Source organism: Nicotiana tabacum, chromosome 12, assembly GCF_000715075.1.
Source record: "Nicotiana tabacum cultivar K326 chromosome 12, ASM71507v2, whole genome shotgun sequence".
Classification (NCBI taxonomy): Eukaryota; Viridiplantae; Streptophyta; class Magnoliopsida; order Solanales; family Solanaceae; genus Nicotiana; species Nicotiana tabacum.
This window is the reverse complement of record NC_134091.1, coordinates 120,578,101-120,639,765: the sequence shown is the minus strand read 5'-3', so window position 1 is coordinate 120,639,765 and position 61,665 is coordinate 120,578,101. Positions and strand designations below refer to the sequence as shown.

General features: G+C 37.5%; 2 protein-coding genes, 1 long non-coding RNA gene and 1 pseudogene across 3 annotated transcripts; 2 read left to right on the top strand and 2 right to left on the bottom strand.

Moving 5' to 3' along the window:
- The first annotated feature begins 20,982 nt into the window (after positions 1-20,982).
- Positions 20,983-22,250, top strand: LOC142167361 (uncharacterized). Its single transcript, XM_075227525.1, has 2 exons — positions 20,983-21,206; positions 21,308-22,250. The coding sequence occupies exons 1-2, from the start codon at positions 20,983-20,985 to the stop codon at positions 22,248-22,250; spliced, it is 1,167 nt and encodes a 388-aa protein (XP_075083626.1).
- A 14,759-nt stretch (positions 22,251-37,009) lies between these two features.
- Positions 37,010-39,985, top strand: LOC142167360 (uncharacterized). The gene is made up of 4 exons (XM_075227523.1): positions 37,010-37,359; positions 38,699-38,841; positions 38,893-39,554; positions 39,680-39,985. Exons 1-4 carry the CDS (start codon positions 37,010-37,012, stop codon positions 39,983-39,985), a joined length of 1,461 nt encoding a protein of 486 aa, XP_075083624.1.
- Positions 39,986-41,086: 1,101 nt separating this feature from the next.
- Positions 41,087-41,986, bottom strand: LOC107830198 (uncharacterized). Its single transcript, XR_001658090.2, has 2 exons — positions 41,560-41,986; positions 41,087-41,476 (listed from the first exon to the last, which is right to left on the bottom strand). It is a non-coding gene; the product is annotated as an uncharacterized LOC107830198 (long non-coding RNA).
- Positions 41,987-44,474: 2,488 nt separating this feature from the next.
- Positions 44,475-45,983, bottom strand: LOC107830197 (putative GEM-like protein 8; annotated as a pseudogene).
- Between the last annotated feature and the right edge of the window lie 15,682 nt (positions 45,984-61,665).

Sequence of the window (61,665 nt, the reverse complement as noted above, 5' to 3'; positions counted from 1 at the left end):
AGGATCAAGACCCAAGATCGACCTTGATCGAGGCCATGACCGAGTCCCAGGCTCGAGGCCTGATCGATGCCATGACCGAAGCCCAGGCTCGAGGGCCACGATCGAAGCCATGATCGAGGCCCATTTTCCGAAGGCTGCCTGGGCAGTTTATAAAAGAGGACATTCGTCCCATTTGCCATTTTTGACGAACTTGAGCTTGAGCAGAGGAGACTTTTGATAGATTTTCAAGGGAAAAATATTGGGGTAAGTGATTCTAACTCGGATTTGGTCTACATATACAAGTATATCATTGTTTTCACCATAAATTAGTGTTCTGAGATTTAAATTTGGAATTTTTTTAGAAATCTCATAGAAACAAATTTTTGAGATTTCGGTATCGGTTCGGAGTCGGATTTGAGTGAAACTGGTATGGTTGGACTTGTAATTGAATGGGTTGTCGGATTTCATAAATTTTGCCAGATTTCGAGATGTGGGCCCCACGGATGAATTTTAATTAATTTCGGGATTTTTATTTAAAATGTAGTATTTTCTTATAGAATTGATTCCTATAATATTTAGTGATTGTATCGAATTATTTTGGCTAGATTCGAGCCAGACAAAGTTAGATAATCGTGAAAAAGGACTTATAGTAGATTAAATTGGAGCAAGACGAGGTAAGTCTCTTGTCTAATCTTGTAAGGGGAAAATTATCCCATAGGGATTAAATTGAATAATTGTTGCTAATTGCGGGGGCTACGTACGCACGAGGTGACGAGAGTCCGTGCGTAGCTACTATTAATGCTAAAGTCCGGGTAGTTTAAGACTCAAAGCATGAATTACTTGTGTGAATTGTATTCTTTATTAATTAAAATAATTGATGTATATATTGTGAATTGTTATGAAAGGTAGAAAAATATAAAATTTTCATATGCTTAATTTTTGTTTAAATCAATTAATTGTTAAAAGAAATTGTTCCCCTCCCGAATTTACCTTATAATAAATATACTCTCCTTCCGGAGGCACATAAGAAAATGTCCTCCTTTTTTGTGGAGCGGGCCGAACGCCTTGGCAGGATAGATGCATCTATGGATCGCACCGCACGTCCCTCGGCAGTGTACACGACACTCTGGATTGGGTCGTACGTCCTCGACAGAAATCGTGCTTAATAATAATAATTACACGATACTTTAATAATTTATTTTAGCTTGTGAAGCTAATTAATAAATTGGAAAATCTTTGGAATTTAATGAATTATTATTCTTGCTTGTTAAGGAATTAATTGTTACTCCAGTACATGAGGTTTAATTGATAAATTAGAAATTATTTGAATTGAAGGAATTTAATTAATATATTGAGAATTGTTACATTTGAAGGAATTTGATTATTTCTGCTGATTAAATAAATTATTGTAAATTCTGTAAATCATGCTGATTTAAATATCCTAGTTTTATTTCAGTTATTATTATTGACCCATAGTAAGTGTATAAGTCGGCCATCTCGTCTCTACCACTTCAAGATTAGGCTTGATACTTACTGGGTACACGTTGTTTACGTACTCATACTACACTTGCTGCACTTTTTGTGCAGGATCTGAGACAGGTACTAGTGGAGGACCTATCATCACATACCCACGTCATCCCGAGGCATAGTGGTGAGCTGCCTTTCTGAGCCGTTCTGCAGCTACCAGAATCTCTTCTTATATTTACATTCTGTCTATTTTATTTCAAACAGTATTTGGAGTTTTGTATAATATACTCGATGCTCATTCACTTGTGACACCAGGTCTTGGCACACACATTGGTAGAGTTTGTGTTTATATTTTCTTGGTTTTAAATTTTATCAATGTATGCTTAATTTATTAGCTGGCTTGCCTAGCTGTAGTGTTGGGCGCCATCACGACCTACATGTGAAATTGGGTCGTGACACCCCTTCCCCTTCCCTTTTTTTACTGTTCATTTCTTTTGAAACAGTTGTATTTATTTCAGACTCTATTTGTAGAACTTCTAGTTGCTCGTGTACTCGTGACTCCGGATCTTTGGGAGTAAATATTATTACATGACTTATGCTGCTGTTGTATTAGATTGAATTCCTATCTCTCATTATTTATCATCATTTTGTTTAAACTGTTAAAATTTGGCTATTTAACTATCTCACCTTGGCTTTCCTAGCAAGTGGATGTTAGGCGCCATCACGACCTCGAGGTTGAGATTCCGGGTCGTGAAAAGTTGGTATCAGAGCACTAGGTTGCCTAGGTATCACGAGTCACGAGCAAGTTTAGTAGAGTCTGGAGGATCGGTACGGAGACGTCTATACTTATCTTCCAGAGGATATGGAGTTAGGAACAATTTCACTTCTTTCTTTCTCTATCGTGCGATTTTATTCTATCATTGATGATTGAACCATTCTATTCTTGTTCTCTCGCAGATGGAAAGAACACACACTGCATCTATAGCCAGGCAGGAGCTGGAGCCCCCTGTGGTAGCTACTACCAGGGGTTGAGGTTGAGGCCGAGGCCCAGCCAGAGGCTGAGGCAGAGGCAGAGGTAGAACTCAGCCTAGAGCTCGAGCAGCAGCACCTGCAGTGGAGCCTCATATTGATCGCGAGGAGGAGGTTCCAGCTCAGACGGTCATGTAGGAGAAGCTCAGGTCCCAGAGGGGTTCATAGCCACTCCAGTGCTTCAGGATGCCCTAGTCCGTTTAGTAGGCCTTATGGAGAGTGTGGCCCAGACTGGTACATTCCCGGTGGCACGATCCGTCTCTCCGGCTGGGGGAGGAGCACATACTCCCCCTACTCACACTTCGGAGCAGGCAGCTCCCCAGTATCAGACTCCAGCAGCCCTGCCAGTTGGGGTGGTTCAGCCGGTTGTTGCGGCACAGGCGGTGACAGGCCCACTATGTCTTCTAAGGCTTTGTTGAGATTGGACAAGTTTACCAAGCTCTTTCTGGTTCATTTCAGTGGTGCATCTTCAGAGGACCCACATGATTATCTAGACCTCTGCCACGAGGTGTTACCGAACATGTTATAATTGAGACCAATGGGGTCGATTTTGCTATATTTCAGATGACGGGTTCCGCCAAGAGGTGGTGGAGAGATTATATGTTGACTAGACTAGCTGGGTCGCCTGCACTTACTTGGGACCAAATCTCATTGCTATTTCTAGAGAAGTTCCTCCCTATCACTCTGAGGGAGGAGTACCGCAGGCAGTTTGACCATCTTCAGCAGGGTAGTATGACTGTTACCCAGTATGGGACTCGATTTGTGGACCTAGCTCGCTATGTCATTATTTTGCTTCCTACTGAGAGGGAGAGAGTGAGGAGATTTATTGATGGGCTCACTTACATTATCAGGCTACAGATAGCCAATGAGACCGGAAGTGATATTTCTTTCGAGACAGCCGTAGATATTGCTAGACGGATCGAGATGGTTCCTACTCAGTAGAGGGGGCCGGTGTCTGATAAGAGGCCTCGTCATTCTGGTAGTTTCAGTGGTGCCTCATCTGGAGGTAGGGTGTACTTTTGGTAGAGGCCACCCACCCAGGCCGTTTTAGTCAGTGCTTCAGGCATCCCACGATGCTTCAGACAGTCGAGGTCCTTATGTGTCTCATCCTGAACAACTAGCCTAAAGTGCACCACCAGCTCCTGTTAGTGAACCTCCGATCCAGAGTTATCAGAGTGGTTACCCAGGTCGACAAGGCCAGTTCCAGGTTGAGCAGTCATAGCAGCCGAGGGCTTGTTATAGTTGTGGAGATCCGAGGCACATTGCTAGACTTTTCCCCAAGTCACAGGGCAGTGTACAGTAGCAGAGTTCTCGTGCCATGATTCCGGCACTAGTTGCTCCACCGCCCGCTCAGCCATCTAGAGGCAAGGGCCACGAAGCCAGAGGTGGAGGTCAGGCCGTTAGAGGTGTAGGTCAGGCCGTTAGAGGTAGAGTCCAGCCAGCTAGAGATTGTCCCAGAGACGTAGTTCAGAGTGATGGGGCCCATCCACGATGTTATGCTTTTCCAGCTAGGCGTGAGGCCGAGTCATCCGATGGCGCGATCGAGTTCGTGTGATATTTTTGGACTTGTGTGCATGTTTGGTTTAGAACCACGAGGGCTCGGGTGAATTTCGGACGCATTTCGAAGAGTTCATAGGAGATCAGATTTTTGCTGGTGCTCAGATCTTACATTTGCGAGAAATTAGTATTTGCGAGCTTCGTGCTCGCATTTGCGAAGAGCACAGTGGCTTGAAGAGTTCACATTTGCGAATTCCCTATCGCATTTGCGATGATAGCCTGGGTGTTGGTCACAATTGCGATCACTGAGTCACTTTTGTGGAGGGTCCATGTTCGCAAATGCGAACAAATCATCGCATTTGTGATGACAACAGAGACGTGGGATTCCTCGCATTTGTGATGGATTATTCACATTTGCGGGGTTCGCATTTGCGTAAATGCGAACCCCAGGTCGCATTTGCGACATCTGCGCCTAGACAAAAAGCTGAGAATGCAGGATTGAGCTCATTTTTCACAAACTCTCAACCCTAATGACACTAAAGGCGATTTTTCCAAGAGATTTTCTTCCTAAATTTATTGGTAAGTGACTTTAATCTATTTCTTTTCAATCACCCATTACATTTCATAAGTTTTTAACATTAAATCTAGGATTTTTAATGTAAAACTTAGGGATTTGGGTAGAATTAGGATTTTTTGTAAATTTGGGATTTAGACCTCAAATTAAGGTCGGATTTCAAAACTAATTACATAATTGAGCTCGGGGCGAATGGGTAATTAGGTTTTGGTCCGAACCTCGAGTTTTGACCAAGTGGACATGGGGTTGACTTTTGTTACTTTTGGAAAACGTGTAAAGATCTTAACTTTATGTATTGTAATTGAGCTCCCTAGTATTGAATGATGTTATTGAGTCAATTTTGGTTAGATTTGATTGGTTTGGAGGCGAATTTTAGAGGAAAGGCCCCGGTTGAGCTTTGATTTGATTGCGGAGCAAGGTAAGTGTTGTGGTTAACCTTGACTTGAGGGATTAGGACTTGTTTGCCTATTCGCTACATGATTAAAATGTGGGTACAATGTATATGTGAGGTGACGAGCACTTATGCGTTGATGTTGGGATAAAGCATGCGGGTGGAACTTGTTTCCTTGTGATTTTTTGCCTTTTTAATTATGATATCCATGCTTAGGTTAGATTATTACTTATTTGATCATTCCTTCCGTAATTATTGCTTAGTTAGTAATTGTTGAGTATTTTGAAAGTTGAAATTTGGTATCTTGGCATCATATTTGACGTAAAGTACATTCTCTGCGTTATTTATTTCCCAAATTTATATTTTCTTTACTACATGGTAAGGAAGAGTGTTAAAACACGGAGGGTGATGTCGTGCTATTGCATTTATCTTATTTATTGATTAATACATAGTGAAGAAGAGAATTAAAGCACGAAGGGTGATGTCGTACCATTATTTATTCATTGTTACAAGGTGAGATCAAGAGTAAAAGCACGAAGGGTGATGCCGTGCCATTCTTCCCAATTATTCATTGTTACATGGGGAGATCGAGAGTAAAAGCACGAAGGGTGATGTAGTGCCATTTTATTTTACTTATGTCATCACTTCATGGTAAGGATGAGAGTAAAAGCATGAAGGGTGATCCCGTGCCATCCTTATACCATTTGTTTATCTGTATTCATTGGTTGACAATTTATTTGGCTATCATGTGATGTCATACCTATTGTAGTTATCGTATCTTTTCCCCCTTTCGCATGTCCCCTCCCAATTGTACATTGTTAATTTATGTTTTTGTTACTGTTTTGTGTGTGTGTGTGTGCATGTTTAATTACGTGGGTGTCCTGTCATAGTCTCGTCACTACCTCGTCGAGGGTAGGCTCGACACTTACAAAGTACATTGGGTCGGTTGTACTCATACTACAGTTCTGTACTTCTTGTACAGATTTTGGTATTGGTCCCAGCGGTGCGTGAGGTGCGTCAGCTCAGATCATTGCATACAGAGACTTGAGGTAGATCTGCTGGCATCCGCAAACCTTGGAGTCCCCTTCCTCTTCCCTTTTTTACTGTTCATTTCTTTTGAAACAGTTTTATTTGTTTCAGACTCTATTTGTAGAATTTCTAGTTGCTCATGTACTCGTAACTCCGGATCTTTGGGAGTAGATATTATTACATGACTTATGTTGGTGTTGTATTAGATTGAATTCCTATCTCTCATTATTTATCATCATTTTATTTAAACTGTTAAAATTTGGCTATTTAACTATCTCACGTCGGCTTGCCTAGCAAGTGGATATTGGCGTCATCACGACCTCGACGTTGGGATTCCGAATCATGGCATATATCCGTTTTTCTCTATTCTTATCTTTGATTTATTTATTTTACAGTTGTTATTTTATAACACGTTATCACCACGAGACTTTACTATCTCGAGCAAATACTTTGAAAGTATCAAAGGTACGAACTTTCTTTTTTTAAATAATGTCAAACCTTTCTAAACTTGAATTTGTAGCACTGGATATATTGGGCAAAAGCTACATGTCTTGGGTTCTTGATGCAGAAATTCATCTTGTTGCGATGGGACTGGCAGACACCATCAAGGATAAAAATCAAGCATCAAACCAAGATCGTGCCAAAGCAATGATATTCCTACGCCATCACATGATGAAAGTTTGAAAATGGAATATCTTACTGTTAAAGATCCAGTTATACTGTGGAATAATTTGAAAGATAGATATGACCACCTGAAAATGGTCGTTCTTCCACATGCATGATATGATTGGACTCATTTAAGGCTATAAGATTTTAAATCTATTAGTGAGTATAATTCTGCTATGTTCAGAATTATTTCCTAACTAAAATTATGTGATGATTCTATTACTGATCATGATATGCTGGAGAAAACTTTCACCACTTTTCATTACTCGAATATGCTCCTACAATAACAATATCGAGAGATGGGATTCAAAAAATATTCTAAACTTATCTCACATCTTCTTGTGGCCGAGCAAAATAATGGGATATTAATAAAAACCCATGAAAGCGACCTACTGGTTCTTATCCATTCCCTGAAGTGAATGAGACGAACTTCCACCAAGCTAAGTGTGGAAGAAGTCGTGGCCCCAGCCGTGGTCATGGTCGTGGTCGAAGAAGAAACTCTAATCATGGTAATTATAATGCACCAAAGAACCCTCCTCACCACCAGCGGTGGAAATGGAAGGAACAAAAGCATGAAGCGGTGCAAGCAACAAATGCAGAAAATGCATGATATAGATGTGGAGGAAAAGAGCACTGATCACGTACCTGTCGTACGCCAAAGCACCTGGTTGAGCTTTATCAAGCCTTCCTAAAGAAGACAGAGAAAAATGTTGATGCAAATTTTATTTCTGAAGATAATGTTGACTTCATGCATTTGGATGTAGCTGATTACTTTGCACTCCCAGAAAGAGAAACAAGTCATTTGATCAGTGATAAATCTATAGAAATTTATATTAGATAGTATGGTTATGTAATTGTTGTACATAAATAAAAGTTATGCTTTGATAATGATGTTTACTATAATATTTATTTTGTTTATGTCATTTTGAAAAATATGGATAATCCTCAAATTATGTTTGGATCAAAGACCAATTATGAAGATATTTGTGTAATTGATCGTGGAACAACTCATGCCATATTCAAAGATCAGAAATACTTTTCTTATTTGCATAGAGAAAAAGCAAATATTTCTACAATTTCTGGTAATATAAGTTTGATTGAAGGATCCGGAAGAGCCACTATATTTATCTCTAAGGGAACAAAACTTATTATAGACAATGCATTGTTCTCTTCCAAGTCCAAAAAAAATTTGTTGAGTTTTATATATATCAGCCGGAATGGGTATCATATTGAAACGATAGATGAAATGAATGTAAAATATATTTGTATTGCAAAGAATGTTTCTGGCTAGAAGTGCATTGTAAAAAAGTTACCAACTTTATCTTCTGGTTTATACTATTTAAAGATTAGTACAGTTGAAGCACACTTTATCGTAAACCAGAAGTTTGCTGATTCAAATACTTTTGTGCTTTGGCATGGCCGCTTGGGCCATCCTGGATCAATAATGAAGAGACGAATTATTAAAATTTCTAGTGGGCATCTGTTAAAGAACCTGAAGATTCTTACTGTAATGACCTGACCTGTCGTTTTGCTTTTTAGAACCCATCTCCCCTAAATAAGACTCCCCGTACGTGCTTCTACTATTTTATGGCTTGCGGGGATGGTTAGTTCAGGATTTAGAAGGGTTCGGGTTGAAATCGGAACGCTTGGTTCTTTAATGTTGGATAAAGAGGCTAAGTTTGACTTCGGTCAAAGTTTTGAGTAAACGACCTCGTCATCGGGATTTGACGGTTCCAATAGGTTTGTATGATGATTTTGGACTTGGGCGTATGTTCGGATCGGGTTTTGGATGACCCAGGAGCATTTCGGCGCCTAATAGTGAAAGTTGGTTCTTTGAAGGTTTTTGAAGTTCTTTAAATTTGGTTTGAAGTAGGTTGGTTGTTATCGGGGTTCAAATGGAATTCCGAGACCGGGAATAGTTCTATAACGTCATTTAAGACTTGCACGATGTGATGACCCAAAATGTCATCTTAAATTTAATAAGTAATTCTGTGTTCTAAGACCTCGAAAAGAACTATTTATTACTCCTCGACTTGCGTGCACAGTCCGTAAAATTTTTCGAAAAGTTTTTATGTGAAAAATTTATTAAAATATGAAATAGAGCTTTAAAACTCAACTGAGTTGACGTTGGTCAACATTTTGAGAAAACGGATTCGGATCAGTGTTTTGACAATTCCGGTAGGTTTGTATCGTGATTTGGGACTTGGGCGTATGCCCGAAATCGAATTCCTAGGTCCCTAGCCCGGGATATGGAATTTTGATGAAAACTTAAAAGTTTGAAAGCTTAATTATTTTTAAGAAGTTACTGATGTTGGATTTATTGACACCGGGTCCGTATTTTGGTTTCGGAGCCCGGTATAGGTCCACTATAATATTTATGACTTGTCTGCCGAATTTGGCGAGAAACGGAGTTGATTTGACATGATTCGGATGTCCGGTTGTGAAAATATAAGTTTTAAAGTTTTCTTGAAAATTTCATTCGATTTGGGGTTCAATTCGTAGTTCTAGGTGTTATTTTGGCGATTTTATCGCGCGAACAAGTTCGTATTATGTTTTAGGACTTGTGTGCATGTTTGGTTTGGAGCCCCGAGGGCTCTGGTTGGTTTTGGGTGATTAACGGATCATTTATGGACTTGGGAAAAACTGCAGAAATCTGCTTCTGGTATCCTTCTTCGCGTTCGTGAGAGGGGGCTCGCGTTCGCGATGAAGAAACTGGAGGTAGATAAAAATTACTCTTCGCGTTCGCGAAAGGAAGAGGGCAGTATTCATCACGAACGCGTGGAAGCGTTCGCGTTCGCGTAGAAGACGAGGCCTGGCCGGGTACCAAGCGATAAAACTTCGCGTTCGCGAAGGCCAAATTTGGCAAGGCTTCGCGTTCGCGAGATTGCCTTCGCATTCGCGAAAAGCAAAGTTTTGGCTGCACAAAAATGTGCTTCACGAACGCGAGGCACTGACCGCGTTCGGGAATGGTAAAAAATCGAAAAAACAGAACTTATGTTCTCAAAAATGGGATTCGTCCCATTTTCAACTCTTTTCCATTTTTGAGCTCGGGTAAGGCGATTTTTGGGCGATTTTCATGGAAAAATATTAGGGTAAGTGTTCCTTATTCTATATTGATTATATTTCATGATTCCATACTCATTTACATCATGAATCCCTGAATTTATGGAAGAAAAATCACATGTTTATAAAATCTTCCAAAAATGAAAATTTAAGATTTGAAGGTCCATTTGACATCGGAATTGGATAATTTTTTGTATGGTTGGACTCATCTCGAAATGAGTGTTCGGATTTCGTAAGTTTTTTTGAGATTTGAGACGTGGGTCCCACTGTCAAATATTTAAATAAATTTCGAATTTTTATCCGAAAAATTAGTAAATTCATATGGAATTAATTCCTATGATCCGTATTGAGTATATAGAATTGTTTGTGAATGGATTTGAAGCTTTTGGAGACAAATTCAAAAGGAAAAGTTGTGGTCGAATAAATTATTGGAATTTGCAAAATGAGGTAAGTATCGTGGTTAACCTTGACTTGAGGGAATAGAACCCTTAAATTATTTGTTATGTGAAAAGTATGTGAACGATGTATAGGTGAGGTGATGAGTGTCTATACGTCGTCAAATTAATTATTTGCATAATTATTTGAAAATCCTAAATTGTTTTAATACACGAATTAATTGTTATATAAATTGTCTCTCTCCTATTCTTTGTCAAATATTAGTTCTTGAATTCCTGCAATAATTGCTACATGCTTATTTGATTTATGTGCATTAATTGCTACTTGACATTTTACATATTAAATACTAAACTGCCTATTTTCTCCCTGATTTTCATAATAAATTGCTATTTGTCACTGTTTGTTTCATAATTAAATCATAATTTTTGTATTCTTGTTGTCTTATAATTTTATAGTAATTGTTGTATTTATTGGGGGAATTTCTTCTATAAGGAGGAGCGGGTTGCACGCTGCAACAGAATTGATTGAAATGAATATATTGGAGGATCGGGTTGCACACCGCAATAAACTTATTAAAAGTCCATATTGAGGGACTGCAACAGACTTATTAAAAGTCCATATTGGGGGATTGGGTTGCACGCCGCAACTGACTTGATTAAAAGTCCATATTGGTGGATTGGGTTGCACGCCGCAACAGACTTGCTTAAAAGTCGATATATATATTGGGGGATCGGATTGTACGCCGCAACAGAATTGAATATGAATATATTGTGAGAGTGGGTTGCACGCTGCAATAGAAAATTGGTTAAAATAATAATGGTTTATGACTACTGAGTTGTCTTCAATTATTATAAATGAGTTAACCGATTTATTTCTATTATTTGTTGTTGTTACTAATATTGCGTACAGGTTAATGTAAGTGACCCGCCTTAGCCTCGTCACTACTTCGTTGAGGTTAGGCTCAGCACTTACCAGTACATAGGGTCGGTTGTACTGATACTACACTCTGCACTTCTTGTGTAGATTTCAGAGTTGGTCCCAGCGGCGTACCATAGACTTGCTCGGCTTTCAGCTACTTATAGGAGACTTGAGGTATAACTGCACATCGTTCGCAGTTCTGAAGTCCCCGTCCACTTTACTTTAGTTGTGTGTTTGCTTCCAGACAGCTTTATTTTATTCAGACCTTTATTTGTATTATTCTAGAAGCTCGTGCACTTGTGACACCAATTCTGGGATGGTATTTAGACTCTGTTATTTTTTATGGATTATTCACTACATTTCAGACTTTACTTCCGCATTTGTTTCTTTGTTATTAATAAATTTAATAAATTGTTTTAAAATGGATTATATTATTCTAATGTTGGCTTGCCTAGAAAGTGAAATGTTAGGCGCCATCACGGTCCCGAGGGTGGGAATTTTGGGTCGTGACACACGCAAAATTTGGTGTCATTCGGAGTAGTTTAAGTACGTTTCGGCACGTTGGGAGTAAATTGAAGAACTTGAAGTTCATATTTTGATTCAATTGGTTTGGGGTGTGATTCTTAGTTTTGATGTTGTTTTGTATATTTCGAGAGTTTGAACGAGTCCGTTTTATGATTCCAAACTTCTTGGTATATTTGGACGGGGCCTCGGGTGCCCTAGATGCCGTTCGGACGATACGCGGATTGAGTTTTAAACTAAAGAGGGTTGCTGGTTGCACCAGTTCTAGTGTAACTGCACCTGCGAGCCTTGGGGCGCAGGTGCGAGCCCGCAGATGCTTGGTTCGTGCCGCAGAAGCGGCTGGGAGCATTTGGCCATGGACCTGCAGATGCGTGTGAGTTTGCGCACCTGCGAACGCGCAGGTGCAATGGGGGAAACCGCAGAAGCAGCTATGTCCGCAGGCGCGTTTCGATGGTCGCAGGAGCGGCTCTAGCTCCGCAGATGCGAATGTTGGCTGACTGGGGGAGGATCTCACTTGCGAGATTTCCTCCACAGAAGCGGCACCGCAGGTGCGGCAGTGGCCTCGCAGGTGCGAGATTCGCTGGGCAGCGGGGTTGTTTTAAATACCGGACTTAGGCACTTTGCCCACTTCTTACACTTCTTGGGGGCGATCTTGGAGCTGGTTAAAGAGGGGATTTTCATCAACTAATTGAGGTAAGTAATTTCTATCAAATGTGAGTTAAATACATAGCTTATGGGTAGATTATAATATGTAAATTAGTGAAAATCTTGGGGTTTAGGTAAAAATCTAGGTTTTGATAAAGAGGAGATTTAACCACAAAATTTGTTATGGAATCTAGTGAAAATTGTATATTTGAGTTCATAGTGTTATGGATAACAACTTTCTCCGAAAATTTCCGGAATCCGGGCACGTGGGCCCCGAGGTGAAATTTAGGGGATTTTTCAAATAGGCTTGGGAAATCACTTTGATAGTTAAGATATGAACTTTTGAACAGGTATTGATCATTTTATATAATATTTGACTAGTTTCGAGTAGTTTGGCACCAAATTGAGGGTTTGAGCACAATTTTGGACCGAAAAGTAGGCTTTAAGACGAGGTAAGTCTCTTTTCTAACCTTGTAAGAGGGAATTATCCCCATAGGTGAATTGAGTAACATGTGTTTCTATTTGTGGGGGCTACATATGCACGAGGTGATGAGAGTCCGTACGTAGATACTAATTTATGCTATTGTCCGGGTAGTCTAGGACCCATATCATGCTATACTTGAGATGTTGGCACCCTTAAATGATAATTTAATTGCTTAAGTTAGATTGGAAACTTATAAAGGAATTTTTAAAACGTTAAATTTCATTTACTTGAAATTGTGAATGGAACACTTGACTGTTATTGGAAATTTGTGTTTCTTTAAAGTATTTTTCTTTGTGGAGAAGGCCGAACGCCTCGGTAGCAGATAGATGCATCTATGGTTCGAGCCATTTGACCCTCGACAGTGCACATTTTAAAGATTTATGTTGGATCGGGTCGTACGACCTCGGTATAATTTGCGCATGATATATCTTTGGAATCATTTATAATCGATATTGCTTCATTGGCTTGAGATATAAATTGTTAAATGGTGAAAAATAAATTCGGGACTTAGTACTTGTGAAAGGATTATTTATTATTTACTGTTATTGGGTTTTCAGTATTATTCACGAAATCCATGCTCATTTGTAAATTTTGGCATATTATTTTAGCCCATAGTAAGTGTCAAAGTCGACCCCTCATCACTACTTCTTCGAGGTTAGACTGGATACTTACTGGGTACATGTTGTTTATGTACTCACGCTATACTTCTGCACTTGATGTGCAGGATGTGAGGTAGGTACTTTTGGATATCAGTCTGGCGTGCACTCTTGATTACTACTGCGAGACTTTACGGTGAGCTGTCTTCCGAACCCATCCTGCAGCAGCCGAAGTCTTCTTTTTGCCTTATTTCTCTGTCTATTTTGTTTCAGACAGTTGTATAGTACTCTTTATTAATATTCTACTAGTAGCCCATACACTTGTGATGCCAAGTCTTGGAACACACTAGTAGACTTGTGGTTTTGGCTTTGTTTCTACGGTTATGACTGCATTTAGCTGCTTCTGTTTTAATTATTCTAAATCTATTATTTATTAAATCTTTTAAATTAAGGAAAGTTATTTACTTGAAAAACTTATTAAAATGGGAAATCACTAGATTGCTTAAGGTTGGCTTGCCTAGAAACGGTGTTGGGCGTCATCTTGACCTAAAATAGAATTGGGTCGTGACAACATGGTATCAGAGCACTAGGTTCATGTAGGTCTCACAAGTTATGGACATGCCTAATAGAGTCTTGCGGATCGGTGCGGAGACGTCTGTACTTATTTTTGATAGGTTGTAGGGTGTTAGGAAACCAATCTTTATTCATCTTCTATCGTGCAGTTGATGGTGTACTAAGTTTCTTCCTCTTATTCTCTCACAGATAGTGAGAACACGCACGGAAGACATTCCTGACCCAAGAGAGGTTGCTCCCCCTATTGCTAGAGGCCGAGGCAGAGGCCGGGGAAGAGCACCCGCCCGAGGTAGGGGACGAGGACGTCCCAGAGTTGCCCTAGTTGTACCACCAGTGGATCTAGTAGAGGATCCCATTGTTGAGGAGCAGGGCGAGGTGCCTGCAGCACAACCAGCGTTGGTCGATTTTATGTCAGCACCGGGCTTTCAGGAGGTTATGGGCCATATGCTACGATTCATGGATACTATGACCGAGCATGGTTTATTTCTAGCTGACCCAGCCATATCTCAGGCAGGAGGGGGAGCACAAACCCCTACTGCTCAGGCTCCAAGTCATGCGGCTGACGTATATCAGACCCCGGGTGCACTACCCGTGGGTGACGCCCAGCCAGCTGCACCAGCGGCACCTGAGCCTAGACCAGCTGCGGCCGGCAAGCCGCATAAGCTAATGGACAAATGGACTAGGCTACACCCTCCTGTCTTTGGAGGTGAGCGACATGAGGATCCCCAGAACTTCATTGATCGGTGCAGGGACAGATTGCACAACATAAGGATATTGGAGTCCCATGGGGTGGATTTCACTACTTTCCAGCTAGAGGGCAGGGCCTGTCGGTGGTGGCAGTATTATCTTCTTGGCAGACCAGTAGGTTCTCCTCCCATGACTTGGGACCAGTTTACACGTCTATTCTTGGACAGGTATATCCCACCCTCTCATAGCGAAGAGTTGTGGTTCCAGTTTGAGCTGCTCCAGCAGCACAGATGTCTGTGACCGATTATGAGGCCAGATTCTCTAAGTTGTCTCGCCATGCACTTATGATACTTCCTACTGAGGCGGAGTGAGTGCGGAGGTTTGTTGCGGGGTTGCACTCAGGTATTCATGCTACTATGGCCCGAGAGGTTGAGATGGGGACTTCCTATCAGTTAGTAGTGGAGATTTCTCGGAGGATTGAGGTTTACTGTCAAAGGGGTAGAGAGCAGATGCAACGGGATAAGAGGGTCCGTTATTCTGGATAGTTTAGAGGTTCCCCAACTTGGTACAGAGTTTAGTTCATGAGGGGTTAGCCCAGCAGGCTCACATATCCAGCATCGTCGCCTCCTCGGAGTGCTCTAGTGCGACCCTATTTTACTGCCATGCCGGAGAGTTCTTACCGCCTACCAGTTATTCAGGGTTCTTCCAGTGCCTACTTCAGTGCCATTCCAGAGAGTCCTTACCACCCACCAGCCATTCAGGGTTCTTCCAGTGGGTATTCAGGCAATCAGGGTCAGACTTCAGGACAGCAGATCACCGCACCGAGAGGTTTTTTCGAGTGTGGGGATCCCGTCATTTGCAGAGGTTCTACCCCAGGCTTCAGGGTAAGGCAGTATAGCAGGGTCATTAGCCTATGATTACAGCACCGGTCGTCCGGCCGCCCAGAGGCGGAGGGCAGGCGGGTAGGGGTTGTCCTAGAAGTGGAGGCCAGGCAGGGGGAGGTCAGCCAGCTACTGTTCAGACAGGCGGAGGCCAGCCAGTCGTCACTCCAGCTAGGTTCTATGCTTTTCCATCCAGATCAGATGCAGTGGCCTCAGATGCCGTGATCACAGGTATTATTTCTGTCTGCGCTAGGGATGCTTCAGTATTGTTTGATCCAGGATCTACCTATTCATATGTGTCATCTCTGTTTGCCCATTTCCTGGATATTCCTCGTGAGTCCTTGGGTACTCCTGTTTATGTGTCCACTCCTATGGGCGATTCTGTTATTGTGGATTGGATCTATCGGTCCTGTGTGGTCACATTTTGTGGTTATGAGACTAGAGCGGATCTCCTGTTTCTCGATATGGCTGACTTTGAGGTTATCCTGGGCATGGACTAGTTATCTCTGTATCACTCCATCCTTGTTTGCCATGGACTGGTTCTACTAGTAGCCCATACACTTGTGACACCAGGTATTGCCACACACTAGTAGACTTGTGGTTTTGGCTTTATTTCTACGGTTATGACTGCATTTAGCTGCTTCTATTTTAATTATTCTAAATCTGTTATTTATTAAATCTTTTAAATTAAGTAAAGTTATTTACTTGAAAAATTTATTAAAATGGGAAATCACTAGATTGCTTAAGGTTGGCTTGCTTAGCAACGGTGTTGGGCGCCATCTCGACCTAAAATAGAATTGGGTCGTGACACTTACAAATGATGAATTTTCTTGTGATGTTTGTTATCAAGGCAAAATGATCACTAGACCATCACCAATGAAGGTTGGCATTGAATCCCCTTCCTTTTTAGAGCATATACATGGAGATATATGTTGACTTATTCACCTACCAAGTTTGTTGTTTAGATATTTCATGGTCTCAATAGATATATCTTCAAGGTGGTCTCATGTATACCTATTATCATCTCGCAACCTGGCATTTGCATATCTATTAACCTAAATAATTTGATTAAGTGCATGATTCCTAGATTATCCTATAAAGGTTATTTGCCTTGATAATGCTAGAGAATTCACATCTCAAACTTTTGATGATTATTGTTTATCAGTTAGAATAAAAGTTGAACATCCTGTAGCTCATGTTCATACTCAAAATGTCCTTGCGGAGTCATTTATTAAACGCTTGCAATTGATAGCAAGGCCACTACTTATAAAAACAAAATTGTTCACTACTATTTGGGGCCATGCTATCTTGTATGCAGCATCACTTGTTCGTCTCAGACCGACACATTATAATTAATATTTTCTGTCATATTTAATTTTTGGTCATGAACCAAATATTGCTGTTCTATGGATTTTTGAATGCAGTGTATATGTGCCAGTAGCACCACCACAGTGCAGTAAGATAGGCCCCCAAAGAAGGTTAGGAATATATGATGGGTTTGAATCACCCTCCATTATTCGCTATCTTGAACCACTGACGAGAGATTTATTTACTACTCGATTTACAGATTATCGATTAGATGAAATAAATTTTCCACAATTAGGGGGAGAGAAAAAGGAAATCAAAAGAGAAATTGTGTGGAAAGTTTCATCATTATCTCATTTTGATCCACGTACCCCTATATGTAATCAGGAGGTCCAGAAGATCATCCTTTTATAGAATATAGCAAATCAAATGCCAGACGCGTTTACTAATTTGAAAAGGATAACTAAGTCACATATCCCTGCAGATAATGTGCCTATCTGAATTGATGTCCCAGCAGGACCATCTACTATCATGATAGCTAGTGAACCTAAAGCACTCCTGAAGCGTGGTAGGCTTGAAAGGCTTGAAATACAACTAATGGATGTAGTTACAGCTTATTGTACGGTTCACTTGATAATGAAATTTACATGAAAATTCCTGAACGATTTAAAATGACTGAAGCATATTTAAAATCTCGGGAAATGTATTCAATCATATTACAAAGATCTTTGTAAAGTAATCTGGGCGTATGTGGTATAATCGCCTCGTGAATATTTGCTGAAAGAAGGTTACATAAATGATGTTATTTGTCCATGAATTTTTATAAAGATAATGGCATCAGAATTTGTTATGTTGTTTATGTTGATGACATAAATCTTGTTGGAACTCCAGAAGATCTCCAAAAGGCAATTGAATATCTTAATAAATAATTTGACATGAAAGATCTTGGAAAGACAAAACTTTGTCTTAGTCTACAAATTAAACATTTAGCATACGGGATCTTTATCCATCAATCTGCCTATACATATTGGGTCCTAAAATATTTTTACATGGACAAAGCGTACCCATTTAGTACTGTAACACCCCAAATTTTTACTAATATTTGCATTCTCGATTGAGTATCTTTATAATGAGGAGATATTTTACTTCGCACTTCCTAAATGTGAAATTGACAATATATAAAAATTCCTTAATTTAGGTTGTGTTAATATTAACAAAGAAGTTCCATGGTGTTGCCATGTGTAACACTTAATATTATTTTGATGAATTATTATTAAATATATTATATAATTAAAGTTTTGTGCTGCCACCCTTTTGTATTTTTCTAAAGATATTTAGTAGGTTGGGCAGCCACATTTTTCATATTTATCCAAAGTTTAGATACTACTTTGGTTGACTTGCTTTTCCATAACCTCCAATCATATTTCATTCTTTCAAGACAAAGAAAACCCCTACCTTCTCTCCTTCTTATCACCTTAAAAACTTCATGAAAACCATCATAAATCTCCACTAAACCAACCAGAAAAACTCGTTCTTGGTGAAGCTCAAGCTGCTCCTCTCTTTTGTGGTAAGTTACTAAACCCGTTTTTATACTAGACAGCTATTAGTATTTTCTTCATATCTTTTTGTATAGAGCTCCGTTTTAAGTGATCCAAGACTTTCTGGAAATCTATTTCATAGATCTATAACTCTTATTCAGGAACCAAAATCTATGTTTGCTTGTATTTACCCGAAAAGGGATCATAAAGTATAGGGCAGGTGCTGCCCATATTTTCAGTTTTAAAAATACTCCCGGTACTATTGTTAGTAATTTTAGCATAACTTGTTGTAAGAAACTGATATTGGGGTGGTTCAAGATGTTCTGAAATGATAAGACATATATCTACAACTGTAATAAAACCATATAGTCTAGTTTATCCTTTTTTATCTTCAAAACTGAGTCACAACACAAGAAAGTGATATTGTCCATAATTCCTATTTCAAATATTTTGGGTAATTTTCACCAATATCATGTTTAGTTTAACATGTTAAATCACTAAACTTATATAGATATTTGATTATGTATTTAAGGTATATATACCCTTGTAAAATCTAAGGGGAAGTGTTCGAGGAAGTGGACGGATTTGGTTTGTTTATGGTGTAGACGATTCAAATGTCCTCAAGTTGTGGTTGAATTGTTTTGTGGTAAAACACCAAGGTTTGTGTATAAACTTTGTACCCTTTTTACTTGCTGGAATATTTTGAAATAACCTGATATTTTCTATTTTTTTGTCTTCAATTTATATCGTTGTATTCGTGTTATATCAAGTATTGTAAGATATTCGCTAAATCGCCCACTCGTATGGATTGCTTGATCGTTTTGAATTCTTGTTGGGAATTTGTCCTTCTTGTGGCAGTGACTTTGTCACTCATCTTGGCATGCCTCTTGATTCGGATCTTTTGCCATCTTGACTTTGGATTTGTAGTTCGTCTTAAATTATGGAACTTGTCCGTGTTAAGTACGAATTAGAAAGCCATTTTTAATATGGTTCTTGATTCTCTTGACTATTGGATTTTGACCCTACTTGATTTGGGGTTTCGGTATATCTTGATATCTGATTATGTTTAGTGTGATATCATGACGTACATATTGGGCGAAAAATGAATATTTGGCAAACTCTCTTGGATTGATAGTATACGCTTTCTCGACTCTTGAACATTGTTATTGATATTTAGAAACACTTCAAGGTTTGATATTTGATACTTTTGATATATTTGTTCACTTGTTTTAAATTATGTTAAGTCTGAGCTACCTATGACTGAAAAGGGGAATTGGAGAATTTAATGGCTCCAAGCCCAAAGTTTATACGCCACTAAGCTTTATGCTTACCGATAGTTGTTTTCTATCGTAGGTAATGTGCGAGATAAAATTTGAAGACGGTCTTATGAAGTAGTCTTTTTGGGAGCACTTATAGAGATCACATTTGCCTATGTATAGTTTTGGGACATGTACATGATATATATGTCACACTTATGTATGTTATTTGGAGGCTTATTGATCTTAAGACCAAAATCTTGTAACTTGAATTTGGTAACTTATTTTGCTATTTTAGGGTGTGTTAATAATTCAAGTCTTATAATATGCTGAATTTACACTTTGTCTTGTAAATATGTACAAAGGAGAAAACTAGTTTTCCTTTTTATACCCGATAGTTTAAAATTTATGCAATACAAACTTGCAGTGATGTTGAATGAAAGTATAATTTTGTTAGGAAGTTGCTTCAACGTGTTGATTATTCAAGAAGGGTTATATCACCTTATGTTGATATTTTGACATTGTATTTCATTTTTTTTTTTAAATTATGAAGAGTATTTTCAAAAATAAAAATATTGCACTTTGGACCTCATCGGATGGGCCTATTTTCGTTACTAAATTGTTTTGAATGTTTTTTTTTAATTAATATCATCTTAATATTGAAAGTAGTAAATTAGATTTGTTTCGTAAGTAGCACCCTCCCAAAGAGGTTGCTACAAGTTTTGGTATCAGAGCCTAGGTTTGTGATTCTAGGATTTTTGTTGTGATCATACCTAATATTTTTTGTTATTTTCTTTCTTGAAAATGACTTGGAGATTATAAATTTTTGCATACTTGTTTAATGTAATTTGATGTATTCCTTGTGAATATGCATCATGTACATGTCCCTAATGCAGTGTGATCGTATCTTTTATAGGAATTTTAATAAGGCCTCTTCTTCGAATAGAGATATTGAATCCGTTGATGAAAGTCAGTCCCATTATAATGCTCCACCTCGCCTCCAAGAAGGAGATGAGGTACCCTTGCCTAACCTAAATCATCATCATGTTAGTGAAAATAAAATGGGATATAATATAAGAGTAATGGGTCATAGTAGTCCTATTATGACTCCTCCATTTCAGCAGACGGTTGAGTTCTTTCGTCACTTGGCTGGGACAAAGTCAGAACCTAGTGAAATGAATTTTGAGAAGATGAGGAAAATGGGGTGGAGTTGAATTTGAAGGCACTATTGATCCCACGGTAGATGAACAATGGCTCGAGCGCATGGAGAGGGTCTATGAACAACTAGAGTGTACGCCAAATTTAAGTATGCTATCTCTCTTTTACAAAAAGATGCCTATGATTGGTGGGTAAGTATGCCAAATGCAAAAGCAAAACCTCTGGTACTGACTTGAGATGACTTTGTGAAAGCATTTCATGCAAAATATGTCCCCCTATCTATTATGATGCTAAGAAAAAAGAGTTTTTGAATTTAAGACAAGGGAGTATGACTATTGCAGAGTATCAACAAAAATTTCTCAGGCTTTTTCGCTATGCTGGAGGTATTATTGATGGTGAAAGAGACAAATGCAGAAGATTTGAAGAAGGTTTGAATGGTTACATTCGAAAGTCTGTGGCAATCTTGCAACTTGAGGATTTTTCCAAGCTAATTTCAGCTGCTCTTACTTGGGAAAAAATTGACAAGGAAGAAGCTCGTAGGAGAGAAAACAGGTTTAGGAAGGGAAACTTTGACTATTCCAAGACTAAAAGTGAACAGAAGTCATCATATCATAAGTAGAATAAGCAAATTTCTCTACTGCTAATACTCCAAGTTATGTCCAAGGCAAAACTTATACATCAACTTGTGCACAGTTCGGGAAAAATCACTATGGTTCCTATAGAAGAGCTTCTGGTGCTTGTTTTAATTGTGGAAGTCTGGATCATAAAGTGAAGGATTGTCCTAATCCTAATCCTCTTTCTTATACACATACAGAGATCTCAGTTCAAAAGCATGTCACTACTCATTCTCAAGCTAATAGCGGTGCAAGACCTAGAAATGTGCAAACAGCGGGTCTGGGTGGAGCTAATCAGGCTAGTGGGTCGAGATCTCCTGCACGAGTCTATGCTATGAGACATAGGAATGACCAAGATGGTCTGGATGTGGTTGTTAGTAAATTTCAATTATTTGGCATATTTTTTGTTACATTATTTGATCCTGGATCTTCGCACTCTTATGTTTGCTCATCACTTGCATTTCCTGATACTGTTAAATCTGTGAGACTTGACTTTGATGTGCTGGTCACGAGTCCATTAGGTCAGCAGGCTGTTGTTAACCGGATTTGCCGAGATTGTCCATTCATGATTCAAAATCTGGTCTTCCCTGCAGACTTGCTTGAAATGCCCTTCCAAGACTATGATGTTATTGTTTGTATGGATTGGCTCCATAGGTACCATGCATTGGTTGATTATAGGTTGAAGCAAGTGACTATTATAACTCATGCATATTCACACATAGTAGTTCAAGTAGAAAGATCATTAACATCTAATATTATTTCTGCAGTCTTGGCAAGGAAGATGATTTGTCAAGGTTATGATGTCTATCTTGCTCATATAGTTGATACACGGTTGGGGAGTCCAAGTCATAAGGACATACCAACCATGTGCGACTTTCCTAATGTATTTTCTGATGATCTTCCTGGGTTGCCTCCAGAAAGGGAGATTGAACTTCCTATAGAGCTTGTCCCTAGAACTACTCCTATTTATCGCTCCATATAAAATGGCTCCAGCTGAATTAAAAGAGTTGAAGGCTCAATTGCAAGAACTTCTTGAGAAAAGTTTTATTCGTCGTGGTATTTCTCCTTGGGGAGCTCCTATTTTATTTGTGAAAAAGAAAGATGGCACTCTTAGGCTTTGCATTGATTACCGACAGCTGAACAAGGTAACAATCAAGAACAAATACCCACTACCTAGAATCGATGACTTGTTTGACCAACTAAACGGTGCCAACTTGTTCTCAAAAATTGACTTGAGGTCTGGATATTATCAGTTGCGTGTGAGGGAGCAAGATGTTCCTAAAACTTCTTTTAGGACCAGGTATGGCCATTATGAATTTTTGGTAATGCCATTTGGTTTGACAAATTCTCCCGCTGCATTTATGGATCAAATGAACCGTGTATACAAGCCTTATCTTGATCAATTTGTGGTGGTGTTTATTGATGACATTTTAGTCTATTCCAAGAATAAAGAAGATCATGATAAGTATCTCCGGATTGTCGTGCAAATTCTGAAAGGGAGGCAACTCTATTGTCACGACCCAATTTCCCCTCCGTGTGACATCGTGACGGCACCTAATCTCTACAATTAGGTAAGCCTAATATTTTGCGGAATAATAAAATAAAAATATAAATTCAACCAACTATTCAAAAATACACAACAATCCCAAAACCCAGAACATCGTGAATCATAAACTACAGAAGAAAAATCTAGTATCTCTATACATCAGAGTCTAACAAAGGAAAAATACAGAAGATAATGGACATGAGAAAGAGTAGAAGGGGACTCCGAGGTTTGCGGACGCGGCAGATTATGTTACTTGCCGAGGTAGTTTGTTTGGTTCTAGGAATGATTTGGAATGGGTTGTGACACTTAGTCTCAAGGTTGGAAGCTTAAGTTGAAAAGGTTGACCGGATGTTGACTTATGTGTAAACGACTTCGAAATGGAATTTTGATGGTTCAAATAGCTATGTATGGTGATTTCAGACTTAGGAGTGTGTCCGGATATTTATTTTGAAGTCCGTAGTTAAATTTGGGTTGAATTGGCGAAAATAGGAAATGAAAGGTTTGGAAGTTTGATCGGGAGTTGACTTTATTGATATCGGGGTCCGAATCTGATATCGGAAATTGGAATAGGTCTGCTGTGTCATTTATGACCTGTGTGCAAAATGTGAGGTCAATCGGACTTGATTGAATAGGTTTCGGCATCGAATGAACAAGTTGGAAATTCTTAGTTTTGATTAGGCTTGAATTGGGGTTCGATTCGTATTTTTGATGTTATTTAATGTGATTTGAAGCCCCAACTAAGTTTGTATCATATTTTAGGACGTGTTGGTATAATTGCTTGAGGTCCGTGGGCCTCAGGTAGATATCAGATGATTAACGAATCAAAATTTGGACTTGAAGCAATTCTGGATAATTTTCAGTTCTGGTGCAACTACACATGTGATGGAATGGCACAGGTGTGCTGCTGCAGGTACGGATGGCTAGGCGCAGAAGCGGAATGGGGATGGCTAGGGGCTTCATCGCAGGTGCATAAAGACTTCCGCATCTGCGAGCCCGCAGGTGCGAGCCAGGCTCCGCAGATGCGAAGTGATGGAAGGGCAGCCAGTATCGCAGAAGCGAAGCAGCGACCGCAGAAGCGAGTTAGCATAAGCATGCTAAGCCGCAGAAGTGAAAGGATTCCTCACATATGCGAGACCGCATATGCGAAATTACTGGGCAATATTCATTCCGAAGGGGTCCGAGATTTTTCTCATTTTTGGACATTTCAAACACGTTTTGGGGCTCTTTTTTAGAGAGTTTATGGGAATTATTGAGGTAAGTCACTTGTGACCATTTTTAGTCAATAATATCGAATTATTATTGAATTTTGTGACTAGATTATGTGATTTGAGGTGTAAATGATCGAGGGATGGATTATCCCTGGGCATGGATCTTGCCCTAGCTATTTATATTGAGGGACGGATCTTCCATGTGCATGGATTTTGCCCTAATAATTTATGTTTGGGGATGGTTTTTCCCTGGGCTAGATTGGCCATATAAAGTACTGAGTGACTGACTGTCCGTTGCTATTTATATTGAGTATGGATCTTCCATAGGCTGGATTTGCCCCGCACAGTACTGAGTGATTGAGTACTCTAAGAGTGTGAGTACGCGAGGTTTCATTGTAGTGCATCATGTGAGACATGTACTTTGGCATGTAGATATAGAGATGTTATATTCCTAATATCATTCGGATTTGGTCTATTTTTTACTTATGTTGGGTTTAACTGTTAAACCTGAAAGCATGTCTACATTTCTGTACTATTATTTATGTATTGAATTGTACATGTCGAGCTCGTCACTACTTTCAGCCCAAATGTTGGCCTTGTTACTTATTGAGTACATTGGGTCGGTTGTACTCATACTACACTTTATACTTCGTTTACAGATCTAGGTACTTCTGGATATGGCCGCTGCTAGATTTCGAAGATTTATCTATTGGAGACTATCGAGGTAGCTATTGTGCGTCCGCACACCTTGACCCTCTTTCCTTTCAGCTATTTGTACTATTCTATATTTCTAGACAGTGTCTTTATTAGTTAGACTATGTTATCATTTAGATACTCATGTAGTCAGTGACACCGGATTTTGGGAGTGTATTGTATAAAGACACCGTATTTTGTACCAGAAATTGTGGGATTTTACTCTTAAATTACTTATTATGTTTTCAAACTTATATGAAAATTGTGATTTCTTTTGGTTGTGGGCTTGCCTAGTATTGAGATAGGCGCCATCACAACATGTGAGATTTTGGATCGTGACAAATAAAAATATTTAAAAATAAGCACAAAACATAATTATATGTTCTGATACATTTTCATATGTTTCTTTCATAATACTTAGCACGTTATTAAGAAATTATTTTTAACTCCCTGTATTCCATATTATGTGGCATTATTCTTATTAGTCCATTTCAAAAGAATCACATCTTATATTTGGAAATAATAAATACAACAACATACCCAGTGTAATCTCACAAGTGGGGTCTAGGGAGAGTAATATCTACGCAGACCTTATCCCTGAAAGTGCAAGGGGGTGAATTGAAATTTCTTTTTTTCTTTTGCGAGGTAGTTGACTAACTTGCATTCTAGTCGACTGATATTTTTGAAACTAAATATAAGAAAGAAAATTGCAGAAAGTAAAAGACACAGAGTGTTTTTATACTGGTTCGGACTAAGAGTGAATCCAACGTCCAGTCCCCTTGGCTTGCAAGGGTGCTCTCTTTCAAATATGAAGTGACTTAGTACACATGAGTTGATGTTGTTATACACCAACAGTCTTCGATCGCTTTGTTATTCTCTCTTACAGTTGATACAATGCCTCACCAGTGTACTTTTCTCTCTCTCTTCTCTTCTTAGTTACACAAGAAATCTATGACAGGCTACAATGTTTGTTTGAAGTAGAACATTAATTTTGGTTTGATCAAAGTATGTGGATGCTTGGTGAGTTGGTCCCCATTCTTCATGGCGTGATAGTGTGATGATTGAGAAGCAACCCAAGGGAGTTGATTTCCGTAATCAATCAAGATGATTTCATTTTAGAAATAGGACGGACTCTTCCTTTCGATACTTCCTTGATTTTCTTTTCCTTGTGAGTCGGTGGAGAGAATATTCTCAGAGGATCTTCTATACACCAAAGATAGAATGGACTCTTTCTTTCGCTGATTCCTTGATTTCCTTTTCCTAGTGAGTCATTGGAGAGAATACTTTCAGAGGATCTTCTATATAGGTTGATTGATGCCTTCCATAAATGATTGATTCGAGTATCCACATGATTGATTTTCTATATTGATTGATTGATCATCTTATGTTGATTGATTTATGCCTTCCATAATAGTTGATTCGAATATCCAGTTTCCATAGAACGCACGACTACAACTTGATTCTTGCCTCCTTGATTTGTGCTTCCAGATCAGAGTCTTTTCCACATCTTGTGGGATTGGTTTCCTGCAAGTAGAATTAAGTTATTGTCTATCATTAAAATCTAAATCTAACAATCCCTATCTTGTGAAGGTAGAGAGGCTATTCTGAAGACCCTTGGCTAAAGAAAAATGACAAAAAGGTAGAAATCAACAAGCAGTAACATATCAACAAGATAATAAGTTAACTAAAGTGAAAGAAACATTGGGTAATAATAGAAATCTAAGAGTACGAGAGTACAATGCTAATACTACTATCTACTGGTACATCATAGAAATACGCTCGACTACCGACGAACCTCCTACCATAATTCTTGACCTCCACACCCTTCTATCAAGGGTCATGTCCTCAGTAAGATACAGCTGCACCATATCCTGCCTAATCACATCTCCTCAATACTTCATAGGCCTACCTCTACCTCTCTTCCGACCGATCAAGGCTAACCTCTCACATCTCCTCACCAGGGCAAATACACCCTTCCTCTTCATGTGTCCAAATCATCTCAGTCTCAATTCCCTCATCTTATCCTCTATTGGGGCCACTCCAACCGTGTCTCGGGTAACTTTATTCTTAATCTCATCTCACCTAGTATACCCAAATTTGGAAATAATGTAATTTAAAAAATTTCAATGTACCCCTAGTGTCATGTTCTTATAGTCTAAAAATCTTATGGTAGGCTTAAGACTTTAAGTTCCAAATGTTCTTTTTTTCTTAAATTTCGTGCCGAGTCAAACTCCAATCACATAAATTAAAACGGACGAAATAATATTTTTAGATTAGTGCAATGTGTTATCATTAATTTTAAGAATTATTTTATCTAACAAGTTGTTTGGTCATTTTTTGTTGAAAATGAGTTTACTTATTTAAAACATAAATAAAATGAAGTAAACATCTATTATGTCCAAAATGAGAAGAGCGATAACTGTTACAGGAAAAATCTCAAGAAAGAAGTAGTTATACTTAAATCAAAATATAAAAAGCCTTATGCTTATAAAAAAAATTTTTGATTGTAGAGTTTAGGGGTATGGTACCCTACTATTCTACTCTCTTGGTTTCACTAGTACATATATATTAATATACATAAAATATGTGTGTGTATGTATGTGTATCAATCCTAATTTGTCAGAATTGCTCATGCAAACGGTATCCCCAAGGGTTAGCGGCTCGGAATCAGATTTTTCTTCTAAGTCTTTCTACAATTTCCTCCCTTTGCCGTGGTACGACACAGATGATTCATCTAAATTATGCATGCAAATGGTGGACACACCTACAGTGGTGGAAACCTCAAGATGGATGAAAATGGTACTGTTGAAAGCCTGCATAGCATTCATGGGACATGTTACAGGCTTCTAATCAGACATTATGGGGCTAATCATTAGAATGGAGGAGAAAAGGAATATCCAATTACAACAACAGGAAAATGCAGAAGTGGAGTTAAAAAAAAGGGATGTCTATAGGGGGTTCTGAGCTTAAGAAATTGGCTTGGGGTCTACAAAAGGACAGCAGCAGTGGCAAGAAATAAAGGGACGGGTCTCAAAAGATCCATTCTAAATGAATATCAAAATCATAAGATGGAATGTACAGAGACTTAACAGGAAGAGTAAAAGGAGTACTTTAAAATCCCTTGTACACAAGATGAGGATAGATATTCTATGCTTACAAGAAACAAAAATAGAGGATTGAAGCAATTCCTTGATTAATCAAATATGGGGAAATAGATGGGTGGCATGGGATGAACTGAAGGCATATGGTAGTAAAGGGGGATCCTAATTATGTGGGATAGAAGGAATTGGAATTGTGTAGACTCTGAAGTGGGGAACTTTTTGTCACGACCCCAAATTCCCTCTGTAGGAGGTCGTGATGGTACCTAGTCTCTAAGACTAGGTAAGCCTATCAATGCAGAATAATAATAAATATCTTAAATAAATAAATCATAATTCAAACAATTTCAACACTCAAAACCTTGTAGAAATAAGTCACAAGCTTCTAAGAATTTATTCTCTATGTCTCTATATATGAGAGTCTAAAGCAAATAAGGAAGACAACATAGTAAGATAGAAGGGGACTCCGGATCTGCGGATGCTGGCAGATATACCTCGAAATCTCCTCGTACAGTTAGTTTACTGATGCCTGGTCTGATAAGATGTACCTGTATCTACACAAAAAGATGTGCAGAAGCGTAGTATGAGTACACCACAGCGGTACCCAGTAAGTGCCAAGCCTAACCTCGGTAGATTTTTGACGAGGTCAGGTCAGGCCATACTGGAAAATAAATAATAACAAGGTAAAATGTTTAACAATATAATAAGATAAAATGACAATGAAAATGAATCAAGTAGTGTGTCACTATTTAATTACACCAAATAATGGCAAATAATACATCGTGGAAACAAAACAAAACTCTTTTCAATTTCAAGAAAATCACAATAATAATCAAAGGTATCTGCGGCCATAAATCAATATCAACAAGGGCACTCCCGAGGTACTGCCTCGTAGTCCCAAATCATAAATAAATTCACAATATCTAATTTTCTTGTCTCACCGCGGGAGCCTTCACAATTTAGTTTTAAAGAAAATATTTTTCTCCGAAATAGCATCCCGCATTTTAGTCATCCTTATCACACCGCATGACTTCTAGTAGTTCTCCCTACTAGCCACGCATATCAAGCCACCCTTATCTCACCGCATGCGTTTTCACACCCAGACCTTATACCACCGCATGCGTATCAATATCACAATTTGCACCTCAAGTGCCCAAATATTTCAACTTGCCAAAATAAATCAATAACAATATTTTTTCACAATAAAGAGCTCACGGCTCATGCCAAAATAAATCAACAACAATATTTTTCCATAATAAAGAGCTCACGGCTCCATCACAATGAGTACGAAAATCTCATAAAATATTCAGCAAAAATAATATTTCACAAATTTAACACCTTGTCTAAATATTAAATTTTTAAATGTAAAATAATTCATTTTAAAAATAATATTTAAATTAAGAAATTCATCCTTCAAGTAATGCACAGAACAAAAGAAAATAGAGTTTCAAATAAAGAAGTAAAATACTTAGCAGTAACAAGTCAGGCAAATTTAAAATACGAAAATATATTAATGATGATGAGTATAACAGAATAAAATAATTTAATTTATATGCAACAATGCTCAACACAATTTAAAGACATAATCTTCCATATTTAGCCCGTGTACACACTCGTCACCTCGTGTGCACGACCTTCAACACATTGCAATTATCACAACAATACCAATCCTAGGGGAAATTTCCCACACATAAGGTTAGACAAGTCACTTACCTCGACTTGCTCCAATTTAATCAAGTAGTATACCTTTTCCTCGATTTTCGACTCCGATCGACTCGAATCTAGTCATAATTAATTCGATACAGTCAACAAAAATTATAGGAATCAATTTCATAAGAAAATACTACATTTTTCAATAAATCCAAAATTAGCTCAAAAATTGCTTGTGGGGGGCCACATCTCGGAATCCGGCAAAACTCACAAAATCCGATAACCCATTCAATTACGAGTTCAACCATACTAGCTTCACTCAAATTCGACTCCGAATCGACACCGAAATCTCAAAAATTCGTTTCTACTAGATTTCTATAATTTTCTAAAATTTCAATCTCATAACACTAATTAAATAGTGAGCACAATAATATATTCGTGTATATTGTCCAAATCCGAGTTAGAATCACTTACCTCAATGTTTTTCCTTGAAAATCTATCAAAAAGCGCCTCTCCTCAAGCTCCAATTCGTCAAAAATGGCAAATGGGATGAAGTCCCCTATTTTATATAACTGCCCAGGCAGCCTTCGATCCCGAGCATCGATCTTTATGGCCCTCAATCCTAGCCTCGGTCATGGACCTCGATCCTGGGCCTCGATCATGGTCCTCAAGCCTTGCCTTCGATCATGGACCTCGAGCCTGGCTTTGTTCATGGCCCTCGAGCCTTGCCTTCGATCATGGCTTCGATCCCCGGCCTTCGATCTCGGCCTCGATTTCTGGCTCAATTTCTGGGCTCGGTTTTTCTGCATTTCCAGCATAAATATTGCAGCAGCTTTTGCAACAACTGTTTAGGTCCAACTTATGACCCGTTAACCATCTGAAACTCACCCGAGGCCCTTGGGGCCTCAACCAAATACACCAACAAGTCCTAAAATAACATATGAACTTAGTTGAAGCCTCAAATCACATCAAATAACACTAAAATCATAAATCACACCCCAATTCATGCTTAATGAAACTTAAGAATTTCCAACTTCTACATTCGATGCCGAAACCTATCAAATCAAGTCCGATTGACCTCAAATTTTGCATGCAAGTCATAAATGACATAATGGAGCTATGAAAATTTTCAAAACTGGATTCCTATTTTAGCCATTTCAAGCCTAATTTCACTACGGAATCATCAAAATTCTATTCCGGTGTCTTTTTCTCAAAATGTTGACCGAAGTCAAACTTAGCATTTTAAGGCCAACTTAAGGAACCAAGTGTTCCGATTTCAACCTGAACACTTCCAAATCCCGTACCAACCATCCCTGCAAGTCATAATTTATAAAAGCACATACAGAGAGTTTTATTTTGGAGAACGGGATTCTAAATGTCAAAATGACCGGTTAGGTCATTACACTTTTCAATCTCCTACAGATTTGAAAGTTTATTAGAAGATTTCAATTGGGTATTCACAGGGGTGTATGATCCTCACACCAACCCTGAAAGAACTGTTCTTTGGCACGAACTTGAGTAATCAGGGGGTTGTGGTCTGACAATTGGGTATTTGGTGGAGTCTACAGATTTGAAAGTGAGAGATTAAATAGCGTAAGAAGATCCAGGGTTATGTGGAGATTCTCAGACACAATCCAGGAGTTAGGTCTGATTGATCCACCACTTCAGGGAACTTTATACACATGGTCAAGAGGTGAGGCTTCTCTACAAGCATCAAGGATTGATAGGTTCCTATTCTGTCATGACCCAAACTAACCCTGTCGTAATGGCGCCTATCGTGGAATTAGGCAAGCCGACTTATTTCCAAAACAAACCGATATTTTCATTTCAAAGATAATTTCAAGGCTATCTAACATAAAACCCTTCGTAAAGGAGTTCAAATCAAGACAAAAGTGCGGAAAGAAAAGCCCGACATCGGGGTATCACTAGTCATGAGCATCTACTATAATTTATCTGACAATATTGAGACTAACATAGTTTGGAAAATAGCTAAATACAACTAAAGGAAGATAAGAGGGAGAAGAGCAGGGGCTGCGATCGCCAAGCAGCTACCTTGCTATCCCCGAGAAAATCTGCAGCCAGAATAATCAATAACCGCTACCGTATCCAGCTACACCTGGATCTACACACAAGGTGCAGGGAGTAACGTGAGTATGCCAACTCAGTAAGTAACAACAGTAAATAAAGACTGAGCAGTAGTGACGAGCAACAAAGCATATAAAGTTCATATCATGAAATCTCGATAAAAATACAACATGCTAAAAAAACTAGTGTTTGAATCAAATCATCTCTTTTAAAACCCAGTTCCAGTAAAAAATCATTTAAAGATATTTTTCAACAGTTTCAAACAAAGGCTCATTGCAAAGGTGAGCAAAACAAATGATGAAATCATAAACAACCCCTCGGGCAAAACATCACTCATATACAGCCCCTCGGGCATACCTCACAATCACTCCTGCCACTCGGGCATACCTCACAATCACTCATGCCTCCCAGTCACTCAGCACTCGACACTCGCACTTAGTAGGTACCTGCGCTCACTAGGGGTGCGTACAGACTCCGGAGGGGCTCCTTCAGCCCAAGTGCTATATCAAGCCAAATCATGGCATAAATCACTCAGGCCCTCGGCCTATATCAAACACGCTGCGGCGTGCAGCCCGATCCCATAAATATCCTCACAAATCAGGCCCTTGACCTCACTCAGTCATAAACCTCTCAGTAAAAACAGGGTGCTCAGCCCAAAACAACATTTATATGCATCAAAACAAAGTAATAAAACTGAGTTATGTAGTAAATAGGTATAACCATTACTGAGTATAGATTTTCAATCAAAAACAATGAGAGGATAGTAAGAAAAAGGCCCCTAAGGGTCCAAACAGCATTGGCACAAGGCCCAAATATGACATTCCGCCCAATTTATAGAAACTCATTTCTAAAACTCAAAAGTATCATATAGTTTCAACAAAATATGCAACTTTACAGTTGCTACAAGATGGACCAAGTCACAATCTCCAACGGTGCATGCCCACACGCCCATCACCTAGCATGTACATTACCTCAAAATAGTAGAATAATACGAAATCCGGGGTTTCATACCCTCAAGACTAGATTTACAATCGTTACTTACCTCAATCCGGTCAAATCTCTACCCCGCAATGCTCTTGCCTTTAGACTCGGCCTCCAAATGCTCCAAATCTATTCACAGTCAGTACAATACCATCAATATACGCTAATGGAATGAATTCCACAAGAAAAACTATCAAATTAGCCCAAAACCCGAAATTGGCTCAAACCCGGCCCCCGGGCCCACGTCTTGAAATACGACAAAATTTACAAAACTAGAAAGCTCATCCACTCACGAATCTAACCATATCAAATTCATCAAAATCCGGCATCGTTTGGTCTTAGTCGAATCTTTGAATCACTCAAAACAACATCAAAACTTATTTCACTTCAAAAATCCTACTAATTAATGATGAACAAAGCTATAGATTCACGAAATTTATACCATTATGGGTTAGAATCACTTAGCCCAACGTTGCTCCTTGAAAACCTTCAAAAAATCTCCCCTCTCCCGAGTTCCTCAAGCCCAAAATTGAAAATGAAAGACAAAACCATGAGCTGGAGGTTTTCTGCCCAGCACATTCGCACCTGCGGCCAAATGTCTGCTCCTGCGGAACCTCACGTGCGATTGAATCCTCGCACCTGCGAGAACCACTTAAGTCCTCAAATTCCGCACCTACGCCCCAGGTTCCGCACCTGCGGGCGCGCACCTGCGCAACACTTCCGCTTCTGCGGAACCGGCTCAACTCTTCTTTTTCGCATCTATGCTCGAGGCCTCGCACCGGCGGCCAATCCTTCGCACCTGCGTTCCCAGCCTTGGCCTTCCATTTTCGCATCTACGGCTACCCCAAACGCACCTGCGACCTCGCACCTGCGACTCCCCCTTCCACAGGTGCAGAAATATCAGTAGCAGCAACTTAAGCTGCATTTTCCAACTTCAACAAATCTGTTAACCACCCAAAATCACCCCGAGGCTCTCGGGACCTCAACCAAAAATACCACAAGTCATATATCAACATACAAACTTAGTCGAATCTTTGAATCACTCAAAACAACATCAAAACTTATTTCACTTCAAAAATCCTACTAATTAATGATGAACAAAGCTATAGATTCACGAAATTTATACCATTATGGGTTAGAATCACTTAGCCCAACGTTGCTCCTTGAAAACCTTCAAAAATCTCCCCTCTCCCGAGTTCCTCAAGCCCAAAATTGAAAATGAAAGACAAAACCATGAGCTGGAGGTTTTCTGCCCAGCACATTCGCACCTGCGGCCAAATGTCTGCTCCTGCGGAACCTCACGTGCGATTGAATCCTCGCACCTGCGAGAACCACTTAAGTCCTCAAATTCCGCACCTACGCCCCAGGTTCCGCACCTGCGGGCGCGCACCTGCGCAACACTTCCGCTTCTGCGGAACCGGCTCAACTCTTCTTTTTCGCATCTATGCTCGAGGCCTCGCACCGGCGGCCAATCCTTCGCACCTGCGTTCCCAGCCTTGGCCTTCCATTTTCGCATCTACGGCTACCCCAAACGCACCTGCGACCTCGCACCTGCGACTCCCCCTTCCACAGGTGCAGAAATATCAGTAGCAGCAACTTAAGCTGCATTTTCCAACTTCAACAAATCTGTTAACCACCCAAAATCACCCCGAGGCTCTCGGGACCTCAACCAAAAATACCACAAGTCATATATCAACATACAAACTTAGTCGAATCTTTGAATCACTCAAAACAACATCAAAACTTATTTCACTTCAAAAATCCTACTAATTAATGATGAACAAAGCTATAGATTCACGAAATTTATACCATTATGGGTTAGAATCACTTAGCCCAACGTTGCTCCTTGAAAACCTTCAAAAATCTCCCCTCTCCCGAGTTCCTCAAGCCCAAAATTGAAAATGAAAGACAAAACCATGAGCTGGAGGTTTTCTGCCCAGCACATTCGCACCTGCGGCCAAATGTCTGCTCCTGCGGAACCTCACGTGCGATTGAATCCTCGCACCTGCGAGAACCACTTAAGTCCTCAAATTCCGCACCTACGCCCCAGGTTCCGCACCTGCGGGCGCGCACCTGCGCAACACTTCCGCTTCTGCGGAACCGGCTCAACTCTTCTTTTTCGCATCTATGCTCGAGGCCTCGCACCGGCGGCCAATCCTTCGCACCTGCGTTCCCAGCCTTGGCCTTCCATTTTCGCATCTACGGCTACCCCAAACGCACCTGCGACCTCGCACCTGCGACTCCCCCTTCCACAGGTGCAGAAATATCAGTAGCAGCAACTTAAGCTGCATTTTCCAACTTCAACAAATCTGTTAACCACCCAAAATCACCCCGAGGCTCTCGGGACCTCAACCAAAAATACCACAAGTCATATATCAACATACAAACTTAGTCGAATCTTTGAATCACTCAAAACAACATCAAAACTTATTTCACTTCAAAAATCCTACTAATTAATGATGAACAAAGCTATAGATTCACGAAATTTATACCATTATGGGTTAGAATCACTTATCCCAACGTTGCTCCTTGAAAACCTTCAAAAAATCTCCCCTCTCCCGAGTTCCTCAAGCCCAAAATTGAAAATGAAAGACAAAACCATGAGCTGGAGGTTTTCTGCCCAGCACATTCGCACCTGCGGCCAAATGTCTGCTCCTGCGGAACCTCACGTGCGATTGAATCCTCGCACCTGCGAGAACCACTTAAGTCCTCAAATTCCGCACCTACGCCCCAGGTTCCGCACCTGCGGGCGCGCACCTGCGCAACACTTCCGCTTCTGCGGAACCGGCTCAACTCTTCTTTTTCGCATCTATGCTCGAGGCCTCGCACCGGCGGCCAATCCTTCGCACCTGCGTTCCCAGCCTTGGCCTTCCATTTTCGCATCTACGGCTACCCCAAACGCACCTGCGACCTCGCACCTGCGACTCCCCCTTCCACAGGTGCAGAAATATCAGTAGCAGCAACTTAAGCTGCATTTTCCAACTTCAACAAATCTGTTAACCACCCAAAATCACCCCGAGGCTCTCGGGACCTCAACCAAAAATACCACAAGTCATATATCAACATACAAACTTAGTCGAATCTTTGAATCACTCAAAACAACATCAAAACACCAAATTACCCTCGGATTCAAGCCTAAGAACTTCTAAACTTCCAAATTCGACAACCGATGCCGAAACCAACCAAACCACGTCCGAATAACCTCAAATTTTACACACACGTCACAAATGACACCACGAACCTACTCCTGGAAATCCATTCCGACCCCGATATGAAATTTTTCACTGCCGACCGAAATCGCCAAATTTTTGACTTTTGCCAATTCAAGCCTAATTCCACTACGGACCTCCAAATCACATTCCAGACACACTCCTAAGTCCAAAATTACCTAGCGGAGCTAACAGAACCTTAAAATTTCAAATCCGACATCGTTTACACATAGGTCAACATCCGGTCGACTTTTCCAACTTAAACTTCTAAATAGGAGACTAAGTGTCTCAATCCACTCTGGACTCGAACCAACTAACCTGGTATAACACAACACAGCTAAACAACATATAAAGAAGCAGAAATGGGGAAAACGGGGCTATAACTCTCGGAACGACCGGCCGGGTCGTTACATATTCTCAATTGAATGGAATGAAATTTTCAAGAATGTGTACCAAATTGCTATGCCTAGATTAATTTCAGATCATAAGCTAATCCTTTTGGAGAGTGGAGATTGGGAAACTACACCTTCTTATTTCAAAATTGAGAATATGTGGCTCAAATCAGAGGGGTTTTGGACAAGATAAAGGGATGGTGGCAATCTTATTCAGTTACTGGCAACCTAGATTTCATCCTTATCCAAAAACTAAGGAGCCTAAAGAAGGACCTTACTTGATGGAACAAAGAAGTCTTCGGTAACGTGAAAACCAAAAGGAACAAAGCTCTTGCTGATTTGCAATTACTAGAGCAAACAACAAAGCATAGAGTTCAAACACCAGAGGAAAAGATGAAATCATTCAACTTAAAATTGGAACTTGAACAATTGGCAATTGCTGAGGAAACCTCCTGGAGGCAAAAGTCCAGGTGTCTATGGCTGAAGGATGGAGACAGGAACACAAAGTACTTTCAAAAAATGGCAAACTTAAGAAGAAGGGGTAACTGTATTGATCTACTCAAGGTGGGAGAAGAGATAATTGAAGATAAAGGATTAATCAAGGAGGAAATTTTGTGCTACTTTCAAAATTTGTACATAGAGAAGGAAGCATGGAGACCTTTAGTAGAATTTAGAGGTTTACACACACTCAGCTCAAATGATAGAGAGGACATATAATCTCCTTTTGAGGAACTAGAGGTCCTTGAAGCCTTAAATTCCTATGCCTCAGACAAAGCACCAGGCCCTGATGGTTACACCATGGTATTTTTTCAAAAATGCTAGGAGGTTCTCAAGTTGGACTTCATGGGAGCCCTTAACCATGACCACCAACATGGTCATATGGTTAGATCTTGTAATACTTCATTCATAACACTCATCCCAAAGAAGAAAGGTGCAGTTGAGCTTAAGGATTTCAGACCAATTAGTCTAATAAGTAATGTCTATAAATTGGTGGCGAAGATCCTTGCTGAAAGAATGAAAAGAGTTATTGGGAAGCTAGGCTCTGGTCAACAAAGTGCCTTCATCAAAAATAGACAAATCACAGATGCATCCTTGATTGCAAATGAAGTTTTGGATTGGAGAATCAAAAATATGGAAACTGTCTTACTGTGCAAACTCGATATTGAGAAGGATTTTGATCAATCAAAACTGGTCATACCTTATCAACATGCTGAAGATGATGAGATTTGGTAACAAATGGATTAGGTGAATTTATTTCAACATTTGTTCAGTAAAGTATTATGTGGAGAAAAATTCATTTATAGTCACTCGAGCCAAACTTATAATATCCGGTAGCCAAAAATTATAATATATATTTTATAGCCCAAAAATAATTCTAGCGGCTAGCCACCGAAATTGACAAACTGGAGTTTGTCGGAATGGATAGTTGCCCACCTATATTGACAAACAAAGGATTTAACTATGTCCTTTCTCTTTCCCAGGTTTCTCATCAATTGGAGTAAGGAAAATTTATAAGAAAAAACATGTTTTCTATTTTTTCCCAAAAATTTCAAATATCCCACAAAATAAGAATGATCAACAAGATGATCGGAGCAGAAGGGGGTGGAAGACGTAGTTTTATATGAGGATTATAAAGATGTTTGCTTTATTGGTTAAAGGTAAAATCTTGCAGAAAAACATCTTGGGGTTTTATGAATTTTCTGGTGAAATCTTGAGGCTTGTTCTGCTTTTCAGTGAAACAAGTAGCTGGGGATTTTTGCTTTTCAGAATTTTGCTCTTTTTATTTGTTTGTTTAACCGTGAAGCATGACAATTAGCCAGAGGACACGTATAACCATTTACATTATTTTTCATTTGCAAGAATTTTGGGTTTTAGTGTCATTAAATAATCCTCCCACTGAAAACATTAGAAGTATGAATTAAGAAGAATTACATCAATCACCAATGTTGCCAATTGGCAAATTTTATGAGGGACCATATAATTATTTTTATTATTTTCCTGACAAGCTATAATCCTTTTTGGCTTACATGGTTTCATCAAAATAGAAAGAAAAGGAAATTTATGAAAAAAAGAATACAATTCTGGTTATAACTTTTAAATTCAGATATGCAATTGGTCATTTGATTTTCCAATTATGTCTTGGTAAGTGGTAGTATACAAGGCACGAATGTGGTGGAAGATCTACACAAAATAGATTATCACTATACAGAAAATATATAAAATAGACTATCATTGTACAATTTATATACAATAGATTGTCACTTTATAAAATATATTCAAAACATATACTAAATAGACTGTCACTATACAAAATATATACAATAGACTGTCACTATATAAAATCTATACTAAATAGACTGTCACTATACAATTTATATACAATAGACTGCGACTATACAAAATAGACTGTCACTATACACAAAAATATATAAAATAGACATTTCGGGCTATTAGATATAATACGTTTGGGCCAGAGGAACATCTTGTGTCAATGGAGAAAAAATATGGGCTATTAAAATTTTGAGGGATTATAGAGGGTCTTTTTCTCTATTATGTGCTGGTGAATAGGAGTCCGGTAGGTCTTTTCTCCCCCACAAAAAGGCCTCAGGCTAGGAGATCCCCTTTCTCCATTCCTCCTTTTACTGGCCATGGAAGGCCTTACACAAATGCTGGTCAAAGCCAAGGAGATGAATTGGATACAGGGGTTTCAAGTGGGAAGAAATCCAGCTAATTTAGTCACTGTCTCCCATTTGCTATTGCAGATGACACACTGATCTTTTGTGGAGCAGAGAGACTCCAAGTATCTCATCTCAATCTCACTTTGCTCATCTTTGAAGGCATTTCTGGATTACAGATCAACATGCTTAAAAGCACCATATACCTAATCAATGAAGTCTCCAACCTAGAAGAATTGGCCGAGTTCTTGTGTTGTAAAATAGGATCTCTCCCCACTACATACCTAGGTTTACCTTTGGGTGCTAAATATAAATCAATCGGTGTATGGAGTGATGTTGTAGAAAAAGTAGAAAAGAGACTTTCAGCTTGGCAAATGCAGTATCTCTCAATGGGTGGCAGACTCACTTTAATTATCAGTGTTCTTGACAGCATCCCTTCTTATTGTATGTCGTTATACCCTATGCCAAGCTCAGTTCTGAAACAACTAGAAAGATTGAGAAGGAGGTTTCTATGGGAGGGCAACAACACAACTCACAAATTCCCTTTGGTGAAATGGGCCAAAGTTATTCGGCCTAAATATGATGGGGGAATGGGACTCAGGAACCTAAAGCTCCATAACAAAAACATGTTAATGAAGTGGCTATGGAGGTATGGGCAGCTTGAACTTGCCTATTGGGAGGATGTCATTACGACAAAGCATGGAGCTCAAAACCAGTGGTGCACCAAAGAAAACAATGCCCCACATGAGGTGGGAAACATGATTTTTTCCGAGAAATAACATACAAAGTTGGCAATGGCTCTCATGTAAAATTCTGGGAGGACATATGGATAGGTCACACAACACTGAGAGAATCATATCCTGGGTTGTATCAGATAGCTGGTTGTTACAATTCATTGAATGCTCACAACAGGGAGGGGAACACTTGGAATCCTCTATTCAGAAGAAACCTCCAAGACTGGGAAATGAATGATCTGCTTCTAATATTGTCCACATTGGAAGAATGCAAAATTAAAGAGCATCAACCTGAAAGACTCATCTGGGTCAATTCAATAAGAGGAAAGTACACAATCAAGGCCATCTATAACCTCATATGTTCACAGAATGAAATGCTTGAGGACTGGCCTTGGAAACATGTCTGGAGGACTAGACAACCACTCAAAGTATCTTGCTTCACCTGATTAGCTCTCAGAGAATCTTGCTTAACAAAAGATAACCTAAGAAGAAGAGGTATTATACTATTTAATAAATGCTATCTATGCCAGCAAAATTGAGAGAGTGTCAACCATTTATTTCTCCATTGCCCAATAACAGGTGACATTTGGAATTTCTTCTACTCTATTTTTGGCTCAGCATGGGTGATGCCTTTCCACATCAAAAATGCATATGTTAGCAGGAAGTTTTTTAGATTTGATAAAGCCATCAAGAGGATCTGGAGAATGATCTCATCTGCAATTTTTTGGTGCTTATGGAATGAAAGGAACCACATATGTTTTGATGGAATCTCAACTCCAATACACTCTTTAAAAGCTATGTTTAGTTAGTTTGTTTAGTTGGAACTTCCATACTCCTGTTAATAGTGTGAATAATATTTTGGATTTTGTTAGCTCCCTGATCCTAGCTTAAACACTGTACATGAGCTAATTCAGTGTCTTCTTAGACACTGTACACTTTTGCCATCTTTTGTAATCAGCATCTTCTGGATGCCTTATTAATACAACTTCTTACTTTTAAAAAAAATAAGGATATTATAACGAACTACTTTTTCAAAATTGTATCTCTTTATATTGGAGGCATTTGAGATGTTGTATGCATACTTGGGACTAAATTAAGTTAGTTGGATGGTGTGAGTGTTTAAAATATGGCTACAAGTATTGCCTTAAGATTGTTCGCTCGCTCTCTACGGGGATCAAAATGGACTGTGGGTGAGAAAAGAGCAACAATGGTCGAAATGAACTAGTGTTGTGATCATAGTAAGGAAGCCACAATATGAGTGATTTCTGCATAGTCTAGCTCAGTACAGAGGAGGAAGTTGTGGTCGCGACACATGACTCACGATCACAGCAGGCAATGTCCGTGAGACAGCAAGCCCAAGCTCAAAAATAGCGATTGTGAGCCCGGTTGCTAGACCGCCACTCTATGGGGCTGTTGAGGAATTGAGCTCTTTATAGATTATGGTTGGTGTATGATTATGCTGTGACCTGTGGGGATGATGTGAAGGAGATGGATGAATCAAGATTCACCCTAGGTTTCATGAAAATGGTTGGATGACTATGGCCAAGTCCCAAAACATGAATTAGCCTTCAGTTTACATTAGTTTTACAATAAATCTGTACATATTAACGCCCAAGGCTCAGCCTACAAAACCGAAAACCTCGGAAAAATGGAGCTAGTTACAAGTTTGAACAGATCCAATTCGTTTTGCATCAACATTTTACATTGATGAAAGGCGAATTTGGAAACAAAATGAAAAAGAAAAGGAGAAAAAGTTATCTTCTTAGCTTGCTTGAAGAACTGGAAATTGCCTGCTGCAGAGTCTTTTGATGATTAAGGAATCCCATAAATCATAAGTCAAAATCATCCGCTGTAACTACTTGTATATACTTCTGTGATCGCTTTTCCATATTCCCACTCTCTTGTGCTTTCTTTATTTTACTTATTGGGATCGATACCTACAATTATGAACCGGCCTATTAGATTATGCTTTACATGGCTAGAAAATTACACATGAAAGGAAAACAGAGCAGAGGGGTACCTTGTAACAGATTTTTAGCAACTTTCCAGTTGGAGATAAGAGTTTTATTGATCGCTCACTACAGAAAGCAATTTTATCAGTAGAGATGAAGAGAAGGCCTGCCATTGGACAAGCTTTGACAAATTATATGCCACTCGGGTAAAAGATTGGCACAAAATAGACCCCTTTTCCCTTGTTTGGCATATTTAACCTAATATTACCAATATTTTTGGACTACAGATGCGAATGTCAATTATTGGCTAAATGGCTGTCAACTACTCTTTAGAGTTGTCTATCATTGTCAAATATCCATTAAAATGGCATCCCTTTGTTCTTTTGCCATCAAGCCTAATTATTCTCATCCCTCCTCTTTATGTCAGATCAATCTTTTAAGTTTTTAGAAATTTGACATAGAATGGTTGATGGCTTAAGAACATTCCTTGTAGAATTATATATAGGTGTTTGAGGAGGAGTTGGCAGATTTGCTTTATGATGCAACCTACTTTTGTAAGTTGAGCAAAAGTAAGAGAGTATTGAATATTTAAGTCATGGTTGCTTAATTCACCCTAAATCGACTTTACTTCTTTCCATACAAATCGACCGATAATTTTTATATAGATAAGGATTTATGAGTAAGCATTTGTTTAAACTAAAATTAATAGTTTCTACTCTCTAGAGGGATGTTGTAATAACTCTAAACTTTAAATTGCTAAAAGAATCCTTCTCGAATATTCAAAAATTATCCCAAGTTAGTTTGATTAGTTTTATATGATTAAAGTTGACAAGATAACAGTTTAGTGGTGATCCATGACCGCCACCTGACTCAAATCCCCTTTTGAAACATGAGTGAGTCATCCATTTAGAATTGTTGCTTTGTAAATCAGGCTAAGGAAAAAAATAGCCATTCAAATATTTCAATCTGCTATGTAGGGTCAACAATTCTGGTGCTTGTCTGGATTTATATAGTGTCTTTTCTTTTACGGCAGTTATCTTGCTTTGTGTTTATTTGTTTTAATCTCCTCTTGAGGTGTAAAGGCAGAATAGGCATTCATGCTGACTCTATGTGGAACAAAACACGCAGAGACATGTGATTTAAAGGTTTTCAGTAAACTAACTCATTTTCTCCATAGTTTGACCAACTTTTGTCTTTGGACAACATTACTTTGAAATATCTATAGAAATTAAAAAAAATTCAAAATGAGGCACAAAAAAATAACAAGTCATCATGTGGAAGCTAATAAAGCAATCCTTGGCGACGACAATCAGACGGCAAAAATAAAATTATACTAAAGAGAATGTTATAATGTGTTTTGGTCAGTTGACTTATATATAATAAAACTAATATAAAAGAAAATATAAAAACTATTGAGAGAATAATCTCCCACTAAACAGAACTTTTTTAATGACTATATTGTGGAGGATGTCTTATTATTGTTGTGAGGAGGTATCTTCAATTTGTAGAAGTGTAAAACTTCTCTTTCGCGAAAAGGATAATGCATATGAAGGAGATTTGTCTTTTTAGGAGTCTTTTTCACTTCGTCCGGAAGAGAGTCCTAATATATTAGAAATTCAAGGCAAACCCCTAACAATAAATTGGCCCAGAGAGAATTATTTTAGAGTTTTGCAATGTGTTTTCTTTCGTTTTCGGAATTATACGATCCAACAAGCTAGTTGGTCATTTTTTGTAGAAAAATGAGTTTAGTTACAGAGAAACTAAAATAAAATGAAATGAACCTCTATTATGTGCAAAACGAAGAGCATACATGTTAAAGGAAAAAAAATCTCAAGAAAGGTATTATAATTAAATTAAAATATAATAAGGCTTATGAACATATATATATGTGAAGCACGTGAAGCAGTGAATTCAATTTGATAATTTGATTTGATTGAGGTTGCTTCCTACTCCATTGTTATAGTTTCATCAGGATGTTACTATTATAATGAACTTGTTTCTTTTTTATTTCTTATGTGCATTCAATTAATGCCTATGATGTGTAAAAGCATTAACTGTATTTGTTGCTAATTGTATATGGCTATGTAGGAGGCATTTGATATGGGATGCATGCTTGGGACTAAATTGAGTTAGTTGGATGGTGTGGGTGTTTAAAACATGGCTATAAGTGTCGCCTTAAGACTGTTCACTCACTCGATATGGGGATAAACTAAACAGAAACCGCATGAGCAAGGCTAGTGTATACGGTCAATATCTGGGCCAAAGTCTCGTGAAGGCTTGAAATCAGAATGAACACAACCGATGCCTAAGCTGGTCCCACCGGCTCAACCACATCGGAATCTGCTCATCTGGTGGATCTACATTTGCTGCTCTAGCAAGCGAAACACTGTTCAAAATGAACTGGTGCTATGATAATAAGGGAGCCGTGATCTCAACATTAGTGATTTCTGCATTGTAACAAAGGAAGTTGCGATCACAACACATGGCTCACGATCGCAGCAAAGCAAGTCTGCGAGGCAGTAAGCCCAAGCTCAAAAATCACGATCGTGGGCCTAGTTGCTGCAACCACCACTCTATGTGGCTGTTGAGGTATTGAGCTCAGCTTCACAAAATTACGAATGTGCCCCAAGGACCGGGATCACGGCTTTCTTTCAGTGCTGCGTTCCCTGCACAAGGCTTGCGATCGCAGCAAAGCTATTCAGATGTGCAACTATAACAGTTTATCACATTTCTCAACTCCCACACCTCAAACTCGGTCCAAGAAGATGAAATCACTCCTCACTTCTTCTCGATTTCAAGGTAAGTCGTATTTAACTTGATTTAAGCTATTACTACTATAATAACACATGATTTAACTCTGAAATCTTAGAATTTTGGTTGGACAATCTGTACATCAGTATTAACTCCCAAGGCTTAAAGCCTACAAAACCTAAAACCTCCTTTGAGCAATGGAGCTAGTTACAAGTTTGAACAGATCTGTAAATTCGTTTCTGCATCAACATTTTACATTGATGAATGGGCGAATTTGAAACAAAATGAGGAAAAAAAGAAGAGAAAAAACTATCTTCTTAGCTTGCTTTAAGAACTTGAAATTGCCTGCTGCATATATCTCGGAGTCTTTTGATGATTAAGGAATCCCATAAACCAGAACTCAAAATCATCCTCTGTAACTACTTGTATATACTTCTGTGATTGCTTGTCCATATTTCCACTTTCTTTTGCTTTCTTTGTCTTACTTATTGGGATCAATACCTACAATTGTTAACCGGCCTATTAGATTATGCTTTACATGGCTAGAAAATTAGAGATGAAAGAAAACCAGAGCAGAGGGGTATCTTGTAACGGATTCTAAGCAACTTTCCAGTTGGAGATAAGAGCTTTATCGATCGCTCACTGCAGAAAGCAATCTTATCAGTAGAGATGAAGAGAAGGCCTGCCATTGGACCAGCTGTCGTCGATAAATAGCATTGAGAAACTTTCAATAGCTTTTCATCATCTCTAACACTAAACTTCTGCTTGAATATTCTCTCCAACACCTCCTACTTGAAGAATTTTGGCCCCAAGGCTCAATTTTCCCTTCACAGTTTCTGTTAGCTTCGGGCTAAGGCTCACTGCACAATTAAATTTGAAACATTAACGTCAATACAATCAATACTTTCTATCGTATATACATGTAAATAGTGCTTTTTGGCATGGTTTTGTACATCATGACTCACTTATCTGTGTTCTTTAGATTTACATTCTTTGAGTTTGGCCATGCTTCACTTGCAACTACTGAAATCATTATATGCAAATTGAAATTTGATTGCCAGTATTTCCAATATTGAAAAACTTGTTTGATGAGTATGTCAAGTGAAAATTGGTTATAAGACACTAAACATCATTTTTTTTTCCAAGTTCGTTCATGTCCAAACACAACTGAATCAAATACTCTTTTTCATCTTCAATTTCAAACCCTTTTTTTAATGTTGTATATAAAAAATATAACTATATAAGTGCTTACCATGTTCGCGAATACCTTGTGCAAGACAGTCCATCCTTTCTCCCAGTTTGGTCATCTTACCAATCACAGATTTTCCTGCATATTCAAGAATATTTTCATCTTTAAGATTTCTTCATTCAAGGGTCATTAATACTCAGCAATAGTACAAGAACGAGTTGATTATTCTTCGTCAAGAGACAGCGGAAATACTCACTTTGCTTTAATTTAGATAAAATCTTTGAAGTTGCAGATGGAATATGGTCTTGGCAAGGAGATAGGGATAATAGTCTTTCTGGCTGCTTTTCAAATGAGCATACAGCTGAATTCATTGGAATATTCACCACATTTCCACTGAGTAAGTTCTTCATTGTGATTCTGATTCTGCAGTGGAATATTGTTGTATTGTGAATTGTGATGGTCAGTGAGAAATATTTTAAGTTTTGGTTGATGGTTTAAGAACATTTCTTGTATCATTATATATAGGGGTTTGAGGAGAAGTTAGATGAATCTTTTAACTAATTGTTGCATGAGTCGCCTTTGGGTCATCAACAAACATAAAAGATAATGGATGTGCTTTTTTAGAATTTTCTTTTGTACCAAGAAGAAAAGGTTGTCTGGAAGATGGAATGTTGGCTGAGATTTTTAAAAGTTTCAGTGTCTTCCATAATCTTTTTGTTAATTGTAATTGGAAATATTCAAAATTCTAAGTTCAGTGCATGTTCAACCTCTCCTTTCTTTTCTTTGTTTTCCCTTTGCTTTCTGTCCATTTATCTCTCTCATAATATTGGTGTCCTTGTCAGTTTGTGGGCACCTCAATTATTCTCAACCTCTCATCAACATTAGTACTAAGGGGCCATTTGATACGTGGACTAAATTATCTCGGAATTATAATCCCTAGACTAATTTATCCTACCTAGAAAGTGGGATAAAATAATACCAAGTTTGATGGGATAAGGTGAGATAAAATGACCCTAAAGCTATCCACCAATAGTTAGATGAAAAAAAATCACTTATCATTTTTAGTTTTGCTTGAATTAAACCTTGCTCTCTCATGGTTTTAACCTATGTCTTACTATTGCTGCAAAGGTTTTGAAAATGTCTTTCTTTTAGTTGTCTGGTCAATTAAAGTAAACTAATCTCATTGCTGACTAATTTTGTTATCCAGATTTGGGTGCACATGTGGTGTTTCTAACTTTTGAGTTGGCAGATTTGCTTTGTGATGCAACCTACTTTTGTACGTTGAGCAAACCTACTTTCAAATTACACTATTAGTTTTATTTCAAATAAATGCTTATTCCCAATTGGTATTATCACTGGGCACTTTAGTTTTTATGGTTCCAAGTTGATAATTTTTTAGATGTAAAAGGATTGAACAAACATTTATTTGAAATAAAACTAATAGTTTGACTTTATACAGGGATATTGTTAGTGGCGGAACCAGAATTTTCACTAAAAGGGTCAAAATATAAAGGAGTAAACCCACGAAGAAGACAAGGGATGTCAATATGTAGTGTATATATAAAATAAAAAAATTACCTATCCATACAGTATAATTGTCCGACGAAGAGGTTGAATTGTTTTTACTGAGAAGAAAGTTCTTGTTGGAAGTCGATGTTATTTTATCTGCTAAAACTTACTCGTATACAGTGTTATGACACATGTCTTCAGATACTTTGTTATTAAACCATAGTTGATTAATGCACATTATCAACAATAACAATAAATTCAACTTAATTTTACAAGTGGGTATGAGGAGAATAGTAGTTATTCAAAGATTTCAATCTGTGCGTAGGGCCAACAGATCTTGTGCTTGTCTGGATTATATTAATTTCTTTTTTAGGGCAGCAACTACCTTATCTTGCCTTTTATTCATCTCATCTTGAGGTGTAAATGCAGGGGCGATGTGCACAGATAGCCAGTAAAAACACATGTATTTACTTTTATGTCACTGTTTTAAATGTCTTTAGTCTTTAGCCACTACTTTAATAAATTTTTACCCCGTCCGGACGAAAATACCCTTCTGCTATAAGGATTTCGTTGATACCTACGCTCCTTATTTACGATCAGCAGCAGCTCAAACTTATGTGCAGAGAATTGTTGTGATCGTCCAAAATAGCAGAAGCTTCTCTTCCGATTTCAAACTCGAGAATTCAAATTTCTTGTCCAAAATTCACCATAAAATTACAGTAAGTTCTAAAGTTTCAGATATCTCTATATGCTTTTGTGTGTTTGTGTGGATTTTTATTTCGTTACTGAAGAATAAGATGCTAGGAATTTGATTTTTTTTCTTTTCTGTATTGATAATATTAAGGACATTGCGTCCTTAACTCTATGATTGTTCTGTAAATATTGAGGACATAATGTTAAGGATTTGGTGTCCTTAACATGACTGTTGTTCTAAAAATATTAAGGACAAAGTGTCCTGTGTTTTGCAACTTGTATTAATAAAGTTAAGGACATGATGTCCTTAACTTCATGACTGTTGTTCTAAATATTAAGGACATAGTGTCATGTATTTGTAAATTGTATTGATAAGTTAAGGACATGATGTCCTTAACTTCATGACTGTTATTTTAAATATTAAGGACATAGTGTCATGTATTTGCAAATTGTATTGATAAGTTAAGGACACGATGTCCTTAACTTCATGACTGTTGTTCTAAATATTAAGGACATAGTGTCCTGTATTTGCAAATTATATTGATAAAGTTTAGGACATGATGTCCTTAACTTCATGACTACTGTGTAAATATTAAGGACATAGTGTCCTGTATTTGCAACTTGTATTAGTAAAGTTTAGGACATGATTTCCTTAACTTCATGACTATTGTGTAAAAATTAAGGACATAGTGTCCTGTTTTTGTAACTTGTACTGATAAAGTTTAGGATATGATATCCTTAATTTCATGACTACTGTGTTAATATTAAGGACATAATGTCCTGTATTTGCAACTTGTATTGATAAAGTTTAGGACATGATGTCCTTAACTTCTTGATTATTGTTCTAAATATTAAGGACATAGTGTCCTATGTTTTGCAACTTGTATTGATAAAGTTTAGGATATTGTGTCTTTAACTTCACGATTGCTGTATAAATATGTCCTGAATTTTCCATTTTTTTGACTTGCGGGATGGATAAAATATGTATTATATATGCTTTTAATGGTAGATGAATAGCAGACTATAAATATATGGATCATCAAACAAAGCTTGTTCTAGTACCTGAGGCAATTCAATTTGAAGATTTTATTAACCAGGTCTTTCAAGTTATTGAATTGGATAGAGACAAGTTTGAAGCAATGATATGGTTTGATATCAACCTGGGAACAAGCAAGGAAATGCTTGTATCCAAAGATTTAGATCTTCACACATGTATAGAGTTACTAAAAAGTCATTCACTCTTCAAGGGCTGTCGTTTCATTGTTGATATTTCGAAAAGAGTTTTTGGTTTACAAGCACCTTTGAACATGTCAATACAGAAACTCAACAAGACAATCAAGACAAATGCCAACAGATAATGGAAATAGATGTGGTTGAAGCTCAACCAATAACTGAAGAGGTTTTTCAAAACATTTGATTGTATTCAAGTAGAAGGACAAAGCATTATAGATATTGACAACGAACAAGCTTTGGGTATTCAAGTCTTAGAGAGTGCATCGGTAATAGAAGAAGTTGCTGAAAAAACCTCAACTCAACTAACTAGACTAAGCTCAAATTCGAAACAAACAGAATCCCCAACTACGATATTAAGAGAAAATGCTTCGTTGGATGAAATAAAAGTGGGATCAATATTTGACAAAAAGAAGAGTATAATTAACTGTTTTTCGAATATAGCAATTAAAGGACATTTTGAATTCAAGGTTGTTAGATCAAGCTCAACAAGATATTCGTTGAAATGCAATGATGATAGGTGTGGGTGGTGTGTGCGTGCTTTCAGAATTAAAGATTCAACACTATTCAAGATAGTAAAGATTGAGAAAAATCATGACTGCTCAGTTAACACTATGAAAGTTGATCAAAGGCATGCAACTTCAAAGTTGATTAGTAGTTACATTATTGACAATCTTCGAGACCCAAGGTTTGAAGTTACACCAGCCTTTGTCATGGCAGAAATGCAAAAATTGCATGGACTAGACATTGGTTATCACAAGGCGTGGCATGCTATTCAACGTGCTTCAGCTTTAATAAGAGGAACTCCTGAAAACAATTATGAATTATTGTCTTCATACTTGTATATGATGAAAAGTAAAAACCCGGGAACATACACTAACATAATAGACGACAACAATAGGTAAACAATCAAAAAGAGTTTATTAGTCTGTTTTATAAACTTTAAGACATGGTGTCCTTAACTTGGATGTGTGCAGTGAAATGTTACGGACATGGTGTCCTTAACTTTGATGTGTGCAGTGAAAAAGCTAAGGACATGGTGTCCTTAACTTTGATATGTGCATTGTAAAAGTTAAGGATATGGTGTCCTTAACTTTGATGTGTGTAGTGAAAATATTAAGTACATGGTGTCCTTAACTTTGATGTGTGGTGTCATTAACTTTGATGTGTGCAGTGCAAATGTTAAGGACATGGTGTCCTTAACTTTGATGTGTGCAGTGAAAACATTAAGGACATGGTGTCCTTAACTTTGATGTGTGCATTGTAAAAGTTAAGGACAAGTTGTCCTTAACTTTGATGTGTGCAGTGAAAATGTTAAGGAGAAGTTGTCCTTAACTTTGATGTGTGCAGTGTAAATGTTAAGGATTTGGTGTCCTGAATTTTTAACCTCCTATTAAACTGTATTTTCAGGTTTCTTTATATGTTTTATGCATATGGATCATCAATAGCTGGTTAGAATCATTGTAGACCAGTGATTGTTGTTGATGCCACTTTTTTGAAGTCAAAATATTGTGGTGTTTTAATGATTTCAATTTCAAAGGATGCAAATAACCAAATATTCCCCCTAGCCTTTGGAATTGCAGAATCTGAAAATAACAATTCCTGGTACTTTAGTGAGCTTCACAATGCAATTGGGAGCCGTGACAATTTAATTTTTTTATCGGACAGGCATCAATCTATTACACATGGTATCACAAAGGTATATCCTAAAAGCCACCATGGGATTTGTATCTATCATTTGGAGAAGAATCTAAAGCGATGGAAAGTGAAAAGTGAGGTCATAAAACTTTTTCAAAGTGCTGCAAGAGTATACAGTCACAAAGAATTTGATCTATACATGTCAGATATAGAAAGAGTTGATAAGAAGACTTTTGACTACTTGATGGAAGAACCACTGGAAAGGTGGGCACGCTCTTGTAGTCCACGACGAAGATATGACATGCTCACAATAAACATAGTTGAGTCAATGAATAATGTGCTATTAGAAGCAAGGGAGCAGCCTATATTAAGAATAATGAATTTCATCCAAGTGAAGCTACAACGTTGGTTTTATGAAAGAAGAAATGAAGCATAAGGAACTTTTTATGACGTTTCTTGTTGGGTAGAAGAGGAATTGAAGAAAAAGATAGATTTAGCTTTTACTTTAAATGTAAGCATTATGTTCTTACTTTAGCTTATTATTTTAATGATAATTTAACATATGTACTAACTTATAGTTTTCCACTTTGAAGGTCTTCCCTGTTGATTCATGGCGTTCAAGAGTTGAGGAAGAAGGAATTACTTTCTTGGTGGACTTAAACAAAAGAACATGTAATTTTTTTAGTTTCAATTTGATGAATTACCATGTATACATGCAATTGCAGCTATTGAGAAGAGAAACATCAAGAAGTCCAATTTCTGCTCGAACTGGTACTTAAAGGAATCTTGGCTAAAAACATATGAAAGACAAATACATCCTGTAGGACATACGGATTCTTGGATTGCACCAGAGAGTGTTAAGTCATAAATTATTAAACCTCTAGATTTCAAAGTCCCGCCAGGTAGAAGGCAGAAGAAAAGGCATATTCCAGCTACCGAATCATCAAAAATAACATTCAAATGTGGTCGTTGCAGAAGAATTGGCCATAATAGGACATCTTGTATATATTCTCCGGCAGTCCATCCATTTTCAAGGAAGCATAGAGAATAATAGATATATCCACTTATGTTTATCTACTCTTTTAAGTTTTTGCTATAAATTGGATTCATTTAGATTGTTTTTATTTGAGCAAGTAGACATTAGCAGATGGTTATATAAAAGATGTCCTGAATTTTTAAAGTTTCTTTGTGCTTACGTGCTCTTTGTTTCTTTTTCTTTTTCTGGGAGTTCAATTTACCTTTGTCGGACCAATTATTGTTTATGGGATTTTACTCTTGCCGTAAGTAAACAAGAAAGTCTTTTTCTTTATATAATTTGACGCATGCAGCTTGCTACATCTTTATTTTTAAAATCAGATTGGTACAAGTAAAACTTAAGGACATAATTTTTTAAAAGTCCTTAAAATTTCAAGTATGAATCTAATATTAAGGAAATGAATTTCTAAATTGTCCTTAACTTCTGGAAATCTCAGATTATTGTCTAGATTTCCAGAAGTTCAGGACATTTCAGAAAAATATGTCCTGAATATTATTTTCATCCTTCAATAAATCAGGATGTTTATGAACATTATGTCCTGAAGTTCTATAACAATCAATGTATCTTTTTCTATATCTCTACAGATTTAATAAAAGACTGACAATTTAAAATGGATAAATCGGTAGTTATAACACATGACATCTGCAGCTTGCTAAACACAACTTGCTACATCTTATTTTTAAAATGAGATTGGTACAAGTAGACTTTAGGACATAATTTTTTGAAACGTCCTGAACATTTGAAGTATGAATCTAATATATAGGACATAAATTTCTAAAATGTCCTTAACTTCTGGAAATCTCAGTTTATTGTCTATATTTCTAGAAGTTTAGGACATTTAAAAAAATATGTCCTGAATATTATTTTCATCCTTCAACAAATCAGGACGTAGTTAACAGATCCTGAAGTTCTACAACAATCAATGTGTATTGCTTTGAATTTCTATAAACTTCAAGACAATTTAATCAAAGATTGGCCCTTTAAAACTGTGAAAAAATGGACAAATCAATAGTTAACAGAAAGAAAGAAATTAATAACACAATGCCTTCATATTACTGCTGAAACTATAATTTGGCATAGCTGTGACCAAAACATTATGCTATGCAAACAAAATAAAGTGCCTTGTGAATAATTTACAGGATATTTCAGAATTCATATGGATTCTTTACAGCAATTTTATACCAATTCCACTACAACTCAATTTCTTTAAAACTACACTACAACTCCTTTGGGCAAGAAGTTTCATTTTCACTATCATAGTCGTCGCCAACATTTTCTGGTGGTGTATCATAACCAGAATTTCTTTTCCACTCTCCATGTGCCCAAAGATTTGCTGCAAGTTTTTTTCTGAAGTTTGATATGTCCTCAGGTTGGAATTTCTCCACATTCTTTTCCATCATCAAAAACTCCACACACTTGATTAGGAATGCACCACAAACAGTCCTAAGAAAAATGTAAGATATGGAGTCAATTAAACAATATCTTTAATAAAATAAATCTAATGTACATATAAATAATATAGCAAATGACAACACGTACGATCCAGTTTGGTGTGGTGATCTTTGTCACTGGATATCAAATTTGTTGAATGCATTTCCAAAACACTTGTGATTTTTCTCAAACTGTGAGAACTTTAGCAAGTGGGGGATCACGCGTGCATATATTTCAATGTGTTTCATTCCTTGCTCATATGGCTCACTATATATGGAATCGTACACATCAATCTTTCTCTCATTCAAGTCCAATACTCCTAAAAGAAAATGTGCCACAGCATCATTATCTTCTGAAGAAAGCAGACATGGAAAAAAGATTTTGTCAACCTCTGTCCAAGCAATTCCACATCTACAATTGTCACCCCACACATATGGTGTAAGAACCAATTGATTATCACCACACCAAAACTCATCTGAAGCATCTTCATTGAAATCATTATACACAAGTAGCATATAGTTATCAAAAAGTATATCGGTAGTTGTGCAACGAAAAGGATGGGCGCAAGGGTGATAGCATTCATTCTTTCTCAAATAATATAGGGCAATGTCAATATGCTTCATAAAAAGGAAAAAAAAGAAAAAAAAATCCATCAGTCATAAATAATAAAAAAATAATAAATTAAGAAGAAAGAAAATAAATGCCTTGTGAATTATCAAACCTTATCATCAAGTACAAAGCTACTATCTGAAAGCTCAAAGAAGAACATTTTGCTACTGATTTTTTGATGGTACAATTTATATGGATTCTTTCTCACACCATTATCCTCAACATATATATCAGTTTGTCCCCTGAAAATTTTGAAAATATCAAAGTTATAAAGTTTATAAGTTAGTCCTCAATTCCTAATTAAGGACACTTGGTCCTGAACTTACAGTAACAAGGTCAAAAGTTTAGGACACTTGGTTTTGAAGTTAGAGTTGCAAATTCAAAAATTAAGGACAGGTAGTCCTTAACTTACAGTTACAAGTTCAAAAGTTAAGGACACTTGGTCCTGAACTTAGACTTGCAAGCTCATAAATTAAAGGACAATTAGTCTTGAACTTAGAGTAACAAGCTCATAAGTTAAGGACAATTGGTCCTGAACTTAGAGTGGAAGTTCAAAAATTAAGGACATTTGGCCCTGAAGTTAGAGTTGCAAATTCAAAATTTAAGGACATGTAGTCCTTAACTTACAGTTACAAGTTCAAAAGTTAAGGACACTTGGTCCTGAACTTAGACTTACAAGCTCATAAATTAAAGTCCTGAACTTAGAGTAACAAGCTCATAAGTTAAGGACAATTGGTCCTGAACTTAGAGTGGAAGTTCAAAAATTAAGGACACTTGGTCCTGAAGTTAGAGTTGCAAATTCAAAAATTAAGGACAGGTAGTCCTTAACTTACAGTTACAAGTTCAAAAGTTAAGGACACTTGGTCCTAAACTTAGACTTACAAGCTCATAAATTAAAGGACAATTACTCCTGAACTTAGAGTAACAAGCTCATAAGTTAAGGACAATTGGTCCTGAACTTAGACTGGAAGTTCTAAAATTAAGGATACTTGATCCTGAAGTTAGAGTTGCAAATTCAAAAATTAAGGACAGGTAGTCCTTAACTTACAGTTACATGTTCAAAAGTAAAGGACACTTAGTCCTGAACTTAGACTTACAATCTCAAAAATTAAGGACACTTAATCCTTAACTTAGAGTTACAACCTCAAAATTTTAGGACATTTAGTCATGAAGTTAGAGTTGGAAGCTCAATACACTTAGTCCTGAATTTAAAATTACATGTTCAAGATAAAAATGTAAGCAATTAAGAAATAATGAATACATTTAGGGACTTGCACTTTTTTGCGACCTTTCCTTTTCTCCTTGCCCAACCACCCAATGAATTTCTTCAATAAGTTTTCATCATCTTTGGCATAGTGAAAAATACATGTACGAGTATATTTTGATTTTATCCAGCCCGTATACTCGGGAGTATTTTCATTGTGCGCCATCAATGTTCCTCTTTTTCTTTTCTGTTCAAAAGGAGATTTCAATTGCCAACTAAGCTTCTTATTCCTTTTCCCTCGACCGAACTCTTCTTCAACATTTCCTTCAACCTCCATAGACAAACCCTCATCAATGCTCATTTGTGTAGTCGGAGGAGTAGGAGTAAGAATAGCAAATGATGGACCATCAAAACCAATACTATCTCTCTTCTTTTTCCTAGTATATTGTTTACCGACTTCATCTTTGTTTTGCTCTGCAAGCAACACTACATATACATTAGTTTGCTGCAAGTCATCAATTCTAGGACAAATTGTCAAATGAAGAGACAAAAACTAAGGACATAATTTTTGAAATATCCTGACAATTTGAATTATGAATACAATATTAAGGACACAATCAATACCTGTCTTGGCCACGCTGCCTTCTTGTATTTCTTTAAAAGACAATGGAGCTGACATATTGATTGCATTTTCTCTATCTTCCAACTGTTCTCCATGTTCTTCGATTGCAAGTTCACAAGATTCTGCACAATATTTACAAGATCTAACACAATTAGTACTTGTTACTAATCTTTGATTAAAATAAACATGTATAATATGAAAAAAAAACTTCGTCTAACCTTTTGAAACTGTCAAGATCATGCCAGTTAAATCATTATCTTGACTAGCATTGTTTTGGCTTCCAATATTGACTGTAAGAGAGAGAGGTGTAGAGATATCATATGTTCCTTCTATACATTTGCAATGAATCTCACTTATGCTTATTCCTTGGGTATTTTCTATGTCTTGAGATTGTCCTCCACTTCTCTCTTTTGAAATTTTATCATCTTGATAGTCCACTCCATCTTCTTTCCATGCAGCTTCAAAAGATTCTGTAACATTTATCATTAATACCTGTTACTAATAGTTTACTAAAATTAACATTCAACATATCATGAAAATTCCATCTAACCTTGATTGGCATCATTTTGATTTCCAAATTTCTCTTTAAGTGAGAGAGGTGTAGATAGATCATATATTCCTTCAACACATTTGCATACAATCTCACTTATACTTGTTCCCAATGGATTTTCTAAATCCTGAGATTGCACTCTAGATTTACAAATTATTTCTGTTACACTTGTTTATTTTAGATTTTCCTGGTCTTGACATTCCACTCCATCTTGAACTTCCACTCCATTAAAAGATTCTACACACATTTGTAATCACAAAAATGTTTATATGTATTACGCTATTGAATATAAATTTCAATGACAACAAATTCAAAAACTGTATCTAACCTTTTCCAATTTCGATGCCAATATCAGTTTTATCTTCTAGATGCGCATCTCTATAATCGCTTTCATAATGATCTTCTACATGTACATCTATATCATCACATTGATCATCAACTGCATATTTGCTAATTGGAACACTATGTTCTTGCACGACCCAAAATTTCCCACCGACTGGACCGTGATAGCGCCTAACATTTCACTTGCTAGGCAAGCCCACGTTAGAGAATCATTAACCAATTCCTTATTTTCATTCAGTAATTAACAATAATTAACTAAGATGAAATATACTAAGTGCAAAATATTATAAATCTGTATTAACTACTACCACCCGGATCTGGAGTCACAATTCACGAGCATTCTAGAATTTGCTACAAGTAATAGTTAGAAAGAAATACAACTGTCTGAATGAAAGAAACAGTAGAAGAGAAAAGATAGAAGGGGACTTCAAGGTCTGTGAACGCCGACAGATCTACTTTGAGTTTCCGGACAGCGGACCAATAGCAGAATCTCGATCAACCCGAGTCGGTATCAAAATCTGCACAGAAAGTGCAGAGTGCAGTATCAGTACAACCGACCCCATGTACTGGTAAGTGTCGAGCCTAACCTCGACGAAGTAGTGACGAGGCTAAGGCAAGGCACCGACAAATTAACCTGTACAATTTAACAGTATATATACAAATAACATAAATGAAGAACTAAACAGGAAATGTCCGGAGGGGAATACAAGATAAAGAACAACAATAGAATGATGACCGAAGCAGTCAATATACCATGAATCAATAGTAATAGTGAATACAGTAAGAAAAAATGCACGGCATCACCCTTCGTGCTTTTACTCTCAATCTCACCAAAAAAATCAATAGAAACGACACGGCATCACCCTTCGTACATTAACTCTCATATTATGGCACGGCATCACCCTTCGTGCATTAACACTCACAATATGGCACGGCATCATCCTTCGTGCATTAACACTCACAGTATGGCACGGCATTACCCTTCGTACATTAACACTCACAATATGGCACGACATCACCCTTCTTGCATTAACACTGTCCCATACCATAATGCAATGCATAAATATCAACAGGGAGATAGATAGTACAAACCTTACCTCAACATTTAGTTTCATAACATCAATCTCAACTTTAAAATAAAAACTCAATTATCACCAGAAAATTTATAAACATGATAAGAACTATAAATTGAACAACACTGGTATAACATATCACAATTAGGCATAGGAATGAGACAATATAAGTAACACTGAGAAACATGGAAAACAGGTAAATTTGGCGGCGCATAAGTACTCGTCACCACACATATACGCCGCTCACATGAATTTCACTTAGTAAGTAATCTAAGGTTCTTAATTCCCTCAAGTCAGGGTTAGACACAACACCTACTTTGCTCCGAAGGCCACTTAATTCTCAATCACAACTTTTTCTTTGGAATTCACCTCCAAACCACTCGTATCTATTAAAAATGATTCAATAATATCAAATTTTGCTAAAGGAATCAATTACATTGCATAAATTTAGATTTCCTAAATTTTCCTCCAAAAAGTCAAAAATCGACCCCGGGCCCGCTTGGTCAAATCTCGAGGTTTGGACCAAATTCCATTTACCCATTCACTCCCGAGCCTGAATATATAATTGGTTTTGGAATCCGACCTCAAATTGAGGTCTAAATCCCCAAATTTCTGAAATCCCTACTTTCTATCCAAAACCCCTAATTCTACCATGAAAACCTTAGATTTTTGGTTGAAATCTTGTAAAATATAGTGAAAGATTGAAAGAAACCAGTTTAGAATCACTTACCTAAGATTTGGGGAAGAGATGGTCTTTGGAAAATCGCCTCTTGTGTTTTAGGTCTTGAGAATTGGGAAATGAATGAATTCAGGATTATTAAAAAGTTCAGGACATATAGTCCTGAACTTAGAGTTACAAGTTAAAAAGTTAAGGACAGGTAGTCCTAAACTTCAAGTTACAAGCTCACAAATTAAGGACACTTGGTCCTTAACTTAGAGTTACAAGCACAGAAATTAAGGACAGGTAGTCCTTAACTTAGAGTTACAAGAACAGAAATTAATGACAGGTAGTCCTGAACTTCGAGTTCCAAGTTCAAAAGTTAAGGACATGTAGTCATATACTTAGAGTTACAAGTTCAAAAGTTAAGGATAGGAAGTCCTAAACTTAGAGTTACAAGCTCAAAAATTAAGGACATGGTGTCCTTAAGTTAGAGTTACAAGCACATAAACTAAGGATATTGCCTTGATGTCATTTTGAATCCTTTTTTCTGATAAAGCTATTTTTTGATGTATTCTATTACTTTCTGCCTGCATATCCTTTTTGAACTTCTTCAATAATCTCTGAATCAAAAACCATAAAAACAAAAAAAGTCTCTTAAGCAAAAATAAGCAAATAAAAAAACTAATGGTATTCAAAGACAGAAAACCTACGTTAACAATTTCCTTAAGCAAGACTTCATCAAATTGTGTTGAAGGTATTGAACTTTGATCTTGAGACAATGGCAAATGCACACTAGCGGGCTCCGCATCTTCTTTAGAAGAAAGAAATGGTACCATATCGAGCAACTGATACAACTATCATATAAGAAAAAAAAACATAAGTATTCAGAACTAAAACACATAAAACAAAAATAGCTAGTAATCCTATTAACTTACTTTTTCATTATGGAAGTACTTTTTACATATGGTGTCATAATGTGGAGATTTTATATCTGAATAACATAGCATCCGAGGGAATCCACATTCTCTGAAGTTCACAAATTATTTTTTCTGAAAAATTAGGAATACTTCCATAATCCAAACACAGAAGGCGAAAGGGAAGCCAAGTATAGTATAACTGTCTTTCTCTTTCTCTTTCTCTTTCTCTTTCTCTTTCTCATTGTCTGAAGTATTTTGTTTGGGCTTCAAGCAACTCTTCAATAATTTTAGTAACTTTTCATAACAAAGAGAGCCCCAATTGAAAGAAAAGAAGAGTTCATCGTCATCTACGATTTTCATTACCCGCTCAGACACATTCCGATTATTGTGCTTCCCCATCAACACAGATTCAACAAAATAAATTATTGCCAACTTCACCGCATCGTCATGGCTGCCTACAAATGATGCAGTTGTACCATATGGGTCACTAGTAATAAAATTCCACAAATCACCTAACTCGATTCTATCCTTTCCAGGGAAGTAAACTTTCGAAAGCCTATTCTCTCTTTCACTCAAAACTTTGAAGTCCACTGAAGAAGAACATTTCAACCCAGTAATTATCTGGAACGCTTCACGTGTAAACTTCACTTCATGATAAAAAATATTGAATGTCATTGAATTCGAGTCATTGCTTACAATTTCTAAAAGCAACACACAATGAATAAGTTTACCACAGAACTTCACACCTCGTAATCGGAAAAAGTTTCAGAAAACACCATCCCTCAACTTCTTCCATTGCGTGTTCGACAAGAAACTTTTTATTGTTTCCTTATACTGAAAATCTCCTTTCCAATAGCTCATCGAATTACGCCAATCATCAAACTCGAAAACACGATCTCCTTCCATTAGCACACTGCAAAGAAGGAAATAGAACGTAAACATTAGGACTATTTTTCTGAAATATCCTTAATATTTAAACTAAAAAACTAAAATCCAGGACATAAGTAGATGCATCTTTAATAGAAGAAAAATAAACTAAAATTAGTTTATAAATTCTTAGGACTATTTTTCTGAATTGTCCTTAATATTTAAACTAAAGACTAAAATCCAGGACCTAATTAGATGTATCTTTAATAGAAGCACAATTAACTAAAATTAGCTTACAAATTCTTAGGACTATTTTTCTGAAATGTCCTTAATATTTAAGCTAAAAAACTAAAATCCAGGACCTAATTAGATGCATCTTTAATAGAAGCACAGTTAACTAAAATTTCTAAACACGGTTAGCTTACAAATTCTTAGGACTAGTTTTCTCAGATGTCCTTACATAATCAATATATTGATTGAACCACAAACACATTTCAATACCAAAAGGTTCTCAATAACTTTCTCACAAAAATCCGTTACTTATTCCTCATCGAATCAAGCTATAATCATTATTTTGGACATTTCACACATACTTGATGACAAACACAACATTGATCACGATTAGAGATATACAAAAAGAAAAATGCATAAAAGCAAAATCGAAAACATACCAGTTCGCTGGTTCGATGCAGAGAAGATGACAAAGGAGAAGAGATTAAGTTGGACAAAGTATACGCAGAGAATTGTTGTGGGCTGGGTAGGAACAAAATCTCACAAAGAGTTGCATGCAGGAACAATATTGAGGGAGCAAAAATTTGCTTATGAAATTTTGGCTCTGAACTTAAATCGAGAGAAGCGTATAAAAGAAGGGTTTGGGAATAAAAGAATTAGAAGAAAGGGTAAAAATGTCTTTTCATATTAATTTTAATAGAGTAGTGGCTATTTTTGCTCAACATTAGAATTAGTAGATAAAAAATAAACACCACCTTATTTAGTGACTACCACACGCCATTTTTACTAAAGGCAGATCTCTGGAATGTGGGCCGACAATACTTTGAAGAATCTAAAGAAACAAAAACTATTTAAAGATGAACTTTATGCCCAAAAAAATAATTATATTTTCTGATGCATTTTCATACGCTTATTACGGCATAATTAGTTACTTAGTTATTTTAAAAGTATTTTTATTGTTTTGCCATGTGTTTGGATTTGTTTTTTAGATTACTCGTTCCGGGAACGCACGTTGCACGTCTAGTTTAATATCAATTAGTATTAACTTTTTCAAAATCATATAAATATATAAACTTAACATAAAAATTCTATAAATACACAAGAAAAATATAAATGAGTTGTCCTCTTGACAACAACAACAACAACAATAAGCAAAAAGATGGAGAAATTAGAGAGCAGTATGAACAACAACAATAACAAACCAGTATAATCCCACTAGTGGGGTCTGGGGAGGGTAGTGTGTACGCAAACCTTATCCCTACCCTAGGATAGAGTGGCTGTTTCCAATAGACTCTCGGCTCCTTCCCTCCAAGAGGTTGTGAGCTCGAGTCACCCCAACAGCAACCCACTCTTTTCTACATGTGAGAATATAGCAACTCACTAGAGCAATATGAACAAGAGGGGGATAAATGTGAAGTTCTCTAAGGTTCTTCGGCAACAAATATAGTTCTATCTTTTCAATGGGTAAAATAAGTAGGAATTTAGTATTAAGTCTATAAGTGAGAACTGAGAACAATGGCTTAATATATATTCTACTGAACTAAACCATTATATAACTAATTTCAATCCTTGTGACTATTAGAACTACTTCAGTAGACTGGTAACTATTTGAATCATGTTC

Bases quoted from the DNA above. Each gene is read 5' to 3' on its own strand.
- LOC142167361 (XM_075227525.1), top strand. From the start codon at position 20,983: ATGACTATTGCAGAGTATCAACAAAAATTTCTCAGGCTTTTTCGCTAT. The intron at 21,207-21,307 runs GTTTAGGAAGGG...TAATACTCCAAG, and splicing joins GCTCGTAGGAGAGAAAACAG to TTATGTCCAAGGCAAAACTT.
- LOC142167360 (XM_075227523.1), top strand. From the start codon at position 37,010: ATGGTTAGATCTTGTAATACTTCATTCATAACACTCATCCCAAAGAAG. The intron at 37,360-38,698 runs GTAACAAATGGA...GCTGGTGAATAG, and splicing joins GCTGAAGATGATGAGATTTG to GAGTCCGGTAGGTCTTTTCT. The intron at 38,842-38,892 runs GTGGGAAGAAAT...TTGCTATTGCAG, and splicing joins ATTGGATACAGGGGTTTCAA to ATGACACACTGATCTTTTGT.